Raw genomic sequence first — 69550 nt, forward strand, 5'->3', positions numbered from 1 at the left:
TCTCCTACAAATGGACCTTGAGCTTGTTTGGAGGTTCTAGCAGGGGAGCGCAGCTACCGTATACCCTTGACCGATGAACGGTACGTCTCTATCGGGGAAGGTCGTCCTCTTCGACCGAGCGCGCAGCTTCGGGAGGGACGCACATGGAGCGGTGAGGGAGGAAGGGGACACCCGCCTAGCCAGCCAGATCAGCCGAATCAACCCTGGCGATCAATGGGGTGACAGATGTCGCAGCCAGATCGCCCTCACATCCAATGTTTGTTTCAGACCGTGTAGGTATATAAAGGTCGCAAAATTTAGCACCTTTACCTCATGGTTACTTGTCGGGCTGGAAATCCCGTGTAAGGGACCAGGGAACCATCTCTGCAACTCCAAACGTTTAAAGGGAATAATTCAAGCTTTCCAGGGCTGTGAACCTTTAAGTTAGTTGCAATTTTTGTTACGTTTTCCTCCCAGAAACCTTTGCGTAATATGCAGAAGACCGGCTTCCTATTGGGTTGTCCCACTTGTCACCGCCTCCCAGCCCAGAGGCTGAGAGCGGCCCGGTTGCTCCTCCCGCTGCTGCTGACGGGAGAGGGGGAGGCTCGGCTCGGCTCGGCTCTTTTCCTCGGCGAGCACTGCTGCCTCGCTAGTTAGAGGTTGCGTTTGTTTCTTTGGTTATCGTTAATTATTCGCGTCCTCTGTGAGGATAATGTGGGTTTCTGTGGCTTTTCCCATCACCACCACGCTGGTGTCCTCTGGTCGCTTGGCTCGTGGTATGGGGGGCGATGGGGCTGTGCTGGGTTCAGGTTGGGGTCTGGGTGTCTGATCAGGCAGTAACCTCCTTGGTGACAAACTGCTCTCCTGGGCTGAGCAGCTGCTTATACAAGAAATGTGTCCCCCTGCATTTCTTATCTCTTAATGCAAGAGCTTGCCCTGTTCTGCTCTTTGCCTCCAAGCCCTCCTCCCACCAACAGTTTATCAGCACGATGGCACCCAAACCACTCTTAATCTCGTGTCAGTGAAGAAGTTGTCACGAGTGGAAGGGGTTGGAGCTGACGGTCCTGATGTGACTTTCCCCCCATGCTGGTGTTCTGAGACGCTGGGTAGAAAAGCAGAGCCACTGTTGGGCTGAGGGCTTAGGTGTATTACAAGCAACTCCTATTTCAGTCTGTTCTTTCATGTAGTTCACACTGATACTTAAGACTTTTTTTTGTGTGTGTTTCTTATTTACTATTATATTTATTGGCACAACAGATACTACTCAGCCATGTTTGAGCTCCCAGTGAATCACCCAAGAAGAAACACAGGCACAAAGGGCTGGATAGCCTGGCTTGTTTGAATTCCCGTGGTAAGATGCAGTCTCATGTTCTGTGTTCTGTTTTCATGTCTGTTAAGTTCTTCTGAAGGCCATTTTTCCCCTGGCTTATAAAGGAGCTCTTGCAGCATTGGGAACTAGAGATTATTGTTTGCATGCCAACAACCTCTTTTCCAGGAGTATTTCAGCTGTGGATTGGAGTGGCAAGAAATCTCACAGCAGGGGCAAAACAGGCCTCAGTTGCAGCAAGGACTTGTCATTCAGAAGGTCTGCATATGAAATGCCAGTATGATGGAATTTGATGCTTCCTTGGCTTGTGGCTCTGTAGTGGAATCCAGTTCCTGCTGAGACCTAAACACTACTCTGTTTAAAAAACAGCAATTAATAGCCTTGTTTATGAAGCCATTTGGGAACAAAAATGCTGCTTGTAAAGCATTGTGTATCTAATCAACTGAAAAGTCTATAAAGTTTTGCTTAGCAACATAGTTTCTGAATAGGAAGAAATGCAACCAGTAGAAGGGTAAGTAATGCAACAGTCCCAATCTTTGTATTGTAATCTGAATTATTACAGAAGAAACTAGACATTCTTTTCAAGTTTCTACTGGTTCTAGATCACATACTTACCCTCAGTCATCACAGCTAGAAATCTTTGAAAATAGATTCCCATACTTCACCTAGCAGGTGTAGAATCCATGGGCAGATACTTCTGGCATTTTCTGTAACAAGAACTGAAAAACCTGTCTACTGCCTCTTCTCCCTCTTAATTTAAACTTGGCTTTGAGTGATGATTGAGTAACTCTAGTGTTAAAACTTACATTTTATAAAAGTATTAAAGATTTTTCTTACAGGTGATTTTTTTTTTTCTGTCATCTCCTACTTAGCAACTTGATGCTGAATTTCAGGGGAAGGAGAAGTTGGTGAGATACTGTGACTTGAATGTGTGGCAGTAAAACCAAATCAGTTTAGACTGAAATTCAACTGAAACATTTTGTCAAAAATGAACTTAATTTTTTTTCATGTGAGTGACCTGTGAACCATTACTTCAGCTGCCATCAGATTTTTGTATCATTACTAACTTGTCTTTTATAACTGTCTTAGGTAACAGGAAGTTTGAAATCATGGATGGAAAACCAAGCTTTGCCACTTTGATGGAAGAGGCAAGATGGAGTCAGTTTGCTGGGTGTTAGCTGCAGATGGGGTTGAGGTTTGTTTTAGTGTTCCTACCTTTAAGCTGTGCATTGGTAAGCTTGCCTTTCAGGCAGATCACTGGTTATTAAGAAAACCAAAAAACATTCCAAGGTGCAAAAGTAAATTAGCATTGGCAGTTCTGTTTAATTAAACACTCTTACTTTAGGCCCACAAAAGTATAGCTTCAAGTTACATGTCTCTGAACAGACAAAACCCAGTGTCTTGCATAATGCAAGAATGTGTAATGCTTAATTAAGCATTTGGTTACTGACCGAGAGCTGTTGAACTGAATGATAGATGTGATCCTGGCATAACAAGTATCTGTGCCAAGTAAAGCAGCAAGGAATTGACTTTCTCTAGTCTTTCTGTTTTCAGTTGGATGCTTGCATGTGGATTTTTATTTTGTTTTTCACTCCACTGGGTGTATCCTCCATAATAAGATATAGCCTAATACATATTTCATGTTACTTGCATCATTTTGATGAGGCTTAGCAGGGCAAAGTGAGCAGCCTCACTGTAAATGTAATGCTTTTCTGAAGACAGCAAGAAATCTGATGTGGAGTAACAAGAATTCCCGTAGAATAATGTGTGGCTTTCCCTTTAGGTGGATCCCTGCTCTTTCAGCAAGTGCCCATGGTGGAGATCGATGGGATGAAGATGGTGCAGACTGGAACCATCCTCAGCTACATAGCAGCAAAGTACAACCTTTGTGGGAAGGACCTGAAGGAGAGAGCCCTGTACTGTAACAGAACTTCTCTTCTTGAATTTATTATAGTAGCTTAGATACATCTAGAATTAATTGCACACTTGTACACCCAGAGAATCACTTGTGCTCATTAGTAACATGCAACTTGCCAGTGATCCTGGCTGGCCAAGGTTAGGTGCAATCCAACTGATTTGTTCTAATTCATTTGTCTTAAGTAAAAATATTTGAGGCAGGAGTAAAAGATTAATGCAGCTTGACACAGGTATTCAAGAGGCAACTGGCATGTAAATGTTGAACTACTTCTGTAAAGAGAAAACATTTGTGAAAGCAGTGGTTAGTTTTTAACTTTTGGCTGCAAAATAAGGTCTGTCATTGAGACAGTCAGTGATTGCATGGTTTTTCTACAGCACTGCATATCTAAATACCTAAATATCTAAAAGCTGTTGAATACCTTCTGGTTTCACAAGAAATTAAGTCCATGTCTTGATATTCTGTCTATTTAAAGGAAAACAAATGTAATTGGGCTATCTCAATATGTAGCCTTTGTATGTCTCTTTCTGATTGTTTTTCAAAAGGAGAACTAAAAGCCAGCTTTATTAAAAACATCTAACTTTAATAGATACTTTACAATAAACTTCCATTAAACAGTACAAATGGTTGGAAGAACTGGCTGAAGCAGGGCCAGGGAAGTAACAAAAAGAATTAATATTCACACATGAGCCTCAGCCATAGTTTATCAGCTTTTTTGTGCTGTTAATAAGCCATCATTTCCTGTAGCTTGCATTCCTTGCATACCTCTTCCTTCAAAGAGAATTCTCTTCCATCAAGTTTTAGAGTTAGCCTGGAGCCTATTCCTGCTGTCAGCAAATATAAAGTAAGTTTATTTTTTTATTTATTCTTAGGCAGGAGGAAGGAAACATCAGTGTTTTGAGGAAGGCTTGTTGTAATTAGGTCCAGGTTTAAGCACTTTGGATAGATGGTCTTGTGCAGTGTGCAAGCACAGTTTTGGAAGACAAGCTGGGGAGAAGGTGGCATACATTAAGGTCTGTGGGATTATTTAATAGCTTCTTATTGCACATAACATGTTTAATGCTCACAGAGAATTCTTTTCTGATAAGATGCCTGTTGGCAACAAAACCTGCAGTTAACCACTGCACAACAGGAACTCAAATCCCTTATGACATAGCATGGTTAGATGACTTAATTAGATTATTTTACCACATATTTTGTTCATAATTGTGAGGACTTAAATTTGAATCCTGTCTACTGTACAAAATCTGCTTGCAGAGCTCTGGAAAAATAGATAAAAGGGATGATCTGAAGTATTGCTCTACCAATAACTTAGCTAGCTGTAGAACAGGTTTCCAACCTAATCTATTTGGCACGACTTGGAGTTTGGATGAAACTCTTGAGATACATCCAGACAGTTGGGGATGACTCTTCTCGTTGTGCTGTATTTTCTTTGGTGATTCTGAAGTGACCTGTAACTCCAAAGTTAAACTTTTTTAACCCTTGTAAAAGCTTAATCCTGCACAATGAGACAGCTAAGATCCAAAAAATAGGAGTGAGACTTCTGAGTGGGAAATACTGTTTTTAACTGCAAAACTAGTATTCATGAGGCTGGCAAAGAAAACTTTGCTTATGAAGGTGCCTTGTTATTTAAGATTTTTGTTTGCTTTTGTTTTAAGAATTGATATGTATGTTGGAGGAACTGATGGGATTTTTTTTCCCTCTCCTCATTTCTGCAATGCCTTTAAGCAGAAAATGTTTTCTGGATCACAAGAAGTGCTTTGAATAAAGTTCACATCTGAAACCACAAGTATCTGTTTCCACTTCATGCCATTTCAGTACAAGACAGAAAGCTGTTCTAGTACTGTTTAAAGTAACAAGGCTGGGATCAGGGAACTACAATTCATCCATGGCTAAAAATATTTCCACACAAATCAGTAAAATTGTTTTTTCTCGTGTTACTTTCTGTTCTTTAAATACCATCTACTTACATTTTACCTTTTGGGCATTTGAAGCAAGTATAAGCAAGTATAAGTAGAATCCCCACAATCAAAAAATTTCTAGAGACAGGAAGCCAGAGAAAACCAGTTCCTGATGATAAATCTGTGGAGACTGTGAGGTGAGGTGAGTTCTCCACAGCTATTATGGTGTAAAAGCAAATTAGTGTGCCTGGCTAAGCCAGCAGCTGTGCTCCATTTGAGAGAACTGTCAGGTTGCACATGTACAATTAAACTGCAGAGGGAAGGTGAAGGGGTGTTCAAAACCAATGGCAATGGGCAATAGCTCAAGTTCTCTCATACAAAATAAAGCAGGCAAATATCTTTTTATAATACCACACTATTCATTTGTATTTTTCTTTCATTCCTCTGAAAATTTTTCTGGTGACTTTAAGCAAGTGACATGGCAGCAAGCATGCTGTCTTCCTGGAAATGTTTTGGAAGAGAAGAGAGTAAACAGGAGAGAAATGCGAGTTGCTGACAGACAGCTTCAGCTTCTGCTGCTTCTGAGACCTTTTTTCTGTGTTCCAGATCAGATTTTTATATGATGATTGCCTCCTATTCAGGCCTTTACAGTTCTTACCATCGCTATAGGCAAACGAAACAAGTGCTTGTAAAGAAAATAGGAGAGAGGTGTTTGTTTTGCCAGTTCTACTGGAAATTATTGAGTAGCCTGAAGTGTCAGTATTCTGCCTTTGTAACTGAATTGTGCCTTTAATTACTCAATTGGGGAAAAAATTGCCTCATGAATGGCATTTCTCTGTAACTGCTGTATTTAGAGATCTGTTCTAATCAAATAAAACTTTAAGTTTTACGTGGTCATGTTGCCATGTTGACTCATGAATGAAAGCTGAGACTTGGAAAATTAATTTTTACTTTGATTGTAGGATAAATTCTTTGTACACATTAACCTATATGCCTCATGAATTTGTTTGCATTTATAAGCCAGAGGAGGGAGATGTGAAAAGGAGTTCGTAAACAGCACAAACCTGGTACAGTTTCTGTCTAAGGTCTAATACTTGCCAAACTCAAAATATTTTTTCTCTTCCTCTCTGGTTTTGTGTTTTGTTCTGTTGGGGGGGTGGAGAGGGTTTTGGGGTTTTTTTGTGTGTGCATGGTTTCAGCAAATGCCTTGAAAAAGGAATTTCAGATGTTTTTAATCACTTCAATAGAAGATACTTAGGTTTTGAAAAGCTGCTCTGTAGGATGTTACCATGGGGTTTCCTATCTATTATTTATAGTTGTATATTAATTATTCTAGTCTACAGTGAAAGAATTGTGCTCAATCCCTTGTGGCATTGTTTAATTCCTGCATTATCTATGGGTTGAGAAACAAGATGCTCCTTGACCCTGTAATGAAGTTAATACACTCATCTGATATTTGATTAATGAATTGTCCACTAAAGAGTTCATCAGTGTCCCCAGCTTCAGCATCACTGGAGTTCTCAGCACTACAAATATTTTCCCCAGTTGCCAAGAATACAAGGTTTATATTGACCCACACCAGCTTATCTGTCACCTGCCTTCCTTGTGTCAATTGCAGTTACAGTTTAGCCTTTAGTTTCATTTCAGTTGTTAATATTTTGGCATGTTGCTGTTAATTCTATTTAAAATTTAGTATTTGGGTGACTACCTCTGAAGGTACAAAAGCAGTGCCAGCTATTCATAGGGATTTGCAGATCTCCTGCATGCTTCTTGTGGCACTTCATACCTGAGTATAAGAACAGCAACTGAACTAAAGCAGGATGCCAAGTTCAGGCAAAACTAGTCAGACCAGCTGACTGGAGGGTTGCTAACACTTCACAGGAGGCATTTGTCTGATTTTTCTATTCTTAGTAGAGAGATATGAAGTCCCCTACAAGGGCTGTACTTCATTTCTGCTGTCTTCACAGTGTACTCTATTCATTGTGAATACTTCAGGCTGTGCTTTTACAGCCAACTCTCTCCAGGCTCCCCTTGCCTCCACCATCTCCTTCCCTGCTTTACTTACCTTACCATTTTCATTATAAGCGTAACTAGTCAAAAGCTCTGGTCTTTTTATTTCAAGGGTGATTTTTTACTGGCTCAGACAATCACACAATCAGCTCAACTTCTGGTGCCAGCCCAAGTTAGATGGTAAGAATAAGTGACTGTGAGCCACAGAGGAGAGAGGTATAACCATTTCCTTGACTGCACTCTTTTCAGTTGTGCAGATCAGCTTAAGCATTTGTAAGATTAGTGAGGAAACATCCTGGATACGTGAGCTCAGCAGTTAATATACTCTTACAAAATAACTTTTTCTTGTTTGTTTTTCACATAGTGAATTAACTTCCCTGATCTCAGAGAGCATTATCCCTATGCTTCCTATACAATGCAGGAATCACTATTGCTGTACTTAGGCACAGAAATGCATAATTAAAAAAAATACATTTGAAGGTAAGAATTCTTTGGTTTTACTTCTGTAACAATCAGCTTTCAACACCGAAGTTGTTCAACAACAAAGTCTTTGTTCCTGGCCATGTTTAACAGCACAATGTATCTCTGTTTCAGGGTCATGGGAAAGGTGGCTGCAGCCTGAGGTTATCTTTCCTGACTCCCCTTGTTACCTTTCCAGTTTGGAGGAGACTTTCAGGAAAGTAGACAACAGTCTAGGAAGGGAATATCAGAGAATGCTAGACTGCTCTCAGTTGGAAGGGACCTTTAAAGGTCGTTTAGTCCAACTCCCCTGCAGTGGCCAGGGGCATCTTCAGCAACCTCAGGTCGCTGAAAGCCCTGTCAAGCCTGACCTTGAATGTTTCCAGGAGTGGAGCTTCTACTGCCTCTGGGCAACCTACTCCAGTGTCTCACCACCACCCTCATTATAAAATATTTCTTCCTTAAATCATGTCTAAATCTACCTTCTTTAAGTTTAAAATCAAGATGTTTGACAATCTTGAATTAATTCCACAAGATTATGTCACTTTGTGTACTACCATGCAAACCAGTGTCCTCCCCAAGCTCACCTTCCCTCCTCTGACTCCTCCCCTCCTTCTCCTTTGGTGTTCTCAGGGAAGTTTCTCACAGTTTTTCCCTCACACTTTGCTGTGCAGTATTTTCCCCTTTCTTAAACTCATTTAACTTTCTTAAACTTTCTTAAACTCATCAGTGGATTCTCCGTCCCTGGAGCTATTTAAAAAGAGACTGGATGTGGCACTCAGTGCCATAGTCTAGCAACCGCAACGGTGGTAAAAGGGTTGGACTCGATGATCTCTGAGGTCCCTTCCAACCCAGCAAATTCTATGATTCTATGATTAGCCCCAAGCTGCCACCACCTTGGCTGTGGGGCTCAGCCATGCCCTGTGGGGTATCAGCTTGAGTTGGCTGTCTGGCCCAGGGCAGCCCCACCCTCTCCTCACTGAGACCCTTCTGCAGCTCCACAAGGCACCTGCACCTCATACGTCACTACCTGGTTTTATGTGGGACAACGAAGCTTGTCCCTCATCTCGCTTCCAGGTGGGCCATGGGGATGCCTGGGACCTGCTGGTGGCCTTGGATCTAATACTTGTGTGGCTTGGCCCCTGCTTTGAGGACCAAGAGTGGGGGGTTTGCACCTCAGGGACATCAGGGCCCTGCCCGGGCACTGTGGGTGCAGAGCAGTCCTCAGGGGGCTGCCAGGAGGCTGCACTCAGCCCCTGAAATTGGGTTGTTGTGTTAAACCTCAGTCAGAAAAGCTCCCAGGAAAAGCTCTTCTATATCCTATTTGTAATGGGGGGAAATTTAAGCTGTAGGCGACTACTAGTTTCTCAGCTCCCTTGCAGCAATTCAAGAGCTGTGGGCATTGGATGAGGTTGATGTTACTTTTTCCTGTCCCTAGATGGAGCCCTGCTCTTTCAGCTAGTGCTCATAGTGGGTGAAGATGGTGTAGCCCAGAGCCATCATCAGCCATGCTGCTACCAAAAGTGCTGCTACCTCTAGGGGAAGGACCTGAAGTATGGAGCCTGGCAAAGTAACTTTAAAGCCCTAAGGAGCAGATGTTTTCTTTTGAGCTATGATTACTTCTGTACTCATCAGAAAGAAACGAGTATCACCAGATGAAAATTTATTTGTAAGGCATCATTAACTTCTTAACATATGACTGAAAGCATGTCCAGAGGCCACTTAGGAGTTCAGTACAGAGATCAGGCATACACATACACCCCTCCAGTAGCCCCTTCCAGGCTTTGACCTGCAAAAATTTTTTTGTTGGTGTCTGTTGTAATTTCTTATGCTGCAGTCTGTGCCTGTTGCCTCTTTCTTTCACTGTGCTCCTCTGAGGACAGTTTGGGCCTGGCCCCTCTGTAACTGCATGTTAAATAGGTGAAGACAGAAATTAGTTAATTGGCACTCCACCATTTAACATTTTTATCAAGAGGCTAAAGGAAAAATTAGCACCTGGCGTATAGTGGATATTTTCAAACAGCATGGTTGTACAACTCCATGTGCAGCTCCAAGATTGACCCATGAAGTACTTAGCTATAGGCATCAATGCAGACCTGGGTACAATTTTCTGATTATGCTGCAGGTTCCAATTCCAATTCATTTGTTGCTTGCCCTGCAATTACTGCTTTCCATTTCAAATCAGTTTGTACACTTCAGCAGAACCATTTAGTCTCACACCTGGAAATGTCATCCAAGAGAAGATGGAATGGAAATGTTGTGCTTTCTGGCAAGAGAAAAATGGGATTGAAATTTCTGCTTTACTTCTTTACACTCTCATTTCTAAAGAAAAAGATTCTTTAAACCTAAGCTTAGGTAATTACTACTTTTAGGAGTTAGTGCACATAAACAGTCAGTCTTAGGAAAAGTTTCACAGCATCCACCAGTGACCAAACAGAGGAAACATACACAAGTTTCTATCAAAATAGGAAGGTATTAGAAGACATGGGTTAAAGGTTTAAAATAAAAATTAAAAGTCCTTAAATTGACTCTTCATTTAATCTGTCCTTGCCAGCAGGACAATGGATGTAAATGGGAACTAGGATAACTGTTTCCAGACTTTCCTGTGCCAGTGGTCCAGGTAACTGCCAAACACCTTACCAAAATACTTCTGAGGGTGAATACAGGCTCGGCTAACCTTCTCAGGGGGTTAAAGCTTCCAGGGCAGAATTACAGGAGTCACTGAAGGTTTGTAGCAAGTCCAGGTGAGTGGCACACACCTTATTCTAACTATTCATGTGGACTCTAAATTTGTATCAGTGTCAGTGTGCTTCTGTTTAGGAGCTTGATAAGCATCATGGGGAGAATCCTCTCAGCCTCCCTTCTTTATTTCCCTAGTGGCAGTCAGATTTATGCCCTGTTCCCACCACTGAGAGGATGCTTCTGGAAGTTAGAACCAGGCATGGTCTCCCAAGCCAGCTGCTCAGTGGTTTGTGCAGATTGCAGGCAGATACATTTTGAGAGGACTTTGAACTTGTTTAACCTGCAGCACAGTGACTTGTGTCCACAAAGCACAGTGAGAAAATGACATGCCAGGGCACGGTATATGCATTATTTAAAAATCTGCCTGTGCCCAACCCAAGATCATTTATTTCTGTGGTACCTGGGCTTCATGCCAGCTGCATGAGTACCCACAGGCGTGTCTTAACAAATTATTTATAAAATAAACTTAACTAGCTGTTTTGTAAACCTCTAGAGTAGAAAAGAAATTAAGGTATAGATAACAGTGACTTCATCAATACAGTATGTTTAGATGTCAAAGGAGCTTTACAATCACATTATGAAAGGCTGTGCTGGAAGCAAAACATGAATCTGTGGAAGGAGCAAACCAGTCAAAATTGGATGTGACCATGTTCAGCAAATCCAAAAAATATCAGACCACTTTGCTTGACCACCCTGAGCCTCAGATCAGAGACCCCTTCCTCCCTTTCTCCCTTGCCATGAAGCCCATTGCTGCAGAAAGGACAAAGATTCTCTTCTGTAGTCACTGCTTCTGAACCATGCTAATATCATGGGCAGGTGTGAGAAAATGCTCCTTTCTTACTCAGCTATCCCTTCCTGCATGTGCCACACTTCTGCTCGACATAACTATACTCATGTGTGAGGCACAGGGGACCTTTGGCTGACACTGCTGCCAGATAGCAGGGTCCAACATGCCTTTACACCTTGCTTCCAGCTGCCAAAATGAGATGCTAGATCCACAATGACCACTAGGAACAGTTCTGGACCTATGCTGGACTTTTGACCCATACTTGGGATTTTTCTGGAGGTAGTAACTGTGTTTGACATAGAAACAATATAGAAGCATATATTTAATTAATATATTAATATTAACATATATTAATATATTAATAATATATTATGAACTTAAGAGAGAGTTAGAATTAGGCAAAGTGTAAACAAGCACCATACAGGTAGTTTTTTTGTTGGCACCTTCAACCTTTCAAACATACAATTTGTAATTCAAATTTGAAGAAGCCTCTAGTGTAAGTGCATCCTTTAGAAGAGACTTCCAGCAGTTGCTGAACACAGAAACTATAACAAACCACAGCTGTGAGAAAAAAAAAGGGAGGGATAGTTAACTATATCTTTTTTGTCCTAAAATTCCCCACCTTGAGGTGTTGTATAAAGCCCTGGCTTTAGACAGTATGGGTTCTCCAAACCTGTCTTCAGATTAGCTGTGCTGTCATCTGCTGCAGGAGTGCAAGGTGGTGCCCAGCAACATATACTGGCCTATGCTAGAGGTGAGAACCTGATCCCATTTTCCCAAATCTCATTTCCCATCTGCTCTGCCATCCTTATGTCTGTTCATGTGCACTTCAGGTTTTTTGTTTTGTTTTGTTGGTTTGTTTTGGTTTGGTTTCACCTGAAATGTAGATATTAAAGCTGAAACAGTTACTTTTCATGGAAACAAGGTAGGAAAATCATAGTTTATTTCATGTCTAACTAATAGCCATGTACACCCAATTTCCAAAATGAATGCTATTCCATAAAGACATGGGATGAGTTGTGACACAGAAAGACAGCTGTATCCAGGGCTGCATCAAAAGAAGCATGACCAGCAGGTCAAGAGAGGTGATTCTCCTCCTCTAGTCCACTCTTGTGAGACCCTACCCAAAATACAGCATCCAGCTCTGGGGTCCCCAACACCAGAAGGACATGGAGACGTTGGAGCAAGTACAAAGGAGGGTCACAAAGACGATCAGAAGGCTGGAAAACCTTTCCTACGGAGGCAGGCTGAGAGTTGGAGTTGTTCAGCCTGGAAAAGAGAAGGCTCCAAGACCTTATAGCAGCCTTCCAGCATCTAAAGGGGGCCTACAAGAAAGCTGGGGAGGAACATTTTACCTGGGCAAATAGTGATAGGATGAGGGGGAATAGTTTCAAACTGAAAGAGGGTAGATTTATATTCAATATTAAGAAGAAATTCTTTCCTGTGAGGGTGGTGAGACACTGGCACAGGTTGCCTGGAAAAACTGTGGCTACCCCCTACCTGGAAGTGTTCCAGGCCAGGTTGGATGGGACTTTGAGCAACCTGGCTGAGTGGGAGGTGTCCCAGCTCATGACAGGGGAGCTTGGAACTAGATGAGCTTTAAGGTCCCTCCAACCCAAACCATTCCATGATTCTACGATTCTAAACTGCCCATGTATTTTTATACCAAGTTATGACTAAGTAAGTTTGATACTGGCAAATAATATTTCAAAGTAACTGAGCATAGTTATCAACATATTTTGGGTATTTTTTCTGTGCCATACAGCACTGAAAATAAAAACCTGTGTTACTGCTAAATATCAAAGTAAGCCTGGAAACTTCAGTGGCTAGTCTTTAAATGGTTACTACAACCCTAATGTGATCCAGGAAAATCTATCATTTGCTTAGTGCTGCAAAGTCTCTTACTTCTATATTTGGGTAAAACACCCCAGTAATTCCAAGGCAGCCACTTGACTAGATGGCCACTATAGAAACTTTTAGGCTGCCCACAGGGTACGGTCAAATCAGCAAACAGAAACCTAAAGGCAGTCTCTGACTTGGATGTTAGTTTTCAGGCACCTACCTCTTTAAGCTGGGCAGTGTCAGTTTATCAGCAATGGAAGATTATTTCTCTAATTGGGTATGGCTGGAAACTCCCCCAAGATCTTAAGTATAAATGCTTCCTGGGAACCTATTGTTGCTGGGTGGAGGCTGAGCTAAGGTCAGGAGGTGAGTACTCACCCCACCAATTGCCTTTACTTAAAAAGTTTGGGTGGCTGCTTTATAGTGAAGCTATTTCCAAATTTATTAGAGGATCTACTGAGGTAGTAAGATCCCTGATCTCTTTAGTTCATTTGCCTCGCCAGAGGCATGGTTCAGTAGTTACTCACCAGCTGGAAGTTGCAGGAGAGAGAAAGCAAGAGAAAGATGTTTGTTTTGTTTTTGTTTTTTTTTTTAAATCCAGGAAACAAATCCTGCAGTGCAGATCAGAGCTGACCAAGGCAGTCACGAAACCACTCAGGAACAAAGTGTGGGAATGCAGAGGTGGGTGGGAGAACACAGGGCAACCCTCTTACAGCCTTAACGTGGTTCCTTTTGGGTTTGTGCAGGCCAGCAGGCCTGTTTGGTACTCTTGAGCTCCCAGCTCTGGGGCTGAAGGGTACATCACAACAAATGTTGCTAAATATTTGTTAAGGCTAAAGGTGGTGTGTGTTTTGGCTGTAGTATAAATTCCTGGTGCAAACTAATTCTTCAGCAGTGTCTGAGCTAGTGCAGCACAATGCTCCAGAGGGTGTTGCTTTTTTGCTATAGGAATTGGGTTTTGCTTAGGTAAAATAGGAAGGTTTTCCAGATGTGCTCTCCATATTCCCTAAGAGTCTTTGGTCACTTTGTACCTATTTCAAGACTCAATTTCTTCAGCAGTAACAGGCAAACATATCTTCAGGAGTGAGCAAACAACAGAACAAGTTTCGTATTCTTTCTATCTCAGTCTTCAGCTTTTTTATTTAAAGGGAAAGCTTTGTTTACTGTAAGTTTCTGCACATTAGAAGAGGGGCAATGTGGGTTGAAATGATATGGATGCAATGCATCTGAGAAGTATGATAATGAAAGAGGCACTAGTTAGCTGTTGTGAACTACATGGATAAACTGCACTGCTGTATAGTGAGAGCTAGTCACACAACATCCAGAAAAATAAAACCACCCTCTTGGAAGCAAAACATTGTTATTAGAAACAGCTATTTGCACTCTAAACCTGGAGATCATATTTTGTTTTCTGTGTATTTCGATTATATTGTCTAAATTATGAAAAATATCCCTATTTATTGAAGTAACATGGCTTGGTTCTTAGCAGAATTGTTCAAGGGAAACCTCTCAATCTGATCTTTAAACATATATACAAAATTGTAAACATTTTACAAAATATGTACTTTAAGTACAGTTACAAAGCACTGTGACTTAAACACATCACTAGAGCATACTGAACGTGCTTCAAATGGGAAATGTCATGAGAAGTGTGACAGATGTAATGTTGCAGCTTCAGCTCTTAGTTCTGAGAGAACTGGGTTTGTCTGTAAAATTATTTTAAACGCTGGCAGTCTTTTCTGGTTTCTGAGCCATTAGAACACAATAGAATACCAATTTTAAGCTTTTTTTCTGCCAATAGTTCTTGTATGATACTAAAATTTTTGTGAAGGAGGAATGCAATCCCATTGTTTTTAGTCATTAGGACAATAAACACAGAGAAATTACAGCCTGGATTTGCTAACCCTTAGATTTCAGTGTCAGCACAAATGCTCCTGGGATACTTTTGGGTGCAACTGAAGCCAATGAAGCCAGGTTCCAGATCAGGCTTTGAGGGACACCTCAAGGTTGCCCTAAACAGCAAGGAAAAAGGCTGTAGCTATTCAATAGGACTGCCAAGGAAGCTCAGCCTGTTCCTATGATTAATCTTCCCTTTATTCTATGAACAATTCATTTGCTTCTACTTGAGGGAAAAAGTGGATGGCAGTTGAAACTGCAAAATGGCTCTGACATCTGGCAAACGTAGACAGATTTCAGCCTACCATTAAAACTTTTCATCTTTTCAAGGTGGATGATGGCAAGGAGGGCAGGTAATTTCCCTGAAGATGTGGTAGATTTTTCAGTGTCTTTGTATAATCATCTTAAAATGCAGTGAGGTTTCCCCTCAAGACTCATACCACGTGTTTAAGCACGTCTGGCTTTGCTTCCAATCATGATTACTACATCCCTAGTAGCACTGGAGAAGGCTTTACAGCTCTGCACATCTTTCCTAGCACAGGCTGTGCAGTGTCACTGGTCAGCCTCATTTTATGTTTTGAACCAGACAAACTTTATACATCAACAAACATAGTGTGATTAAAGGCCTCTCTGCCCCCAACACAATGGCACTTTTATTCCAGCTTTGTGAGATGCTGTTTCCTGCTTAGTATTTTCCAGGGAAGAAGGAGCCCAGAAGCATGTCGGGGAAGCCCAGGCTTACCTACCTGAATGGAAGAGGCCGAATGGAGCCTGTACGATGGCTGCTGGCAGCAGCAGGTGTGGAGGTTGGTTGACACTCTGTACAGCGTTCTAGACTGGTGTTTTCAACTGGACTCAGTAAGAAACAACTTAACATGCACATGAAGAATAACTGGCCTCAAGAGGGTGGCAAAATTCATTTGCCAAGTGGCACTGCATGTTTGTAACTATCTTGTTCTGTGACTAATATTTGGGATGCAAAGGCAGTGGAGCTTGGAGTTCATTAGAGCTACTGTCAGTTCCCTGAAGTAATTAGTCATAATGGGTCAAAATGGGAATTTATTCAAAGAGCTTTAACTAATCTGAGTTTTCCAGCTGTGCAAAACCACCTTAACTAGGTCTTAGTTTGCAGTTCCAGTATGTGAAGAGTGTGTTGCTGACTTACGTGCCCTGTGGTGGGGTTAGAAATAGTGGGTTAGCTTGTTCTTCCCTTGGTACTGGCTGCAACCTGTCTGCCTCCTGCAGACTGTCTGTACACTGTTGCTACCTGCACTTAGGTTATTTCTGAATCAACACTGAGGCAGAAGTAGCCAGGCTTTCCTGCTCCTTCCCAGCTGTGAGGATGTGTGTGGGATCCTCAGGAAACCAGCAGCCAAACAGTGCAGTTGAAGACCTGGCCCACTCTCTTTTGCTTGCTGTGGTCATTTTGCACATGGTTATGTGCAGTGACTTAGTAAAGAAAAATTTTAAAATACAGAAATGTAACACCATCTCCTTTTCCTTTTCTAGTTTGAAGAAGTTTTTCTGGAAACAAGAGAGCAGTATGAAAAGTTAATCAAAGGTAAGAATCCTGATGCCTGAGGCATAGTCTCTCAAAGAGTTACTCAAATTTAGCTCACTTTGTGATTTTAAATTAGTTTACATAAACCAGTGCAAACTTGTAGGTGCACACTTAGAATACAGTTTTAGTACCCTGTTATTTCCAGTACCAAAAAACTGCTATAAGCTAAAAGCTACAGCTACTGTGACTGCTGTAACACATTAAACAGGGCAAAAGTTCCTATGTAATGCAACTCAATTAGCTGTGCTATTGAACTGTTAGCATGGTTCTTGGCACAGATTTGGCTCAGGTAAAATAGCACTCTGCAAAACAATTCCTGGGCATCCATTGGGAATTGTCCCAGGCAAAGGGCCACTTCAAGATGTTATATGGATGGGATGACCATGCTCTATAGACAGAGAACTGAGTAGAATGAATGTGACCAAGCTGTGCCAGCTGGCCTGAGCTGTTGTTGAGTTGATTAGTACAGACAAGTATAGATATATGTACCTGTACTCCATTCTAAACCTCAGTGAGATAAGCCCCTAAATGAAAGGCTGGTATGACACCAAAATCCCCAGGCAAGCCACTTTTCCTTTCCACTGGGCTCAGTGCAAACACAGATGTAACAGCCCTAAGCAGGATCAGACATGAAGCTCCCCTCAGTCAAAGAGCAGGGAGCCAGCAGGACGACCTGTAAGAAGTCTGAGGTGGTTACAGCATCAAGACAAAGGCTTCAAGTCAAGTCTGGGAGTGAGACCAGTTCCCAAACACCAGTGGATAACCCCAGCCACTGCCCTTGACATTTATCCAGAGGAACCCCTCCACAGTCACCCTGGAAAGGGAAGACGTTGCTGCTGGAGTGGGGAAAATGTTGAGACTGTGAGGAGCACCAAAGAATGCACCTGCCCTGCAGAAACCTCAGCAGCAGGCTGAGCTTGCCAAGACAGACTAGAAGACTTGGAAGAGGACTTGGCTGCATTCTGGCTTCTTGCTCAGAAACTAAAGGATGTGGTTAAAGAAATTCTGACAGGAAACAAATGAACAAAAATGAAAAAGAAGTGCTATCAAGATCAGAATTAAATTTGCAGGTCGAGCTGGGTGGGAATCTGACAACATGGGAGGACTGTGCAGTGGCACCAGATAGAGCTCTTAATATGATAGCTCAGGTACTGGAAGCCCAAATCTGAATTTCCTTCACAGGACTGGTTAATCCAGACAGAGTGCATAGAGTACCCTGTATAGAGTGTCCAAGCTTATCCATATCCAGAGAGAATAATTAATAGTGATGAAATGGATAGGGAAGTTGTATAAAGAAGATCAAGGTGTTTTATGTATGTGTATTGTGCTTAAGAGGGTGAGAACACAAAGAAAAAGGTGGAGATCAACGTGATGGATTGAAGAAAGACAAATTATTAATCATCCTGATACAGAGACCTCTAGAATGCTGCTAGTCATGCAAGGCAGGACTGAACACGAATAATCCTACATTAACTTCTTCTCTCTCTATTTTTTTTCTTCCCTTTACATATGAACATGCTTTTTGCCAGAGTATTCTTTTTTTTAGACACCATCACACCGTTAGGATGGTCCAGGCATGCCTTTTGCCCATGCCAGCTGACTCAGCAGTGTCCCAGATAAAGCCTGGGCTAAGGACTGTTCCCAAAAGGCAGCTTTCAGACAGGTGTTTTGGCCACACCTGTACCTCTTGGGTCTGCAAGATGACCACCTTGGCTCAATCTGTGTAGCCACAGGTTGCACAAGTTGCTACCTGAATGTCAGCAAGGTCCTTTTTTCAGTGAAAAATGGTAGGCCTAGATGATTGTTTTTAAATAGATGCTCCACAGACCACCTCCTGACCATACGATCCAATCCACAGAATGATGGGCAAGCTACTTTTCATTCTGCACATGTATCATATACAGTGGTTATGCAGAGTGATTCTCACTACAAAGCAAGGAGAAGGAGTCTGCTACTGGTCTTCAGAGAAATCTGTTTTCTGTAGATAACTGCATTCAGCTCCCTCATGTTCTCCAAGATCAGAAATCAGATTTTTCTGCCCCTGTACTCAGCGCTGGTGAGGCCACACCTCGAGTACTGTGTCCAGTTCTGGGCCCCTCAGTTTAGGAAGGATATTGAGGTCCTGGAGCGGGTCCAAAGGAGGGCAGCCAGGCTGGTGAAGAGACTTGAGCACAGACCCTATGAGGAGAGGCTGAAGGAGCTGGGGCTGTTCAGCCTGAAGAAGAGGCAGCTCAGGGGAGACCTCATCACTCTATACAACTCCCTGAAAGGAGGCTGTAGCCAGGTGGGGGTTGGTCTCTTTTCCCAGACGACTTTCAATAAGACAAGAGGGCATGGTCTTAAGTTGTGCCAGGGGAAGTTTAGGTGAGATATTAGAAAGAATTTCTTTACAGAGAGGGTGATCAGGCATTGGATTGGGCTGACAAATGAAGTAGTGGATTCTCCGTCCCTGGAGATATTTAAAAAGAGACTGGATGTGGCACTCAGTGCCATAGTCTAGCAACCGCAACAGTGGTTCAAGGATTGGACTTGATGATCTCTGAGGTCCCTTCCAACCCAGCCAATTCTATGATTCTATGATTTTTTGCTTCATGACTTTCTGGTTGAAGACTGTCCTTGCAGACCTGTTAGTGTCCCCATTCTATGGTGTTTCTGCTAGATAGATACCAAGTGATATTTCGTCCTTAAGCTGCAGAGGTGTATTCTGACGTGAGGACATGCAACCTTTCTGTACCTATTTACATGAAACAAACACAAACTATTCCTTGCTGTTGAGAACTACTCTTTAAATTCAAACTTGAAATTAATTATATAAAATGAGTTAATTATAGACCAGCAAAGTATTTTATAGCTCTGTGGAGATAAAAAGCAAATAGACATGCCAGTTGAATTGAATCCTTATAACTAAAAGAAGGGCACAGTGAATGGATTAAAAATGATCAATTAAAACAAATTATTGTTTTTAAGCAGAGCAAAGTGGCAGCTGCCTAGCTGGATTTGGAGTTTTGCTGCCATTTTAGCAGGGTAGGATTGCTCTCTGGGTGGCCTTTAAGTGTAAATGGAGGAGGGATTAATTCCAAAGACTGAATTAGTCCAGCAGAAAACTGGGTTTAGCTGACTTTACTGTGTTGGATCTCCATGCTCATTTAATTCCCAGAGCTGTCTCACACAAATTCCACTCTCAGCACCAGGAGAAAACAGGGCTACAAAGGTGCATCTCAATAGGCTTAAACTGCTGTGGAATGACTCTGAGGGTAGATCTGTAATGAACATCTATGCGGACTTTGAAACTTTTGTCCCTGGAGTGACTGTGTAAAGCTTACTTAAAAACTTCTGTCACAGTCCTTGCCTCTAACTCAGTAGGTTCATGATGGTTGAAGTAGCCAGATCCCTTCCGTTGTCCCAGCACCTCAGTCTTGCTGGCCACACTATCCCTCTCATTCTTTCTGCTCATCCATATATGTCTCTGATAGGGAAGAGATCTGCATTTAAAAAAAAAAAAACAACCAAAATGAATTTTGAAGTTCAGATTTAATACAGATCTTTATTCTCCTCCAATCCCTTGGGTTGCAAGTGCTGACTAAGTCTTTTCCTGCTGGTATCAGGATGGGTCTTGAAGGGCAAAGGGGAGGTGGTGCCAGTTCCTATGAGACAGTGGAGCTTTGGTAATACTGTAAAGCAAGTGGCCCAGCTACACTGGGATCACCTACCTACAAAAGTCTGATGCAGTCTACTCAGTATTTGATCTTTCTCACTGTGTTAGTTTACTGCACAGAGTTTTACAGTTAGGGAAAGACCTAGATAATCTCCTACACTGCAAAATAAATATTGCCAGTCTCTTGCTCTTCTGTAATCCTAGCCATCTAAAAGGACTAACAAGCTTTCCCTCAACTTTCCACCCTAGATGGAGTCTTGATGTTCCAGCAAGTGCCCCTGGTTGAGATTGATGGGATGAAGATGGTGCAAACCAGAGCTATCCTCAGCTACATAGCAGGGAAATACAATCTCTATGGGAAAGACTTGAAGGAGAGAGCCCTGTACTGTAACACCTTCTTTCACTTTATGAGCAATCTGTTCTTTGATATGTGCATTATAAATAACAAATTCAATCCTGTAAATCCAGTAGAAAGGCATGAGAAAGCCTAACACAATAAAAGCAAAAATTGTAGCCTTTGCTTAGTTATTAACCACTTCTTATGAAATGCTGCTGAGCAGAAACAGCCTTTTAGTCCTTTGAAAACATATTTAGCTCTATTTTATGTTTAGCCTTGGCTGTGACATTTTGCACTATGGTAGTGATACAAAATTTCAATAGGTTGCCTTAGTTAATTGAAAAACTGATTAATTAATTTCTGTGCTCTCTTCTACTGCCTTTCCCTTCCCTCCAATAGGATTGACATGTATGTGGAAGGAATATCAGATCTGATGCATATGATTTTGATGTTTCATTTCTCTCCACCTGATGCAAAGGAGAAAAATATTGACTCAGTTAAGGACAGGGCAACTAACAGGTACTTCCCAGTCTTTGAAAAGGTAAGTGACAGGTAGTATGTGTCTATAAAACTTCTATTTACAATTATAAAAAAGTTGCCCCAAAACAAGAACGTGTTTGCAGTGCAGGTCAATTCCAAATCCTCGGTTTTCTTGGCTGTCATAGAAGAGGAAATAATGCAGCACATTTTCTCTGTTTGTTGACTGGTGTTGTCAGGGCTGTGGTATTTGAACATCCACACAGCAAACAAAGCAATATGTTCTCAGTTACACAGCAAAGATTCTCACTAAAGTGGAAGCAAGTATCTATGATTGATTTATTTTTTTTTATTCCTTGAAGGGATAGTTTCACACTCACATTTTTTTTTTAAAGCACACCTCTCTGCTATACCTGATTTCAGCTGGAATATTTTAATTAGAAAAATGAAACAGTCCTTTGCAAATGATTCAAAGATTAGGAGTACTTTAGAAAAATTACAGATATGGCTGCATATCCAGCTTGCAGAAACAACAAACCAAACCCATATGACTCAGGCATCTGGCAATTTCTCTCACTTTTGTAACCTTTATCTACTTTTGATGGAAAACAATAATGACTCTGAGAGGTTCTTACGACTGTGACTACTTATTCCCAAAGGAAGGATTTTCTCTGGTTAGCTACTGTAATTCTGCATTTTTGTTACCTGGTATCAACACTGGATGTAATTGTAAATGAAATATCTAACTGGCAATGTTAAGTTCTCCAAGTTCTTCCATTATCCCTATTTCTAATTTTGTGACCCTTGTCAGTCTACTTAAGCATGTGGCTTTGTCCCTGTTCCCAGTGCTTATCATCATGCAACATGACCCAGGGGCCAGAGTTTTTAGTCTGTGTATTACAAATGTTGAGGGGTTTTTTTTCCACAAAATAATGAAGTGATTTAGGCTCACAGCTTCCAGCTGATAGCCCCACCCTGAAATTTCAGATGTAATTGCTGTTCAGTTCTGCATCTGTGCTGTGAGGCTGACAGCCATCGTGCGTCCTGGTTTTATCTTCAGCCCACGCTCTTTCATTCTACAGGTTTTGAAACAACATGGTCAAGACTTTCTTGTGGGCAACAAATTCAGCTGGGCAGATGTTCAGCTAACTGAAGCCATTTTAGCAGTGGAGGAGAAAATACCTGCTGTGCTGTCAGAGTTTCCACAGTTGCAGGTAAGCCTGTTACTGACCAGGCCTGTATTCAGGAGCATGAGGGCAATGCTGAAGTGGGCATCTCTCCACGTAGTGTAAGCCATGAGCCTGGGTTCTTCAGGCCCATGAAGACCATCACTGTCATATATATGCTTAGCATCAAGCATTTGCTTTGCACACAAGCAAACTGATTTAGTTGGTTTGTAAGACACTGTGCTCCTGATTAACCTGAGGTATATGCCTCCTCAAGAGAAATTAATTCATGTCACCCCAAAGAAGTCACTGATCTAAGCTGCCCTGTTTTAATTTTCTTTCTGCCAGCACGATGCTATCAAATACCAGAAAACAACTCTGTGATACAGGTTGACACCTGTATAAGGCTATATATTGCCTTATATAGGTAAATATTATATATTTATACATAACATATTATATATGTTATATAACATATTATATATGCTATGTATAAATATATAATAGATATATTATATATTATATAGGTAAATATTATATATAACTATATAATACATACCTGTATAAGTCAATATATAAGGCAAAGTGTGCCATTTTCTGTAGTGGCTGGTATTACAATTTTGGGATCCCAGTAAACTCTTCACTTCTGCCCTCCACAGTATGACAAGAACCTCAAGCACAAGTGTGCACTTAGCATTAAGCCACAGTTTTCTCTGGAGACACTGAAAACCCACGTGGGTGCAACCCTGTGGAATGTGCTGTAGAAAATCCTGCTTTAGCAGGGGGGTTGGACTAGGTGATCTCCAGAGATCCCTTCCAACTCAGAAGCCTCCAGGCATGCAGCATGCTGGAGAGCACAATGCATCTGCAAGCCTGGGGCACAACCTGCAGGAGTCATTAAGAGCTGAGATACAGGGGACCCAAATAGTTTGTGACTGGAAAAAAGTAGATACGGTTCAGTAGTCCTCCCATGTGCCTGTAATCATGGTAATAAGGCAGTGTAGGCAATGCAAATTTGGGCTGAGGATGCTAGGTTTGAGATCATGCTTCCTTGTGTTTACAAGCTGTTATTTTGAGAGATGCAGAGTGTTTGGCTGTATAACCATTAACAAATGAAACAGCCCAGCACCAGACTGTCACAATTAGGTTTTCTGCTTGGAAATGATGAGGAAAAGAGCTTTGTTGTTGGCTTTTTTTGTTTGTTTGCTAATTTAAAATTTTTAAATCCTCAACACTAACAATTTAAGCCTGAATTTAGTATGCCAGAATAAGGCACTTCAGCCACAAAGTGGGCAGTAATGTGTGTCAGATTTTATCCTGCATAAAGTTTTGCAGCTCTGGTAATTCTTGCCTCTAGCTCCTATCTTCTAAGAAGGTATAGTCTCCACTAGGCATGGACACAGTTCTGTTGAAGCCATGCCTTGAATTATGGAAAGATAGCTTCACTGCCAGAAGGGGGAAAGTTTCTAAAACTGGTGGTTATTTATTTCTTAGCTTGCTTTCCTTGCTGCTTCTTGTAGTTCTCCCTTATCCTTCCAGTGCCTGTGAGGAAGAGGAAATCACATTCATAAATCTGTCACTGTGCTCTGAAGCTTCTCTCGCTCAGCCCCATTGTTAGAAGAGGTTCTTGTGTATCTAAGTCTCCAGATGCATCAGTGAACCCTGTCTGACTGTCTGTACAATATGCCTCGGGATCCTTGACTCAGCTGCCTTAGGACAAGCATATCTTGCCACCTGAGATGTCCAGTTCTTCCCTAATCCTAGACCTAACCTCCAGCCACTGCTCCAGAAGGGAACAGGTCTCCCTGAGGTGCTGTTATATCTGCCAGCCCTATGGAGATATTTTGTCTGACCTAGGCTACAATGCAGTATGAGGAGCTTCTACTGAACAGCTGAGTTGAGCCAAAAATGCTTCCAGCCATTCAGCCACTTCACATTCACACACTCAGTCCTAGAACTGAGGGGACAGTGGGACAACAGTGGCCATGCTAGGTGCCAACAGAGCTTGGCTACTTACATTCTATAGTAAAAGTGGAAGTCATGTTAATATGTATTGTGGTTTGCCCACACAGTAGTTTGCACCATCAGAACCAACAACGAAAAGAAAAAAGTCATGGGCTGGGTTAGTATATTCCTGCCTTCAAAAGTGTCCCCTGGTGCTCCTGGATGTTGAATTTGTGACTTCAGTTTCTTTCAGACAGCAGAGCTTGGTTGTGTGCTCTGCCACTGCCCTCATGGGTAAGAACAGGCTTTTTGCAGCTACTGGATCCTCCTGTTGGACAGGGGATGGCATGGATCTGAATGAGTGCTAGGAGCTCTTCTAGCAGCAGGGGGAAGCAGTTGTGCTGTGCAGAGGGCATGGTTTGCTGCTGAAGTACCTGGAATTTCTCTCTTACTCGGTCGTTTTTGTTTTTTAGGCTTTTAAAGTAAGAATGACCAATATGCCTACAATTAAGAAGTTCCTGCAGCCTGGCAGCCCAAGGAAACCACCACCAGATGATCATTATGTAGAAACTGTGATTAAGATTTTTAAGTTATAAGCTCCTTGAGACCTTCAGTGATACTGAATCCTCCACACCCCTCAAAAAAACCAGAAACCAAATAAAACAACAAACTAAAGGAAATAGGAAGCTCAGGAAATTAGCATTATTGTACTTAAAAATGATCATTAAAAAAATAATAAAGCATTTTGATTACTCTGGCAATGTGACAGTAGGTTTGTCTTTATTGATATAAAATATTTGACAAAACATGAAAAGTTTCCATTTAGTTTCTTCCTCTACCTTCTTAATGTGATTCTTCCAGGCACCCCGAGTTCATTGTTGCCCATGCAGTGGGCACTGAAGTGAGGGGGGCACTCAAGTTTCAGTATATGTTCATGTTTCTTTCTGTGTATTTGTCTGCCACTCTGGGGGACTCAGCTGATTCCTCACCCAGTTCTGGACCCTGAGGGCCAGCTGCATCTTTGTCCCAGTATAAGCAGTAGCACCAGGCTCCATTCATTCCCTGTCTCTGAGGCCATATACACACTATTGAACTCTGTTATTACCCAGAGCTGTGTAGTCACATCCAAATGCGGGTCCTGGCCTGGCACAGCTGTGGCTGGGAGGCAGGGGGGGAGAGCAGCAGGCATGGGGCAATCACCCCTGAGTGAGCTGCTGTCAGCTCAGTCCTACAGGCAGCACCTTCCAGTGCTGCTGCCCTGGCACTGCCTTGTGTCTGGTGTGATATTTGGAGAACTCCAAAAAGTTTTCCTGGGTCTGAGCTGGCACTTTGCACAGAGCGAAATATGGGCAGTCCAGGGGTGCTGCTGCTGCTTCCGTGGCTCTGTGAAGCACAACCTGCCCTGGGGGGACCAGTGACACCGAGGCTGTCACAGCTCCTCCCAGCCAGAGCTGTCTGCAGGGGGGGAGGCAATCCACAGAGCAGCAACAGGGTAGGGAGGAGTGGGGTCACAGAGCAGCACAGCTTTCATTAAAGGTGTAATTCCATTGCCTAAATGTCTCTTACCAGTGGCTCCAGTGGTGGTAAACTAACTAATCATTTAGTGAGTTGTGATCATTATCTCTATCCTAAAAACCCCCTAAGATTTCTTGGAAAGTGACTTTGGTCCAATGTGAGCACTGGAGAATGTGCCACCCATGAGACTCTCGAGTCTGATGTCAGGGTCAGCTCAGAAGGAAGGGAGGAATGGACTTGCATTTCTTTCACCCTGGACTGCTGCTGCAAATCCTGAGCCACTGGGCACAGCAGTGACAGCCACTGCAGTTGGTGTCAGCACCTGGCTTCACAAGACTGGCAATCCTGTTTGGTGGTGACTGCCAAAGCCTCTGGCAGCTGCAGGAGGTCTTGGAAAGATCTCTGGAGATGGCTCCTCACTCAGCCAGCGTGCTAGCACAGGGATCTGTGGTTGCCTGCTTCACCCTCACCAGGTGCTCTGAGCCATGATTCCCATGTGCTCAGCTGTGTGATACCAGCCTCCTTTGTCACCCCCATCATGGGATCCCTAGGCAGTGAAAACAGCACATGTCGAGCTGTTGCTGGAAGAATTTGCTTGAAGAGGTTGCTTTTACTTTTTAGAAGTTGCACAATCTTTAAATTAAGTTAATTTCACTATCTTAAAATTAAGTTAATTTCACTATCTTTCACCCACACCTGTGGGTGAATTGGATTTTTAAAGATGTCTCTACAAATTTTTCCTTGCAAACCTGATTATTTTTCTTTATAAATCAGTTCTTTGAAACCTTATGTATGATCTTATAAGCTCAATGTTTCTTGAGAATGAAGTATCGCAGAAGAAACACACAATCTGTTTTTCACTCCGGAATTTCCAACAGCTCCTGGAGGAACAGCAGAGTTAAATGGCACCTCTCACTCTAGGGCAGTGAGGACCTGCACGTCAGATATCTGGGACACTGACCAATGTACCTGCGTGCTGGCTGATGAAAAGATTCTAAAAATAAGGTTTTCAGGTGTGAAATGCTATGAAAGTCCTAATATTGCCTACCTGTCAGTGGCATGATAGCACCCATTCTTACATACTGACATGTCTCCATGGGGAGAGAATCACATCAAGAAAGAGGAAAGGTCCAGGAGCTGGAAGTGTGGGAGGGAAAATAGGAACTAATCACAGATAAGTGAGACAGTTTGGGATTTGGCAAGGAGTCACAACGTAAGATTACAAACTAAGCCAGAGTCAGAATGGAAGCCAAATGGAGGGAAGTAGAAGGAAATCTAAAAGCTTAACATGCTTTCAATTGGAGAGTTATCTCTAAAAGCAATTGTAAGCAAGTGACACACTGTTCACAACCTTCTCTTTCTCTGCCTCACAGGAAGGTAGCAGGAGCAGCTGATGTGAGCCAAAGAAAGTTGTTCACAAATTTCCACAGTCACAGTGTTGGTTTTGTTTTGCTTGGGCAAGGTCTTGGGATTGTTACTCAAAATGTCATGTAAGGAACTCCTGGCAAAAACACATCCTGGTAAACAAATTCAAGTTCAGTAGCACTAAGCACACCTACCAGCTTCTAGATAATCCACTTCTTCATAATGTTTGGGAAAACAACTAATACCTCTCAAATACCCAAAGACAAGTGTTAAGTCAGCATCAGGATCACTGGAGAAAAGGGCTTTTTCTTTCTTTCAGTTTCCCTCTATACCCCCTGCTGATACAAGAAAGCAAAACAGTTTGTGTGTGCACCTGTTTGCCTTGCAAGTACATTTTAAATATTGGCTCATGGTTTTGAATGCAGGCCCAACCCAAATCAACATAATCTGACATGTTTTATGTAGACAGAAAAGTTCAGAAAGCCTAATGACAGAAAACATTTATGGTAGAAGCATAAAATACCTCTCCCCTGTAGCTAGTGCAAGAAAAAAAAAATAATACTACAGGAGCAAAACCTGGCTTCTTATGTCCTGATCCAAGGGATTCAGCACTGACTACCTTCAGTTAAATCTCAGTGTCCAAAATGGCCAAAAAAAAAAAAAAAAATTATTCTGCCTACTACAATGCAGCTCACACTGGGAGATAACGTATATTATAAAAGAGAGGGTGACTGATTTTACCTCTAACAGTCACTGACAACAACATAATACTACATAACAGCAAAACACAACCTCTATGGGAAGGACCTGAAGGAGAGAGCCCTGTACTGTAACAGTTCCACCTTTAGAGTTCAGTTAATGCTATGCCACTGTGTAACAAGAATATCTCAGCTCACAGTTAAATTCAGGGTGACACTGCAGCTTTTCATGCAGCACGTGTTGACCATGACTGCCTGTGATGTTCACAACAGCAGTAACCAGGTAGATAAGAGAGGTAGCATGGTGCAAGGACATTCATCAATATCAAAGGTTAATGCAGTCATCAGAAGAGAGCAGCCCCGAGAGCAGAGGGTAGACTGTCTTACTGGTGCTGCTTTTCATTTTCTCTTGCATTTGTCAGCAGCAGGCATTTAAACATCAGATTCAGGGGAATGTCTTTGATGGAAACAAGAAAGCTCTCTCTAATAACCAGGAATTAGAATTAATAACTGTTTCTTGAAGGTAAGGGCTCTCAGGCCACATTGTATAGAACCAGTCCAACAGTTTTAATGGCCACTGTTCAGTCAGGACCACTGATTTAAAATGGCTGAGAAATATGGAGGAAAAAATTAAAGAAAAAAATTAAAGATCAAATCAAAATCACATTTCCTTAGTACTTGTAGCTGATCTCAGTTATTGCCACTTTCTGTCACCATAGCCACAAAACCATAATATGATGAAGGAAATAGATTCTCATGCAGGGTGTAGAATCCCCAAAAGAATATTTGTCTCCATACAGCCACCCTGACAAAGTGGACACTGTGCCCAGGTGGAGGCCCCATTCCATAGCCACCTGGACTCTGTTCTCACAAGAAGAGACCCCCATGTGTGTAACCACCCTGATAAACAGGGCCCTATTCTCACAGGAGCAGCCGCTCCTTCAGGGGTTATCCTGATAAGCTGAACACTGTCCTTGCAAGGGGAGCTCTGTTTGATGGAAACCCTGACAGGCAGGACACTGTCCTTATTCCAAAAGCGACAGGGGCAGGCAACCTGTACCCTGTGGGGGCAGAGTGACATCTTGCTGTATATCTCCAATAGGGTAAGAAATGTCAGTATTGGGTTAAATCCTCTCCTGGAGATTTCTACCTCTCTCCCTTAACCACAAGGGAAAGCTGAAGGAAATGTCTTCATCTAAACTTTTAACTGCTTCAGTTGAGACAGCATCCATCTACCTTTTGTGTGCATACTGCTGGCCTTGGTTAGGGTATCTGTAGCTGTAGCTCAAGAGCATAGCGAGGGTTTCCTCCTGCATGAATTTAGACCCATTTAAAGAAGACCAGACAACTAGACTAGATGCGGGTGTCTGGAAAGTTAGGTGAGATGAGTTTTCCCAAGCTGTCTATTCTGTGATTAGCTTTCATGCTTGAACTCATGTTTTCTTACCTTGCAATCTGGATGTCAGAGCCTTTTACGAGTAGTCACTAAACCTGGGATATCTCCTAGGGTTCATCTTGGCCAGGCCTACAAATGGTTAGTCTGGCCAAGCTACCAAGGACTCACTGCCAGGCACTTGTACATGCTTGGAAATCTTCAGTCTCCCACATTATCCTAGATTTTGGGTCCAGTCCATCTGCCCAACAGTGTTTCCAGCAGTGGAGTTTGATCTTTTAATTTAGAAAAAGCCTGAATTAAAAGCGAATATTAGAACTCCCAGCTCAAGCAAGCAAATAAAACACTCTTAAGCAGAGTTATGTTTAATTATAAAATATGAAAAAAATATTTTAGTTGGATGTTAACAGAAAACAAAACAAGGGCAGCATCACATAACTGCAGCGGTACCAAGAGTGGGTACCACTCCTGCTGCACTTAGCAGAGTTGCCTGGGGCTCTCCATGACACCCCCTCAGGTCTGCCCATCATGCTGTGCCACATGTCACAGCAGCTGGAAGCCAGCAGACACCCTGGAACATGCACCATGGTGTAGACACCTCTGTGTACATGACTGAGCCCTGCTGCAGGAATTCAGAGGCTGGAAAGAAGAACCTGAAAAAGTGTAAGAAGGGGACAGAAGGATATAAGAAAGGAAAGAGCCTGAACCTGGAGGTGGAGGCTCCAGGCTGTGCTGTCAGTGAGTAGACCCCTTCTTTGAAGGCTGGCTGTCTTCACAAGCCTTATAGGGTACAGAGTGTTCCTTTTGGGGACTAGGCAGCTCCTAAAAGATAGGACATTGCAGTGATGACCATTTTTAAGTCTTGCTCTTCTTAAACAATTAAGCTTATTTTACTGGCAAGCATAGAACATGCTGGTCTAAGAGGTAGCAGTGGTGGAGACTGATGGGACGAGGATCAGTTTCAGGTACATAGCAGCAAAGTTTGTCTACAGGAAGGACCTGAAGGAGGTAGTCCCCTGTACAACTAATTTTTTGTCTGATGGACTACCAATTCGTACAACCTCCCTGTGTGCTCTTGAGCTACAGATACCCTAACCAAGGCCAGCAGTATGCACACAAAAGGTAGATGGATGCTGTCTCAACTGAAGCAGTTAAAAGTTTAGATGAAGACATTTCCTTCAGCTTTCCCTTGTGGTTAAGGGAAGGTTTTTTTCTGTTTCTGTCAAAAATGTTTCTTTGAATTTGACCTGGTGGAAACGCACACCAAAGGCATCTGTAATGTGTGATTCATCTGTAATTCATACTGACTGAAGAGCAGCATCAGAAGACGTGTGGAATATCCCAGCTCAATTACATTCAGTGTGATTCAGCAAATTTTTGTCCGCATGTTTACCTTGCCTGCAGGTGATATCTACAACAGTATTAACAAGCTAGATTAGACAGGCAGGATGGGAGTTCATGTTTTATTGACTCTTAAAAGTCAATGGAGTTATCAGAAGAAAGCAATCAGGAGTGTAGAGGGCAGTTTCACAGAATAGTCATGGTTGGAAAGGACCTGAGCTCACCAAGGCCAACCATACACACGTCTTCTGATGCTACTCTTCATTCAGTATGAATTACAGATGAATCACACATTACAGATGCCTTTGGTGTGCGTTTCCACCAGGTTAAATTCAAAGAAACATTTTTGACAGAAACAGAAAAAAACCTTCTATGTGTAAGAATGAAATTCAGCAGAAAAAATGTCCTGGAGGAATATCCCCTGTCACAAGGGAAGGGTGAGAAGCAAGGATTCAAGACAAATTTGTTGATGTGACTTAGGCAAAGAAGTAATCTGTTAAAAGTAAAAAAACCATAAAATATTTAAATAAAATTTTGACTGCTATCATAGTATGTTTTTAAATCGTGGAAGCTTTTTAGCTGCTCTGATTATTTTTTAACTAGCAGGTTAAATGAGAAGGCATGCAATTTCCTTTTGGCACGATGTTCCCAGTGATTATGATCTCTCAAGAATCTTACATTTGTGCATAGCCAGCACTAGTTAGATATTCCTTTTCTCTAGGTGAGAAGTGTGTAAACTGAGAATTTTTTTTAAGAAGAAGGCTTTCCCATTGGCAGAGAAGTGCCTGCAGCTCTCTTTGCAGGAGGGACTACAGACCTATAAAATCTCAAGGCAAAGCTACTGAGAGCTTAGAGTGAGTTATACTGGATAAGAGGTAAGCTTTTGGGATTTGGGACATGCATAGTGTACTTAAAACTAAGTCAGTGAATGGGTTTTATGGATTAAATACTTGTATGTACTTTATTAACATGGCTATGTCCATCAAATGTTAAATTACTAATTAAGTGCTTTCTATGTGTACAGATTTAAGAAAAAGAAATGTAGATCTCAGAAATATAGAGTGCTTACTCTCATCCACTTCTTCCTAGTGTAGAGAAGATGGCATGTTATTTACATGGGGAATATGGGATTTTTAACCATCTGCTTTTGATGCTCTTAATGCTTCACCTTTACTGCTGACACAGTGTTAGGAATTGTGAAGTTAGTATAAACTAGGCACTGTCTGCATGTTTGCTGCTGATGTGCATGTACTTACTGGTTCTGAATGCGGGGGTGACAGTGTGTTTAGAAATAGTTGTTTTAAATTCCAATAAAGATTTGGAATTGAACCAAGCAGGTATTGCATTTTGGTTCTGTCTGTGGTAAAGGCAAGTCTAAAGTTACCAGAGACAAAATTAAATTAAATGTCTTCAGGTGCTTTCCTAAAGAAATGAGATTGAGGACTGTTTTAAATGACATTGAATGCTTACAATGGGGGGAAAAGAAATCCTTTCTGTATCTTTAAAATGGAGCTTAATGGCTACTGGAGAAAGTACAGCCAATGCTGAATTTTTATTGCGTATCTGATTAAAGAGTAAACTGTATCCTGAGGTAATGCCAAAGTACATAGAACAGTCTATCTTGAATGCCTTGCTTTTTGGTCAAAGGAGAACACTTTGGGATGCAAATGGGTTTTGATTTGCTTGTTCTCTGACACAGGTAAATCACTCTTAGTACAGAGTTCTGCTTAACTAAACTGCACATATAGAAGATAATGTAAAGCAAAATGGTACAAGGCAGTCTCTCAAAAGAGTCTTTCACTTGCTCTACTAATTTGATGAGAGTCTTGGACCATATATAACTGGTTTCAAATAAAACAACTTTGATCAATGCTTGAGAAACAGCATTCTGAATCTGTATTTTTGCAAAATGTACTTCTTTAATTCTAGATAGTAGGAAATAAGGCAACAGAAACATGTCTGGGAAACCCAAGCTGCACTACTTCGATGGCCGAGGCCGAATGGAAACAATACGGTGGCTGATAGCAGCAGCTGGTGTTGAGGTTTGCCTCTGTTTTTATATTAAGAGCATGTGATAAATATCTCTTTCTACTGTTCCTTACAAAAAATGTGACTGACCAGCAGCCCTGCATTTAGAGCATGGCTAACCAAGCCAACTATAATGACTTTGTTACCCTAAGCAGGGGGGCAAATTCCCATTTCACTTCTAAGCACCATAAGTCAAATATTTATGGTAGCATCATAAATGCTTCTCCCGGGTAGCTAGTGCAAGAAAAAGAATTAACACCACAGAAGCATGGATTCTTATGTCCTGATCCAAGGGGTTCAGCACTTTCAGGCCTGAAGACCTTCAGTTAAATCTCAGTGTCCAAAATGGCCAAAAAAAAAAAAAAAAAAAATTATACTGCCTACTACAATGCAGCTCACACTGGGAGATAATGTATATTTTATTTATATATATGTATATATATATAAAGAGAGGGTGACTGGTTTTGCCTCTAACACTCCCTGATACCAAACTAGAGAGGAAGTGTGGGGATCTGTGTTTTAAGAGCTGTGAGTTTTTGATACAGTTTTACTCAGCAGAGCAGGTTTTGTGCCTTTCTGTCACCTCAGCTTTAGCCAGAAACTTACCTACACAAACATATGAATCACAAACAAGAGAGAAGAGGATGTCAGAGAGGCAAAGTAAGTTTTCAAAGGCGCCATTCCAAATCTGATACATTTTTAACAAAGTAAAGCTCCTCAAAACACAGCACATTGTGCACTCACTGTCCATGCAAAGCAGAAGCTGAGACATGCAATGTCAGCACAACTTTACTTCTGTGTTTCCTGCAGTTTGAAGAATGCTTCCTGGAAAAAAAGGATGACCTGATAAAGTTGCAGAAGAGTAAGTTTCCTTCACTTGTTAACAATTAAATAAGTAAATACTACTAATAACAGTTTTTCTTAGAACATCTAAATCTTACATCTCTTAAAAAGAAAATCTAGTGTAGACTGTACACGAGGTACCACATATGCATACTGCAGTGTGTTGGGTGGTATGAGCCACCCAGCTGCTGCATGGTCATCCTGCTTTCCTTTAGGAGTAATGACTTGATCCCCCTGCAAAAGAAAAAAAAAGTGTGTCCTTAACAACAAGTGGTTTCTCTGCATAAACTTCTTACAGCAGACACAAACCTGGATGTATCTCATCAGTTACATGAGTCAAGAAATATGATTCCATAAAGCAAATACCCTGACTTACTTCTCTGATCAGTTCCTGGAGGTATTTTGACTTTTTCCTTGCTAAAATAATGTTTCTACAGACCTTTAAGGAATTTTTGTGCGATATTTAGCTCTTGAAGGGATCTCTCGAAAACCACTCGTTGTTCCCATGACATTGTATAAAGCCAATATGGTTGTCACAAAGTTATTATGGACATTTGTATTCACAGTATATATTGACAAGGTCTTAAATAGTCCAGATTTCTGTACTTACCAAAGCATGACACAAAGTATCTCACCAGGGGTCAGATTCTTCAGTTCTCATCAGTATTTCAGGGTACTTTTCAGCAGTTGCTGAAGTTTCTGCATGTGGGTTCTTCTTCATATTTTAAGGAACTTCAAGAAGATGATTTCTATAATACTATATACGTTATTAACTTGCTACTAAGAAATGGTTCTTGGCTTTGTGGTAAGTTTTTCCCGTGCCATATTTAGAAGTAAGAAAGACTGTCAGAAGTAAAAATAAGATGGGTGGTTACTTTCCCAAACACCTACTAATGGCTCTCATTGAGAGACTGGGTATCTCCTTGTCTTGTCCCCTTTTCCCTAGGTGGATCCCTGCTGTTTCAGCAAGTGCCAATGGTGGAGATCGATGGGATGAAGATGGTGCAGACAAGAGCCATTTGCAACTACATAACAGCAAAACACAACCTCTATGGGAAGGACCTGAAGGAGAGAGCCCTGTACTGTAACAGTTCCACCTTTAGAGTTCAGTTAATACTACACCAGTGTGTAACAAGAATATCTCAGCTCACAGTTAAATTCAGGGTGACACTGCAGCTTTTCATGCAGCACGTGTTGACCATGACTGCCTGTGATGTTCACAACAGCAGTAACCAGGTAGATAAGAGAGTGCAAGGTGCATTCATCAATATCAAAGGTTAATGCAGTCATCAGAAGAGAGCAGCCAGGAGAGCAGAGGGTCAACTGTTTTACTGATGCTGCTTTTCATTTTCTCTTGCATTTGTCAGCAGCAGGCATTTAAACATCAGATTCAGGGGAATGTCTTTGATGGAAACAAGAAAGCTCTCTCTAATAACCAGGAATTAGAATTAATAACTGTTTCTTGAAATATCATCCTTAGTGAAGAAAATGGTAGAGGTACAGCCTTTTTGGTTTTTGTTAGGCACTTCACAGCTGTCTGGCACCCACAGTTCTCCTCCTCTGCTCCCCAAAGCTACTGCACTGTGGGAGAACTGCTTGAAGATGTGCCAGGAGCTGTTGTGCTATTCTGACCTATTGTGTTTTGAACTGACCAGCTGGACCTATTCCTTTCAGAATCGATATGTATGTGGAAGGATTAATGGATCTGAACGAGCTACTCATGACCTATCCTTACCAACCAGCAGAAAAAAGGGAGCAACATCTTGCTACTATTGTGGACAAGGCCGCAAACAGATACTTCCCAGTCTTTGAGAAGGTATGTGGCAAAGAGTAATTGTACTTGCTTAATTCATATTGTTTTTCTGACACCATCCTGGATCTACGCAAGTAATTTTTATTGAGGGAAACAGAGAAGAAAAATTACCACTTAAATATTTATGTCATGGTTTTGGTAGGGCTGGAATGGAGATGGAGACAGGACTCTGTCGAGGGGACAGAAGGCACCAATTATCTGGGAGAGATGCAGAGGTGTAAAAACCCAGAACACAGAGCTCTCCAAATGTCCCTGTTTCAGTCTGTATGTTGTTTCAGACAAAAGACACTTTAGCATCAGCTTTTACATTAAGTTCCCTCCTGAAGTGCAGAACCCCCCTGTAGCATACATGCTATGTAAAGCATTACAGCTCCTTCTGCAGCAAAAGGGAGGATGGATTAGCTGGATGTCAGGACCGTAAGGCACAGACTACTCGTGGAGAGCTCCCAACACAATATTCCCAAAGCTGAAGAGGAAACTGGTGAGAAGGAGCTGCTCACAATTTGAAAGAGTCCAGGATACTCTCACTATGCCCAGGGCTGAACTCAAGCCTCCTGTAAATCTTGTGTAGGCATTTGCAGTGATGGTTGTGTCCCACAGAGCTTAGCCTTCACCACAGCACTGCTGATTACCTGAGCTACAGAAGTGAAGGCAGGAGGACTACACCTGAACTGCCAGAAAGAAATGCATAAGAGAAAGGACAAAAATTCTGCTGGGATGACAGCACGGTCAGATCATTTGTTTGTACTACAGATGTTCTTAGTGCATTTCCATCTTTCAAGGATAACTCTATGTGGTGGATGATCTTTCTTTGAAGATATATTAAATCACACACAGAGAAAAAAAAAAACAAACCAAAACTTCTGGTTCTCTCTTTTTAGGCTTTGAAAGACCACGGACAAGACTTTCTCGTTGGCAACCGCTTTAGCAGGGCAGATGTGCAATTACTTGAAACCATTTTAACAACAGAAGAGTGCAAGCCTGACATACTTGACAAATTTCCACTCTTGCAGGTAACTGAATGAACAGTTTTAATGGCCCATGAATCAAAGAAGGACCACTGATTTAAACTGGCTAGGAAATATGGAGGAGTGGGATGGTGAAGAAAAAGTGACAGATCAAATGAAAATCAAATATCCTTACTATCTGTAGCTGGTCTCAGATACTGACGTTTTTTGCCACTTTAAGTCACTATAGCCACAAAACCATAATATGATGAAGCAAATAGATTCTCCTGCTGGGTCAGCCTATAATGTTATATTTAGAGCATGGAAAAAAAATCTAAATGCCTGACAGTTACCATGGTTATTAAGGTCAGTGCTCTTTTTGTTTTTGTTTTCTAGAGTTTTAAAGCAAGAATAAGTGATATCCCTACAATAAAGAAATTTCTGCAGCCTGGCAGCCAGAGGAAACCACCAACAAAAGAAGAAGAAGCACCTAAAATAGTAAAAATTTTCTACTGAGCAGCAGCCTAAACTCTCAGAATCTCTATTTCAATGTCTTTGTGTTTGCTGAAATTTACAAAGTGAAATTAATGAAAAAAGTGAAAAAGTTGTAGATCTCTCCTTAGCTACAGGACTAGTTTTAGCCTACTGCAAACCCTTCCAAATAAATCTACATGATCATACATGTTCAAATGAAACAGTTTCCTGCTTGAGGGGCTACACTGTACAGCATAGGATGTCTTAAATCACTTTGAAGATTCGCTGAAATAAAGTCTTACCATCTGCACTCCAAACCAGTGACTAAGTCTTGCTGATACTTGAATACCTAAGGGCTCTCTGGTTCTGCTTTTCTAGCATTCTGCAGAGCTGCTGGAAAAGGAAGAGAGCTTAACCTAAACAGTGGGTAGTGATCCGTTCTGGGAAACACCACGCAAAGCCTGAAGGTTCTTGTTTGATGGGGATGACAGATTTGGAACTTAATTTGGAGTACATGGGGACCAGAGGTCCTGCTGCACCTCTGTTGTGTCACTAAGCATTTAAACATTTGCATTAACAAAAGGTCTACTCGAGCAGCACTTTGCAGACTTGACTAAGAGATGAATGCTTGCCACCACCTGTAAAGTTGATAACTTATTGCTTGGGGAGGAGCCAGGTGGCTGTCAGGCACTAGTGAGACCTTGAAATGTAGGACTTCATGTTGGCTTTCACCACTTTACATTAAACTCAGTTAAATGTAAGTCAGATATTATAATCACTTAAACCAAGCTCTGCTACTGAGAGGCTAGCAATGCAGCTGTACACAAAAGCGTTAACATGAATGTTATTTAAACTCCAAACCAAGTATCTAAACGCAATAGTCAGTGCCCTAAAACTAACTCAAGCTCTAGCACTGGAAGTTTTGAACTGGGCAAAATCAGGGCACTAAAACTCTTGCTAACAGTAATAGTTTCCCTGTAAGAAATGCCATGAGGCAAGAACCAGTTTTAGCCATCAAGAAAGGAAAAAAACCCCGATGTTTATCTGCAGTAGAGCAACCAGAGTTGTTGCAAAAGCTGTTCCCCTCCCGTCCGACCGAAGCATTCGGGCAGCACTCGCACCTGCTGAGAGCTGTCAGGAACCGGAGCCAGAACCTTCGGCCGCGACTGCCGCCTCTCTGCTGTGCAAGCTCCGTTCCCTTCCAGCCGCTGCTCAGCCCCCGACCTTTGGCCCTGCAGCCCCCGGCACCCTGACCCGGGCAGCTCCCGCCCCTCACCCTGCCCGGGTCACTCCATCGCTGTGACCCCCACTGCCGCCTCGGCAGCCTCCAGCCCCGCTCCACCTCCATCCCGCCTGGCACTCCGCCAGTCCCGCTGCCAGCCCAGTGGAAAAAGTTGCCTCCTGAGCCTTCAGGGACGCCTGTAGGGCTCGGGATGGAGCCCTACAAAGGGCAGCTTTTCTCCCAGCTTCGCCTCCGCTAGGGCTGCAGGGAGCGGGGGGCGGGCAGTGGGCAGGCCGCAGGGGCACGGCCGCCTTGGGGAGGAGCGGCCGAGTCCCGGAGGGCGGTGGGACGGACGACCAGGGTGCGGAGGGAAGACCTCGGGGAACTGCCTGGGAAGAGGAGTCTCTCGGTGGTGAGGCACGTACGGAGGGTGCTGGCAGCGGAGGGGGGGCTGGGGGGTGTCGTTGCGGGGGCCCGGAGGTGCGGAGGGGTGCGGGCGCTTTCCCGCTGCCGGAGGAAGTGGAGAGGGGGCCCGGGGTGACATTAGGCTGCGAAGTCGGGCGTGTGGCGGCGGGATGCAGGGACTGGCAGCTGCTCGGCGGCCTGATCGAGGAGCGGGACCGTGTGCCTCTCGGCCCCCTCTGCCTCTGACCAACAAGCGGGCTGCCCTGCTCGCCGGAGCCGAGCCGCCGGAGAGTGTTTCTCGCTGAGGCTGAGTGTGGAGAGAGGGTGGGCAGGGTTGGGCCGGGCCGGGCTGGACTGGCTGCCCCTCTGTGCCAGCCCGGGGAGGGAAAGGAGCCCGGCTGCGGGGGCTGGGGGCGGCCAGCCGGGACTCCTGGCAGGAGGGGGTAAGGAGGGGTGTGGGGCGGCTCGGTCTGTAGTTCGGGAACGCGTTCTTGCGGCGCTGCTCGGGGTATTTCTCAGTCCTGGAGCAGGGACTCACTCTGGGCCTGGTGGGTGAGCGCAGAGATGTCTGTGTCTGGCTCTGGGTAGGATCAGCAGGGAACCTGAAGAGGAATTGGTGTTCGGAGTTCAAGTCCTAAAATCTCTTGGATCTTTGGACTCGTTCCAACACTTCTCCTAGTTCAAGTGGTGGAAGGCGCGCGTTTTGAGCTAGAATTTGGCGGAGTCCCTGTAGAAACCACACGTTGGTGAGTTAGCGTCTCAGGATGGTCCGGAGAGGCATCCTCGGTCGATGCAGTTCAGGGGCTGTGCTGTCGGCATTCTGCCCGAGCAGCCCGGTGTGAGCTGTGCTGGAGGAACTGAGCAGTGCCGGGAACTTCGGGGTCCACATCGAATTAGGAAGAAAGTTGAAGATCTTGCAGCAGATTATGAGCATGCTGTTATTATTTTGCAAACACAGTGAGGAAAAGAACAGCAAGGAGAAAAAAGTTTGAGGCCAGGAGACACATATACTTGGTGGTAATATGTGTGATTTTATTCATCAGCAGTGCTCTTCTACAGTGCAGAGAAAACATGATATAGCGAAAAGGTGGACTGTTTAAAAAAGCAAGGTACAATAAACAAAGATCATGGTTTTGCTACCTACAGACACTGCTTACAAGACACAGCACTCTCCCACAATGGGACATCCTGTTTAAGGCCAAAAGTTAAGATGTTAGAATACATAGTCTCTTTATTAAGAGAAGGTGTCCTCTAGATTCCTTACTATCTTTTCTGGCGATGAGCCTTGCCTCATCTTTATTTTTCTGGCAGCAGGCCTTGCCTCGTTGCTATCTTTGGTTGGCCTTGCTTTGCAGCATGGGACCTTGCCTTTTTGCTAGCTCTCAGGTCTCTCAAACTATTGAGACAGCCTTCCACACTGCTAAATTCACTTGTGTAATTCTCACTGGAAGCCTGGTGCCTGGATTTTTTTGGATAAAATGGTGTGTTGTTGATTTTTAATGCAGCAATCACAGCAATAGCTATCACTCTGACAAGCGCCTGGCTTAGGTCCAAGGAAGAATGTACTAGAACACTAAAAAAGTTTCTGATTTGTTTGCAGGTCCATTGTTGCTATTCAAGAAAGATAATTTACCAACTTTGCTATTCTTTCATGACTCATTGCTTTACAAAGGGATATTCGTTCCAGAGTGGTAACAGTCACCAAAGTACTTTTCAACATACATGAGCGTTGAGCCTAAATCCCAGAATCATTCCTTAAGCAGCGTGGTTCCAAGAAAATGTGAACTTTTTGTTGCCTGCACAGAAAGGCTTGACCTACAAGCCACGGGCAGTTATATTGATACCTGGACATTTTTCCACTGACAATTGCTCTGCTCTTCAGCTTGGACAGGTGTTTGGGGTGCACCACTGAGCTGACACTGGCAAGCAGGGCTCTGGCTGGGCTCATTTTTATCAGCTCTACCTCTGCTTCTGGGAAAGGTGAAGGAAGTTTGCTCTTCCTTCTTATGGTAGGCTGTCCTTGTAGTGTGTTCCCCAGCCTTGATCTCACATACTGTAGTTTAGAATGCTTGTCCAGTCTGTGAGAATCCAAGTTCAGTTCTCCCCTCTGATGGAGTTGAGGCTATCATCTACTTCCTGAGCACCAGGGAATAAAGTATTTTTAATGTATGGATGGAGGGTTAAGAGCAGTTTCACTTGATGTAGTGTAACTCACACACTTACGGAAACAGGCATGGTTTGTAGGTCATGGTCTTTGTGTAGGGCCTGGTAAGGTTGCTGTGGTAGGAAAGTTTCTTTAAATGCCTGGTTGATGTGCACTATTGCTGGTCAGGGGTTAGGACTCTCACTAGGCTTCCAGCAGCTCTAACTAGGTGCCTGCTCTAAACTGTGAAGACATAACCAAGTCTTTATTAAAAAACACATATTTATGCATCAGAAGAACTTTCTTACAGGGCCAGGTGCAAGCTGGGCAGGCATTTTTAAGACCTTTATTTTGGCCTGAGGCACCAGGTTTCTCCTGTGAGTCCAGCCTCTAGTAGAGCAATGGCTGTTTGGTATAGGGCCTGTTGAAGATACCACCCAACACAAAGGACTTCAGTGGAGAAGGCCAGAGGTGCAGTCTCCTCTCTCTGTTCTGTTGTTTCTTTGTTCCTCTTAATTGATGCCTTTGGCATTATGGCCAAAGTTGCCAAAGTTTGTTTCTTAATTATGTACTGTAAAGTCTATGCAAGAATAAATATTCCTGCCTGTAAACAGATAAAACCTTGGCTTAATGATGAAGCCCTCTGTTAGTCTGTGACTCTTATTAGTCTGTGTCTTCTTATTAAATTTGCTTCATTCTTTTGGGACCCATTAGTGATAAGGGTACAGTGTTAGCTTTGTTTCTAGCACCACACAAGCTACATCAGCTGCCAAGTTCATACTATAGCATGTGACTGTCCTTGTTAGTGAAATTTGAAAGGATGAAGTGTTTCATCCCAGTGCCAGTGTGCTGACTCCATGCCCCTGCTGCTGGGGGCATTGACCAGGCCTTATCTGCTCAATAGAGGTCGTGGTCTCATTTGTTTGGTTTTGATTTTAAGTTTTATGGGCAAGCAGGATATAAATCCCCATTACAGTTTAACTGTTTCTTGTAAAGTTGGAATGAGCCTTAAGTCAGTCCACATTCTCTATGATGAGTACATTGTGATTTGGCTAAAGGTAGAAAGACAGCTATCTAAATATGGAAGTCAGCAGGCTTGGTGAAATATATGCAGGAGTATATTTTTCTGTTATAAGCTCATATTTGTAAAGCCACAGGAAGACTGGGCTCTGAAATTGTCGCCATGACAGAGGTGAAAATAATGCTGGTGTCTCTGGGTTGGTGCTCTTGTGAAGCAATTAATTTGGCATAGTGCACTTTCAAGACAGGTACAACATAGAGGCTGCCACAAAACCCACCACCTACTGCATAGATTGCATCACTATAAAGTTAAAAATGGATTTATTCACAAATACTCTACAATTCTGTTTTGGTTGTAAAACTTGTAAGCTGTGTTATTTTTAAAGATACGTATGTGATTTAGTAGTTGCTTACTACATTCCAGCATGATTTTTTTTTAAATTGATGCATGTTCTTCTGGTAGTGTGTACTTTTTCTTTTTTTCTACTAATCCACAGGAAACTTGTTTGAACAAAGCCCAGGTATCTAGGTTTCGATTTCCCTTCTGCTTTGGCATTCATCCTATTGTATTTAGTATTTTTGAGTGCAACGTTTTAAATGTTAATTTAAAATTAAATGTTAAAAATGTTAATTTAAAATGTGCTTGCTTGAAGATCGTCTTCTTGAATCTATCAGGAAACAAGTACTCTGAAATCATGACAGCAAAGCCCAAGCTGCACTACACCAATGGGAGGGGGAAGATGGAGTCCATCCGATGGCTGTTAGCAGCAGCTGGGGTTGAGGTTTGTATCTTCTTTGTAAGATGACCAGACTGATCTGTGATTAAATTAAGTGCTCTTTGGAAAGGTTTCACAATTACATCTGTGCATACACATGTGCACAACAACATGCTGTGATGCAGAATAGTTAGAATCAGTGGTACTACGCTTTCCCGTGTATTTATTTAATGTATTCCTTGAGTAACAGTTGCCCAGTAAAAGGATTTTAACAGACAAAAGAACTGTTAAAGGTAATTTTTGAAACATACTTTAAGCTGAGATCTTAAATTGTTGCTACAGACAAAACTTTTCTAAATGCTTTTCTGTGTCTCGTGATTGTTCTCAGCTGAAAGACCATGCATGCCACATGAAAAGTGCTTTTAGTTCTTTGGGTCAGGATCTGAGTAGGATAAATCAGCAAAACTACCCTGAAGGCAGTGGGGGAGTTATCTAGATTAACATCAGGTGAAAGCTATCCATTAATAAGGCTTATTAATTTCTACATGCAGTTTTGGCTTGAATAGATTGTGTTGAAATTATTTTCTCAGAAACTATTTATTCCGAACTGGAAATAAAAGGCTAATTTAATGGTGCTTACTCATGAATATTGCTAACAGAGAAGCTGCAGAACACGAGTGCTGAGGAAACAAAGATCTTGTCCTTAATTAAAATGTCCTTCTTATTTAAAAAATGCCACTAGGGGGAAAGGAGTTGATAAATGCTGTCTAACAGAGGCATATTTTATTAAAAAGTTCTCAATCATTCACATGGCATCAGCTGTTTCTCAGTTGAGTGATCTGTTGTCTGTTAATTGTTTGTGCAGGCAAGTAGACTCCTCTTTATCGTGAAGGAAGCTTTTTTCTGATATGTAAACCACTGTTTATACTGTGGGGCTGGGGACACGGTAGTCCTGGGTTATTTGCTGGAGCAGAGATGAAGAGTAGGAGTAAGGGGTCAACAGAGTTGTGAGAAGTATAGTGAATAGAGTGGTGGGGTGGAGTCTCACTTTCAGACTCCCACTTCCACATCGCCTTTGGAGTGACACAGTGTTGTTTTCTATTTTTGCTTTTCAGTTTGAGGAAGAATTCATAGAAAAAAAGGAAGACTTAGAAAAATTACGCAGTGGTGAGTCTGTAAAACGTACCCTGGATGCAAATTCACACCAATGTAACAAAAGGACAGCAGGTGGTATTTTTGTAAGATGATGTGATCTATGAAGAGAAGTTCTGAGAGATCTGCTTTCTTGCAAATGTCTTCATTCCTCAGAACTGGAAATGTCTTGCAATGTTAGCAGGTCTCTCTCAGATTCAGTCTAGTGCTGCAACACTGAGTAGGTTGCTTCTTATTCTTCCCTAGATGGAGTTCTGCTGTTCCAGCAAGTGCCCATGGTGGAGATTGATGGGATGAAGATGGTGCAGACTAGAGCCATCCTCAGCTACATAGCAGGGAAATACAATCTCTATGGGAAAGACTTGAAGGAGAGAGCCTGGTATGGTAACAGTGCATGCTGTCTTTTTTAATGCTCATCAGTAATTTTTAATATTTATGAGAAAAATATTTCTGTGAAATACCTGCATGTAAAGGTGCATGTACATCTGATAGTGCTTTGTCTCTTCAGATCCAGGAACTGGGTGAATGAGCTTTGTGATTCATAAATGGTTTTTAATTGTTAACACAGTGAGAACGTTGTGGCCACTTTCAGGCTCATTTAATTTCATAGAGACCAGAAATGCATTAAGTTCCTGGGCAACTGCAAGATCTTCATACTTTAATAGAGGCTAAATATGCCCCTTTTTTCACTTTAGGCTGGAAACCATTAGGAGAAACTATAGATGTCTGCAAAAAAAATGAAGTTTAAGTGTTCTAATTTCCTTTTTTCCAAATGTAAAGAATCTTTCATATCTGATTTAAAAAAAGGCATGTTCAGTGGCTGAATGGTACTGAAAGTTAAACTGGTATTCCTATTATTACTTTACTAGGTAAGCTGTGGATACTTTACATTATCATAATTCAAGGGCTAATGCAAAAGGAAAAATCCCTGTTTACTCTTTATTTTAAAAAAAGCCATACATAAGTTCAGACAGTCCTTAACCTAGGTGACTACTGCTTACTGTAAAGAGTTTATTCTGTGATAATAGAGGGGCAACTCCAGAGACTGGAGAGATTTATTATGGACTGGCAATTGGCAGCCATTTGTTGCTGGGATCCTTTCATGAGTGAACCTCAGGACTGGTTTTTTTTTCTCTAGCATTGTTTGCATACGCAGTCTTTTCTCCCAGAGGATAGGCAAACAGGTTAGCAATGGAAATCAGTGTGAACTCCACTTAAAATACATTAGTTGCAGACTGTGCACCTGTTCATAAAGATCTGTACTTGGAAAAAAACCTCACCTGGAATCAAAGTGGAAGAACAAGAAAACAAACTAGTGTCGTATGTTACACTCACTAATAAGCATTTTACTATGTGATCACTTCAGCACTGTATTTCAGGAAAATAATTAAAGTGGAATTTTTTAATTTAACATTTACCATTTGAAATGTTTGTTTCAGGATTGATATGTACGTGGAGGGAACAACAGACTTGATGGGAATGATCATGTATCTCCCTTTTCAAGCAGCTGACACAAAGGAAAAGAATTTAGCCTTAATCATTGAACGAGCTACAAACAGATACTTTCCTGTTTATGAAAAAGTAAGTGATAACTCACCAGTAGTCCAACAAGACAGTAAAGTGGGGTAGAAGTTCCAGTACTCTCTATTCCCCTTGTTTCACACACCTACTTTCCAGAAGGCAAGTGACAGTACAGCTCTGGAACTGTATGATGGAGACAGTATTGAGCACTGTGAAAAGACTCCTCAAAGAGCAGATTCTACTTTTTAAATCTAGTGTAGTGGCTGATAGCTCCTACCATCTTGCATGAATGCAACATTTAAATACCTCTGCCAGCCTTCAGAACTTATTGCCCAAAGGTCTACATACTCTTGCTGTTCAAAATTAAATATAATTGTGCTTTGTAATAAAGGACCTTGACATCTTTCTCCAATTCACTGCTTAAATTATTACACTTAGAGACTATTACTTTCTTTTTCTGAATTGGTATTTGGCTGTCCTTACTTGTACACAAAGAGGCTCTACAAACAACATGGTTCTAGCTTAAAAGCATAAAGCAATTATTTACTGGCTAGCATGCACTAAAGAGTTAGCCTCTAATGAACTATGAGGGAAGGCATTGATATTCTTGTCACTCCCATACAGCATGTGAAGAGCCTTTCTTGGCTAGGCAGGGGTTGGTTGGGAGTGGATGGGCTGTTCTTTGCTTCTGCCTGGAACACAGCCTGGATGTTACAAAGCTCCCATTTTCTATTGACCTGCTCTTTGTTCTGTTGTTTTGGTTTTCCCTTTCAGATATTTACAAATTTTTTGGTGTTAACATTTTTCTGTTTTAATTGAGCCAGCTGTGATCTTCATCTCATTATCCTACTTCTGGTTTTAACTTCACTTTTTGTACGTTGCGTGGCTGTTCTATATAAGCTTTCCAAGAGCACTTTTTCAGAGCACAGCAGTACCCCTGAAGTCTGTGCCAAGGGTACAAAGCTGTGTTGTTTCAGAGCTGATCTGGGTTTCTAGCTTGAATCTTTGGTTCACAACACCTGAAGTCCATTAAAAAATACAGGACTTGGTGTAATTTCATGTGCCTCTTCATCAGAGCCTTACATTGCACAAGCAAAACCCACAGAAGCTGCCTTTTGAAAACAAAATTGTACACAAAGGACACAAGCTAGAACTCCTGTTATCCCAGGGCTTATAGGTCCACTGCCATAGCAATGGGAGGCTCTGCTGAGAGAGATTGATTGAACAAATTAATCTTAAAAAAGATTTGAAGTCTGAAAGCAATTAAATTATTAAAAAATAAAACAAACTTAGACACCAGTATTCTCTGAGGCTGTGGCCAGGTGGCATAAACAATTGTTTCAGTATGTTTCAGTATGTTACAGTATGTTACATATGCTCACTGGAGGAAAGTCTTTAAAATAATCCTTGTTCGCTTAGCATGAAGTCACTGCTAAACACTTCCATGATTTTTGGCCTAGATCATTTTCTTAGAATGATTACTAATTTTCCTCTGTACTATCTGTTTACAGTGTCCATTGACTCAGCTTAGCAGGATGTGCAGTCTGTGTGTTATGCAATCCTAGCAGAGAATATCCCTAGCTATGAGTGTCTGCTTTACACACTCAGCAGCCAGTTAGTCAGAGTGGCAGAAGATAACATAAAGCACTGCAGGCAGTCCTGTTCTGATGCTCTGTTGGAAGTTTCCTTATGGATTTGATAGACAAGCTGTGGTAGAGAAGTCTAGGAAATAACAACATGAGTTGGTAGATGGGACTGAAGAAGGAATCAGCTTCTGAAGCCACAGACTGACATCCTAATTTTCATTTGTTAGTGGTTCAAGTGTAACATTAGAGTAGCTTAGGGGCAGACGTTTTCTGCTCCTGATTCTGTTACAAGGGAACAGAATCTTCTACTTTAGGAAGAAAGTAGGCTGGGAAAGCTGGTAACTGCTCTAAAGCTGTGCTGCAATGTTCACCACAGCTTGTCTGTTCCAGCTGCTGCTGGTAGCTTCGGCAGGCTGTGATTCTTGCAGTTTGCCATGAAAGAATCCTTCTGTATAGGATGAAGGATGGAAAGGCTGTGTTCCTTCATTCCTGATCTCTTTCTAACTATAACCAGCAATCTCAAATTTTGATGAAACATCTGGGAATTCACTTTACTTTTTTTTTATTTATTTATTTTCCCCCCAAAGTACACTACAGGTAAACTGTTGTTGTGACTACATCTTGCAATATATTTGGTCGTTTTTCTTTTCTATGATGTAAGTCTTCCCTATGGAATTGACCTTGATACAGCTACTTGGTACAGTAGGTTAGAGTCATCGAAGCATGAGTTCTGATTTAGGTTTTTGCTGTGAGAATACCTATCACTTTCTAACTTTACAGATTCTTGCATGGATTTGCAGTGCTGTGTATTGTTGTAGAAATCTGTCTGTAATGAAATATCTAGATAAAGTTGATACATCCTCTATGACTTTTCTTACTTAATATTTTGCAGGCCTTAAAAGACCATGGACATGATTATCTTGTTGGCAACAAATTAAGTTGGGCAGACATCCATCTGCTGGAAGCCATTTTAATGGCAGAAGAATGTAAGCCTGATATACTGTCTGCATTCCCTCTGCTACAGGTTAGTAATAACCTGATCTCAATATGGAGTGTAACATACAAATGTCACTGCCCAGTTTTAAAAAGCTTATTGATTTTCAAATCTTTGGAACCATCATACTATGTTACTACATCTGTTCACTACAACCTGAAGAGACACACACTGCCTTGACTCCAGAGCTGCTGGGCACTCCCTTTTCTCCAGCTCTGCTCTTCCTGATAGCTGTTCTCAGCTATCAGAAAGTCACTTACTGGCTCTACCCATTTTGTGCTGTCACTGGTACTTTCAAACACAGATGTGAGCTTTCTGAGGGGATGGCTGTTGTGTCTGCAGTTCCTGTCCTGGTTTTGCTAGCAAAATTATATTTTGAAGAAATCATATACAAGAGCTGCTAAGTTCCTTACCTCTTGTCTTCCATTGTGCTTTGCAATGAGATATTCCTGTCTTTACTTCTTCTTTTTTTCCCAAGTACATCTGCAGGATTCAGACTGGGTTTTGCTTTTTCTTTTTTTCTTCCACCTTTATGAGATGAATCTTAACTCTTTTGTATTATTTTCCCACCTCCATCTGGGAAACTTAAGGTAAACTTCATAGCACCAGCATTGCAGATCCAAATATTCACACCTGCATTTTCCAAAATGGCTAACAGGTTGTAGGTGCTTGTGAATTTTTGGTTTGTTTTATTTTGGTTTTTAAATAAGAAAAGCTTGAGTGCTGAGCTGGCTGTAAGGAGATGCTACGTTTCTCTATTTAATAAGTATGTCTCAGAAGTAAAAATCCAAGTCACCTGATTTTTAATCTATAAAGGATAGAATTGTAATTTCTTGACTCTCATTTGTTTTACTGATGCTTCCTACAGGCTTTTAAAGGAAGAATAAGCAACATTCCAACAATCAAAAAATTCTTGCAGCCTGGAAGCCAGAGGAAGCCACCAGCAGATGAGAAGTTTATTGCCGTTGTGAGGAAAATATTCAATATCTAATAATTTGGCTGCTGAAGATAACACTGTGCCTTATGAGTGTAGACTGCATAGATTATTCTGTAGCTTGGATTTATAGCCATTCATGTGGTAATCATTGAAATAAGAGTACACTTTTAAATTAGATAGAGTAAGAGGCTGATTTGGACCTGTTAGGTCAAGAAGGTGGTATTTTGTGGAGCAACTATATGAAATAAAACATGCTGATACTTTGTGTTTGTGTATTTACAGTACATGCCTGGTAGGATAAAATGTTAAAATGTTTCAGCTGTGGCTTGCAGAGTACTGTTGAGACACCCCCCTTTCCCTGCTTTATAAACTGCAGGAGAGAAGAGGCACTCCATAAAAATGGGGAAGTAATTTAAAATCAGGCTTAGAATCTTCTGGCTTTGCTCCCTAGGTGGTTTCCTAGATCAAAGCTCACTGTCCCCCTACTTTATTTCACTGCTGTTTCTCTACTTTCAGAGCTGCAGTTTAAAGATAAATATTTTTAAAATATAAAAAATTAAAACTCATGATCCTCCTAAGTTTATGAGCAATAGTAAGATGCTTGTTTATCCCTGTATGAATCTCTTAGAAGACATTTTGTTCACTGAAAGATCAAAGTACATGTGTTTAATTAGCCTGATGTGATTTTTGTCCACTGAAACTACCTGTTCCCTTGGTGTTCTTTTAGGTTGCTTGGCCAAGGTGGGGAAAATGCCACTTGATTAGGTTTTTTTTTTAAGTTTTACCTTCTCTAGTCACTTCCCAAGCAATTGTACTGAGAACTGTACTGTCTGCTTATCTTTTCACTAAAAGAGTTTTAATCTCAACAGTGCTTAAAGCATTCACTACCATTTCAGATTCTTTACCTGGATTTCATAGCCATCCCTGTCCTCAGTCCCACAGGGCTATGTTTGACTTGGTGATAACACAACTTGTTTGGGCTGCTCAGGAACTTCAGCAGAAGTTTCTGGATGACTGTTGGGTCTCAGAGGCTAGCCCCAACCTTCCCCTGTGGAGTAATTTGGAGAATGCACAGGAGTCTCAACTCCAGCCATGCTCAAAAATAGGCAGTCATCTTACTGCATTTAACCTTGCCTACAGCACAGATATCTAAATCAGCATTGGTGAGTCAAGTCTGTTACATGGCAGTTCAGTTCCACTGCTGTGCCTTGAAATTTCTACTTCAGAATGAAATGAACCACATCTTACATGTCCAGCTGTCCTTCCAATCTGCAACCTGTAACACAGCACCTCAGTCACCTGTAAGCCTGACAGGACCTGGAGATGACTGATACCAACAACACTTGCTAGCAAAAGATGCCAGAGTTGATGGTTGTGTTTTGGGGATGGTTGGGGATTTTTTTTTTTGTCATTTGTTCCTTAGACATCTAAGCTGCTACAACACCTTGTCACTTCCTAAGCCCTGCCAAGAATATGCCTGGTATTCCACCAGTGCAGCACTAAGATCTGATCTATGATAGCCCTCATAAGCAAGCTTATTAAAAAGAAGCAAAATTTCTGTTTTTCTTCAATAGCGTTGTTGCTCACATTCAGTTTCCTCATATGTACCAGAAGACAATCTTACCCAAGCTTTCAGACCCAGAGGGTAATGAATTAGTTCTATGCAAACCAAAGCAACCTCAGTCCCTGACTGAATACTCTCCTTTGCTTATGGGTAGGATTTCAGCAAGCTAATGTGAATGACCACACTGGCAAACCTGTTAAAGGAGTACTGAGACAGAGAGTTTAGAATCTGTTGGTGCAAGATGCAACCTTCCTCAGCTGTGGTTCATGCCCATGTGAATTTGCAGCATGGTACATGTTTTAAACTGGTAGTGATTATACAGCAGATCAGCAGACTCATTAACAACAGGGCTCACGAGTTCATATAAAATGTTCAAAGCTTCTCAGTTCTTTTATGTTTTATTTGAACACTGATAATAGCTTTTACATTTAGAAAAAGTGGAACCAGATATGTGTGTCTAAAAGAAGGGTGGTATTCTAGTGCAATGCAGTACAGGCCCATGCTTTTATTGATTAGTAACTAATGATATGATTCATATTGATTAGTCTCAGAAGCTACAAAATTATGGTTCAATACAGTATACCTTTTTAGCATAAACATATATTTATATACATTCTCTTGATACACTGCAAGACTATGTTGATTTCTTGGGGTGCTCAGCAGCCCTGAAAAATACCAAACTTAGGGAGAAAGATAGCTTGAGTTACCAGACTACTTAAACAGAAGCAGATCAATATATATCCTCAACAAAACATTTGGTTTCGTTTTTTTTTAAAAAAGATTGCAAAATACCAGTAAATGTCAAAAATCAAATTACAGGTACAGATCTTTTACGGAAAACATAAATGCAATATAAGACTTTTGTTCAAACTTGTCTTTCAAGTCTGGAGAGGTCTGTTTGTTCGGTGGGCATGGCAGTTGTAATTTGGTCCTTCAGTTGCTTAATTCTCCTACAGCAGCATAAAAACAAGCCTCAAAATCATCAAAAGGCTGCAAAAAAAAACAAACCCCAAAAAAGAACAAGAAACATAAATGTCATGGTGCATGAAAAAAAAACACTTGAAACTCATCATTACATAACAACACATTCATAAACACCTGACCCTACAGCTTCTAGTAATCTGTCTTTCAAAACATCTACATCTACAGCCTCAGTGTCTGCTACAACACAGTCCACCCAGGCTTGAAAATGCTAAATGGCATTTTCCATCTTAAGTCCTGTTTCTTAAATTTTGCATCTGATTTTGGTCTTCCTGCATGTAATTGGAGTTAAATAGCTGATGGTGCTCTATTAGGTCTGGTAATACCAAAGCAATGGTTATTACTCCTTCAGAAGGTGGAGATTTTAACTTACAGGTGCAAAATGTTTTGAGTTACAGACTTACTAGAAAGAAAAAACATTCAAACTTACTCCATAACTTAATTTCAAGTAGTATAGGAAATATAGAAAAAATATTTTTTTTCAGAATGCCAATATAAACTGCAGCAATAAAGCAGTCAGAATAGTTAGAAACACTGTAATTTGCAGTAATACTGACCAAGACTCTTGGTTCAGGTAAAAAATATTCTCGTTATCAAAAGTGCTGAGCTTCCAGTAGTTTTGAATGCAGCACTTCTAAACCTGTTGGTCCTTTTTATGATGGCTGTTGTATGAAATTAGATGACTAATTTTATGCATATGTGTTTGAAAACACTGAGGCTTATGTCAGGTTCTTCCAAGAGCCTTTTCAATATGCATTAGTATTTAATTGCAGGTAATTCCTTCCTTTGCTGAGAAAGTCACTCCATATCAGATGTACCCGCCTAGAGAGATGAAAAAGCTGTCCATTGGGAACAGGACTGTGACCTCCAAACCAATTTTACTTAAACTGTACAGTTTGCTGGATTACAGTATCTCCCACTGATACTGGTTTGAAGCAAATGTCAAATGGCAACTATAAGAAAATCACTGAAATCTTTACATTAAGATTCTCAATATATGTTTACCTCAGGCATGCTACCAGTCCAGCTGGCATTAATTTCTTGGACCTCTTGAACCTCATTCCCATTATAATGGTCAAAAGAAAAGCTGAAACTGTAAAAGACAAAATAAAGTATTTATGTTCTCACTTCTCCCAGTGAACCATTCAGGAACATGGAGAGTTATCAAAGGTCATTGCTACGTTTTCCTTTGGACTGCAATTTAATTTAGCATTAGATCACAGATCAGGTCTATAAAGACATTCTTGCTTTTCTAGATTACACTGCAATGATTTCTTTCATCTACAAGTATGGTTTCCAGATGCAGAAAAATGCTAATCTCTGTTCTACAGGTAGAACCTTCATCATAACAGTGACATGTATGCTGAATTACAGCATCTCAAATCCCACCACCCTAGATTATTGCAGAGGGTTTTTTACTATTAAGGAAGTCAGAGTATCCAGCTTCATCTGTTTTCTTTTTAGAATGCTAGTTCTTTATTTGCTGAGCCTTAAAAACTGGATTGAAAGATTGGCCGCTTGTTTTCACTGTAGAATATGGCTGTCAACATGTCCTTCACCATAAGCACAACTTCCTTTGTTTCACTGTGCTATCAGAGAACTTTTCAGCAACAAGAAGTGGGCTTTATCACTCTTGCAGACAAAGTAATGGCAGTTACACAAACTTCTTCCCTTTTTTTATGGAGCAGTTAAACCATCTTACTAATCCTCTTTAAACTGCACTGTCTGCTCCTGTGTACAGTTGCATGCTCCCAGGTGTCAAGAATTAGCTTTAAACTCACTCCAGCTTTATAAAACAAGCTCTGACAATTAAAGGGATCTTACAAAACTCTGCCATGTACATTTATTAAAGATAACCTGCAAAAACACTATTATGCTCCATTATCCATTGCCCTTATTTTCTGGTCCCATAGCCTTGATCCTCTCAGGAATGTCTGGAGAGCAGACTGTTCCACAATATGTGTCTTTACTAGAGCTCTGAGTATATTTACAATTACAAGCTACAATGCATATTCAGTCTGGAGTATTATTTTTTTTTTTTGTTATTAGTAACTGGCTTTGCACCTGTGCCAGTGAGTTTATAAGACATTAAACTTTAAGACTTTTCAAAAAGTTTTTGTTTCACAAGTGCTACATGTTCACTATTTCACCTTGTATCCGTCATATAAATTCAATAAATCAAGCCAAATTCAATTCAGTAAATAAGATCCAGAACAGAAACCAACCAGGTGCACCAGCTTGCACTCTGAATAGCACTAACTGTTCCATAACGAAGTCTGAATATCTACACCTACTCCAGACATGTAAAGTACTCAATAAAGTGCAGAGTTAATTTCAGGGGGTTTGGGAAAATGCCTGAAAGAATAACATATAAAAGATCCAAGGAGATTTGTCTGGATATCTGGACGCTAAATACTCTTTGTATGTAGGAGAATTACAAGAAACCTGCTATTAGTCATCTTGTACTTAATCATTACCTGTATTATTACAGGAGACTCTTGTGTTGGTAATAAACACTATTGATAATTATGGCTTTGAAGGGAGTTTATTATTAATTTTTTTTTCAGATTTCCTGACCTTTTAAAAGGCTGCTTCATTTTACACTGCAATTTACTCCACTGGTTTCTAAGTGGTCACTTTCTTCCATGCACTTAATTTTCTTCTTTCATTTGTGCTCTAATTGCTTTTGGTACTTCAGCAGGTTAGGCATAAGTGAAATCACATTTATTACAAAAAGCCTTTAGTATTCTGAAAGTAGCAGATACAATAACCACCAAAGGTTTTTCAGATTAGCGGAAATCCTGTATTAGTTCTTTCAAAACCAGCAAATTAGGAAACAGGCAACATTTACTAAAGTTTTAACTAGTCTTCTCTTCCACTAATTCTGTATCCAAATGAGTGATTGAATTGACCCACAAAAGTACAATACCATATGCTACTTTAAAGCACGTCACACTACAAACTTACACATATTTAAGGCTATATTTTAATTAAAAAAAAAAAGTTTTTGTTCTTGTTTTTGTTAACAGTGGGATAACTAAACCTGAACAAGGTCATGGTGACAAAACTGGAATATACAATTCAAGGAGCCATCAAAGAGCAAATCAGATATGGCATTACCATCTTTACTAAAGAACTCAATGCAAATATGTTTTGCTAACAATGCTATTCAACACTTCTTGAAGTTTTTATGACTGTGGCTAGTGTAAAGCACAAAACCAACATAAACACTGTACCATAAATTCTAACTAAATTCAGAAAAATGAAGCATTTAGTGACATAATCCAGATTATATGTCTTTTAAATGCATTTCTATATGCGAAACCACAGTCATCGTTGCTAAAACCATACATGAGACAAGCTGCAAATAGCTCTTATTGGAAATCAGTTGTTTAAGTTTACCAACATAACCTGTAAGAGACTATCTAGTTCCTTGCCTCCACAAGGGTTTCATGGCAAACTAGCTAACATGCTAATTATTCCATTGTTTGTATCCTGTCTTTCTTAACAGCAAAGGAGAACCACTAAGTAAAACTATTTGTTTCACTGGGAGCTGAGAATACATTCCATTACGCAAGACTTGATTGATCCCACACCTACTTCTTAAATTGCATTATAATCTGTAGCTCTAATGATTTTCTTTCAGTACACTCATGTTTCTCAGCTGGATTTCACAATATTTACACTGTTAGGCAACCATCTAATAAAAGAAGTACTGCCAGGTGCTAACATACTTTCTGGCTTTGTCTGAATGATCTGCCTTACCATGCTAACAGTTCCATGTATAAACTCTTGGATATTGCAAGCTAAACTGAAGTGTCTATTAAAAAATATTTAAACTAAAGCAATGCTCAAAGATTACTATTTAAGAGACTTCTACATGCAGTTCAGGAAACTGTTTGGTCTTGCTTTGGGGTTTTTTGCTTACTGTAATAAAACACTTACACAATGATATCTTCACATTTCTCGGATCACGTGTTATGCAGTAAGCCCCATAACCAGCCACAGAACCAAAGGTGAGACCAGCAGCTAAAGAGATTTTACTACCTGCAATGAATCATTCAAAGGTTATTTTTCAATACAATGTCTTTTAAGATCAATTTGTATGCAGTTCTCTCTCTACACAGTATTATCCAAGTATTTTAAAAATACAATTGATTTTACCACCAGGCTCACCCAGTGTGAGCAGTGAGGTACTAAATCTGTAACTGAGTCATTGTTTTGCATGGCATTAGGGGTAGAGTTTGCCACAAAGATTTGTCACAAAGACTGACCAAAAAGAGAACAAGAGAACGGGATAGTCAGTGGGTGCAGCTGCATAGTAACAAAACAAAACAAAACAAACAGCAAATATTTCAGAAAGGCAGATATAAAGCCATGTCTTTAGGAAAAAAGCATGGGCACGCTGCCCAGGGAAACCCTAAATCAGAAGAATAGGGTTGGGTAATGGCCACAGGCGGGAAGGAGGAGGCACTGCCGGGAGGAGCACTTCGTGGGAGAGCTGTCAGGGAGCAGCAGCGAGATCCTGCATGCCTGTGCTCGGTACCAGCACGACCTCTGCCGGGATGCTGTCCTTAGCTCGGGCAGGGAGCTGCTGGCTGGAAGGACTGCAAAACTGACTGAAATCTGCAAAGTGGCCTTGATATACAATAACCTAAAACCTGTCTGATTTTCTTCGAATAAAAATGCATAATTCTAACATTAATGAGATAATTACCAGCTCGGCATACACAAGTACAAGGTTTTCTTTCCAGTGTACATCTGGAAATCTCAAAAATCAAGCCAGGATACCTCCACAGAAAATAAGCTTTAATTAAAGATAATCTGCTGTTCTCAACACAGGAATGATTAAAGGAAAGGAGAAGGCCCAAAACACACTGAGGGTCAAAAATAACAAGACAGTTCTTTTTTGCCCTGAAAACAAACTCATCAGTCAGATTAACAGGAATAAGTAACCACTTCAGTGCCTAAGCTGACCAAAGCACAACTCACGAGACTCAGTTCTTTTATAGCAGTGTAGGATGGATGTAAGATGCAATTGTGTTTATTTAAGCAAAGTTTTAGAGTCCCTCATACATTATTTTATATATATATACACACAAAGTGTAGTGGAGAGTAAACTCAAAATGCTTCATTTCCAAATCCTGTTGTCTCAGTATTTACCTTTCCGGGTGTAAGCTACAACACCTCCAACAGCCAGCAAGGCAGCATATGCAAAACCAACCCAGTCAATAGCCATGGTCCCAACTCTGCAGGAGAAAACACATTGCAACTGGAGACAAAGTTCCTTCCTCCTGGTAAGAAAGTATCATTACTTAATGTGTTACAAATAACACTATACTCTTGTAAGTCATGTTTGACTACTATGTCATTCAAAAGGTGAGGGTGTATCAATTGGCTATTTTATCTTCCTTATACCTCAGTATCTAGGTGTTTCCATTAAGGGAAACTGGTATTTTGGGGATGTAGGTGGCATGTATTTTTCCCAGTCAAAAATACATATATGCAAGCTGTCTTTATTATTCACTCAGTTGTTCTATCGTCCAGTGAGAAGTTCCTACCTGAGAGGAGAAACTGGGAAAAGGAGACTCATGGGTTGAAATAGAAACAGATTTAATAAAATATTAATAAAATCTAATAACAACTGCTAAAGACTGTGATCACTGTGGAAACCCACGTACCATGGCTGGCCACGAATTATAACCGTGTCTCACCAACTTTGTTCTCATGTGATCAGGTGCTGCAGTCTTCTCAAAAATGCAGCTTCCTCAAAAAGAGAACAGATTCTGTGATTCTACCCCAGCAAAACCAGAGCACAACAAAACCTCTGAGAGCACCCAGAGCTGCTCTCTGCATTTTTTTCATCTTTTTTTCCTCTTATGCTGTGGACACAGACAGGTCTTCTGAGTGTACCGACCAGTGCCCTTTCAACCTGGCTGTACTTGGTGCACTTGAAATGTAGCATCATAGGCCCTGCAACACCAAGGGCCAAAGTCTTCAAAACTTAAACCACAACCTGCTACTGTCGGCCCCAAGTTTCCAAACAGAAACCGAGGCCATCGTCAGGAAGCTGCGTACAAATACTTTCTCCTATGTCTCCTTTGCCCCTTTTGTTTCAGCTTTAGATTTTGATGCATTGCCCGAGATTAGGCTCCTGTCCTCTAAAAAGTATTTGAGTTGCTGTTGTAATGCTGATCCCTACTTCCCTGGCTCTGCTTTGAAGGGACACGAGTGGCAGTGATTTGCAGCCCAACATCCCAGCAGCATCGCGGGGCCTCTCTCTCTCCCACCAGCCGGTGGGATGCACCTTTCCTCTCCTTCTCCCAAATTCAGTGTATACTTAGTGAAACGCACCTTTATTTTTACCGGAGCGGCTGTGTCTTTGGCCTCAGTGTTAAAGGGGTGGCAGCAAAGAGCACACAAGACCTCATTTCATGTCAAGCCTTTGGTATTAAGGTGAGGAGCTCAGACACGTCCCCGCCAGCTGCAAGCCCCCCCGAACTGACAGATGGTTTTAGGGCCCCCCCCCCCAAAAACGAGGTTTGCAGAGGTAGGGGCCAGGCTCAAAGCGCGGCCTCTGACCCATCCGGCCTCCGCGGCCTAGCCAGGCGGCCCGAGCGCAGCCGCCCACCTACCCAGGTGGGGGGGGATGTGGGGCTGTTGGACTTCCACCCTCTGCCCCGGCCCGCCGGGCCCGCGTCCTCCTCAGCCCGCCTCTCGCCACGCTTCCCCCGCCTCCGCTCGGCACAGCCCCGCGCTCTGCTTCCTGCTTGCCGCAGCCCCCTCTATAGCCATGGTGGGTGGGGATAAGGGCCCCTCCGCTCCCCCCGCGGGACGCTCGCTCTCAGCTGCCCCCACCACCCCTCCAGCCCCCCGGGACACCCTGCCCCCGCCCCGCCGTACCCCACCCCGCCCCGCAGTACGCCGTACCTCGTCCCGCCGCACCGCCCCACCGCCCTCCGACCTCCCCCGGCCCCGCCTCCCGCGCCCGGCGGGCACCGTGGGGCGGCGTTGCGGGTGCGTTGCCGTCCTGCTGAGCCTCTGGCAGGCGCCCCGGGGCCCCTTCCTCGGCTTTTGCTTCTCGGTAGAGGGAGAGGTGGGCGCTGGGCGCCATCATGGCGGCGCCGGGCCGGGCATGGGCCCTCTGCCACATAGGGAGCAGTTTGTGAGGGGGAAGCGGCGCGGTGCTCGGCTGAGACGGGCGGCCGGGAGACACGAGTGGGTCGGCACCGGGGCTTTGTGCGTTGTTTGTCGGCGCCGCCCAGCGACGGGGCGCTGCTCTGTTTTCAAGTCTCTCTCCTCGTTCTGCCCTCAGGCCGCTCGTCTGCCTGATCTTCACGGTCAATGGAAAGATTCGTACCTTCTTTCAGCCTTTTTAGCCTAAGAAAAAAACCTGCGCAGCGATGTTAGGGATGGAAAAACTCATGAATGAGAAGGGGTCACGTCTGCGGAGCCACTAGACCCCAAAGGGAACACATCCGTCGTAGCCCTGTCCAGGGGCTGGAGCCAGGGCCTCCTGGCAGCACCACCCCAGGGACACCCTGTGACCCAGCACCAGGGACCTCTCTGCCCCTCACACAGGGCACTCGATTTCTCCTCACTCACGTATTCGAAATTTGGATGAAGTCAAACGAGCTGACACACAGCCCCAGTGCCAGTGTTACCTGTTCATTGGGAGGAACCAACAGTCCCAGGGCCCGAGACTCAGGTCCTGCCCGTGTAGCTAATTTACAGAACTCGTGCTTATCTTAACATGTTGATTTCTTGTCTGCTAGCCCTGTTTGTTGGAGCTATTCCACTAGAGTTATTTTTGTCCTTACTTTAAGATGTTACCCTCTGCAGTGTTTCTGTAGCTTTCAAGCGAGCTGTTTTTGAGCAGCACGGGACGTGTTGTGCAGCAGTGATTCAGGGGTGCCTGCCTGTGACATTCCCCACGCTTCCCTTGTTCCCACGAGTCGATGAGCCTAAACATGGCCACAACAGGGAAAGACACACAATGCCGTGTTGACTTGGATACCTGCCTTCTTCAGGGGTCATTTGAACATCCCTGCCAAAATCTTGTGTTTCCTTTAGATTTCTTTGCTTAAAGGTGTGGGAGTTTTCCGCTTCAAAGAGCTTGCTGGAAAGTGAATCAGTGTTCTCACTAGGGCTAACATATTTAATTTCCACTCCTAACATGTATTTGTAACGTGTTCCATTTGTTTTTTCTCTTAGCATTTAATTCCTGTGACACAAACCCACTCGATGTGAGCTGTCCAAGTCTCTCTGCTCGGTGGAAAAGAACTGTTCTTATCTCACCAGTGTCTGTAGGAAGGAAGACTGAAGGTACAGCAATTTTGGAAAACGAACAGGACACTTGAGGGCAGGATGGTTCCAAAATACAAACAAAAATTAGATTCATAAGATGAAATCCAGAAATCTTGGATTTCTTTATGCAGCACTCTGAAACTTGCAGATCTTGAAAAGCATAGTAAAATAAACAGTGGATTAAGCGAAGCAAAACCATACAATTCTGTTTGAGAGGGCTCCAAGAGGGAACAAATGCAAAGTCTTTTGGCATCTCTAGGATAACAGCCAGTTGTGGTTACTGATTCAATGATATTCCTCACTAAAGCAGACTGGATAACCCTGAAGTCTTGGCTAAATTTGAATTCACATAATTATAGGTTGTTTGCTATGTTTCCTTCCATTTTCAATTATGAAGAGTATTTGGTAGTGTTTTTCCTAAGCTGTTACTTAAAAGTATTGTCTGATGTGAAATGGTTCATGTATTTTACAGCACAGGTGGTCTCCCAGGTGAAGTTTTTAATGGGAGGAGAATTCATTAAGTTTGGTGGTTGCATGATAAGTCAGACCTCTCAGTCCTAACAGTGAAGTGTGAGCTAGCAGGAAAACCTGTGGAAGTGTTGCTAAGCTATTTCTGTTAAGTTTTCAGTTTTTCAGAACTGCCACTCTGAGCTGACATTTCCCTTGTTTGGTGTCCTCTTCCATCTGTTTTATTGTAGCTTGTTATGGTTGTTTTGTACTATGACTTATTTTCTTTGTTTTTGGAACATTCAGTTTACAAGGGTACAGCCAACTACAAGGATGAGTTTAGGGGAGAATACACTTTCGTCCATTATAAACAATCATTTTACTGAACAGCCCCTAGCATCTCTCTGGTTTGGATACAGCTTTCAAATTTGGCCAGAAAATTGCTTTGGTTTCAGGCATATATTTTTCCATCCTCATGAAAATCTGACCTGAAGAGAAAATGGGTTAAAAATGCTGAGCAGAGACTTCTTAAAACTGTACAGCTCAGTTCCCAGAAAGTTCCACCCATGTTGATCATGTGTGACCTTTTTTAGGCCCATCTGCACTCACATCTGAAAGTATGCTCTCTCTCTCTGGAGAAAGGCTGAGTTATGACTTGGTTGCTAAAACAAGAGACATTTAAGTGGCTTGGGCTGAAATATAATTCAGCCTATTACCCCCCCCTTCAAAATTTTTGCTCAGGGTACCTGTTAGGGTGTTGGCAGGATGAAACATGTACAAGACCTGTCTCCTACTGTAAGCTGTCTGAGGTTTTGTCTGTATTAATACTAAAGGCTTACTCATAGTTGTAAGCTCCAAGCAAGAGTTAATGCTAACTGCAATCCCAGAACATAATGTGATACCAGAAGTGATCTGTAAAATGGAAGAGTGCCTCTGAAATACCAGAGACAGAAGAAAAGGTCCTGAGTGGGGAAAGAAGGAACTGCTGAGCACCCTGAGAATTCTGGACATTTTTTGTGCAAAAGTTTGTTCTCTTCATCAGGTGGGACTATGGAAAGGGAAGAGAAGTAAAATGTAGTTTGAAAAAAATGCAGATTCAGCAGCTTCAGTTTTAATCTGTTGTTAAATGAGATGTAATCTATACTGTTCTGGTACAGAAAGTTGACTGGTAGGAAGAAACACTATAAGCATTTTAAATGTATATAAAAGTGGTGTTAAAATAATAAAAGGTTGTTTTAAAAGGCTGTCACCCGCCTTCCTTGTGTCAATTACAGTTACAGTTTAGCCTATAGTTTAATTTCAGATGCTTATATTTTGGCAAGTTGTTGTTAATTCCATTTAAAATTTAGTATTTGGGTAATAACACTTCACAGGAGGAATTTGTCTGATTTTTCTATTCTTAGTAGAGAGATATGAAGTAAGAGTTTGCATCTTACTTTTTGAAGGTGATTCAGGATTCTTTTATCTCAGTTAAACTTGATGATTAATTCACTAACACTGTGTTGTACCTTGTGAGGAAATGTGGTTTTAGGACAATCCACATGGTATTAGCACTTAGAAAGGGACCTTTAGAGTAAATAAAGCCCTTCTGATGTACTTTTCCTCTGGGATCCTTTTGTTCTGTCTGCACAGAACTTGGTGAATACTCATGTCCCAGAAAAGATTTTGTAAGCCAGGATAGAATTTCTCTCCTAGGATATCATAGTGTTTTGTATATATTACTTGAGAATCTGCTGCTGGAAAATAGTTCACTTGAAGCAGAGAAAGTGCCAGATTAGACAGACTACTAGGCTTGGATCCCAACCCTTATTGGTATGAGTATTCTTTCTGCCTTTAGATAATCACATTAACATCAGTATTGCTTATACAAATACTACTGAGAACAGTGGTGAGCAGGCTTGGGCACTCAGAGGAATTTTCTCATTCCAGCACTTTCCCAGTGAGATTCTGACTTTGTTTCCTCTTCAGAGCTCAGTAGAGTTGGGACATCCAGTAAGGGGACCACCCACTACTCAGTAGCCTCCAGTAATGATTACCAACCTCTCTTTTTGACCTATTAGGAGTAACATTTTTAACAGTTCAGATGTTGTTTTCCTTCCCCTTCCAGTGCTCATCCCACTCTTAGATACACGAGGGTGTATTAGGCTGTACTGTTTCATGCTTTGTTGATTATGGTTCCAGATCTTTGGTCTCTGCTGAGGGTTTTTTGCTTTTCCTCCAGTGCAGACGAGCCAGAAACCTTCCACAACCATGTGGTAAAGGAAACCCCAGTGGGTGTAAGACTGGTATCTCATGGTAGTTGTCATCAGGCAGTGTGGGTTAGGATGTATCTCCTGCCAAGCCAGCCTGGAGGAACCACAGTGCAATGAGACCTCAGGGAGCTTGCCTTAGTAACAGCAGTGACCTCATTTGAAAAAAGAGAAAAAAGCTATCTTCATTTTTTGAGGCTGATAATACTCAAAGGATTACCACTGTGGGCACAAAGGAAGGATCATAAATATCAAATGATAGAAAGCATTTACACATCTACTTTTATGTGCAATTAATCAAGCTTGGGGAAAACTAAGAAATTTTTATTTGTACACCTACAAGGCGAAGCCAAATTAAATGCACTAGGTTAATCAACACCCAAAAATGAAAATGTGAGAAAAATAATGCAAACGATGTTTCAGCTTACCAGATTTCAAGCTAGATTTCTATGAAGAAAGAAGTATTCCATGGAAAAAACCTCAGATTCACCACAGATTTACAGTCATTATAGTAAAGCTATAATTACAGTGTTGTGAATGTGATGCTGTGGACAATGGTGTGTCAGTGTTTTTTCCACTATAAACCCTCATGTTAGATCTGCAATTTTGTGAAATACAATTATCTTTGGCTCCAATATCCAGTTGCAGTCTCAGCCCAGAAATAGATTTGTTTGTTTCCTTTCCCAAGTTGTTCAAAGTTTGTTGTTTGGTAAATGTTAGAGCCTTCCTAATGGATTGTGTGTAGTGCATTGGTGCTGGGCAAGATTCAGGGCTGTGAGGCTATCAAAAATAAAACATTTTGGACAGATATTTGTCTGTGATACATTTGTATTAGAGCAGTCTGGGAAAGTCAGGACAGCAGGGTCATAGCAAATTAGCACTGACTTGCATCTCCAGGCATGCACAGCAAAATACGCTTCAGGGAATACTAGGGTGTGTTATTACAGTTATGGAAGGAGGGAGAACTGGCCAGGCCAATTAAATGGGTAAAGTTAAAAAGATTTGTCTGTCTTATAGAAAAAGAAAATTCTGAGTTCATGTTACCAAAAAACCTCCGAAAGCCTGTAGGATTGTTGAAACTCCGCACCATGAAAAAAAACCTCGTTCAGTTAGGATTTGGATTCTTTAGTTAAGGCTCTGCCCTATCAGTTTGTGGTAATTGGGATCCAAATCTCAGCCCAGTTTGTTCTTTTGATAGACAGCTCAAAGGGAAAACATGGTACAAACAGTGAGTACTGATCCCCAAACTGAAGTATAACAGTTTGCTTAATTACAAATCGTAACTACGTAACATACACATGCAAGCTCCTGGGAAATAAGTCTGGAATAGCTGTATGTGTCATGTCTTACTCCAAAGTAATTATTTTGAGACAAATATTGCATGTGCTTAGGGGATCTTACCTGTATTTAGATGTGATTCACTAAATATGAATTTTTTCTTTACATGAATTATTCCCTTTACAGTGTCAGTGCTCAGGAAGAAAACATAAAATCCTTGTCTCTGGTTGCTTCAGCAGCTTGTTGGACGTTGCAGGGAAAACTGCTGAGTTCACATAATTTAAAATAAATATGTGCTAAATCAGTTTATTGTTTTATTAACAGCATGTAATTAGTCAGCAATCAGTGAACCATGCATACAAGATCAGTAATACAGCAGGCAAACCATACTGAATTTTCTAAAGTCTCTCATAACTAATCCCAAGCCTTCTTAGGGTACACATAGACTCACTCAGAAACACATGGATGGGCACAACCACACCGAGGTGTATGCACTCCCTCACTCATGGGCAGTATGGGGTACAAAAGCATCCCCCCTTCCCAAAGATTACAAATCTCCCTGTTCACACACATATGCTTTGGGAGGTGAGGGTCTTCTGCCTTTATGCAGCTCCCTACAAGTTGTTGGTTGAACCACGTGCCCTTGAGGAAGCCATTTCCCTTCAAAAGTCTCTCCTTTCTGTTAAGAGTTTTCATGCATCTCTTGTACTTTGCAGTCTGACCCTTGCTTGTGTCAAGTCTCTGAAATTTCCCAGTAACTGTTTAATCTGGCTGATGGTCTTCTTCTGTAACATGATCAGTTTGGGCAAATGCTGACCAGGCAGTTTGGTGTATTTGATTCACACATACACACATGTACAGACTTTGGACACATGTTTATCATCACAGGTGATACTGTCATTTGTCGAGGGGAAGGTTGTGAATCCCTGGCAGGTCATAGTGAGGGAGAACCATCCTTGGGAGGCAGGTGGGCCATAGGAGCAGGAGAGCAAGGAGCATGGATAAGCAACTGCCTGCAGCCATGGGGCTGACACTTCTCAAACCAGAGAGGGTTTTGATGTTCTGGATGCATCCCACACAGATGAATGGTAAGAGGGCAAGAAAACCTATTTCCAGGCTCCAAAAGCCCAAAATAAAATTAACTGTTGCTTTACTAAAAGTCTTTTGAACACCTATTACAATTCTCAATAAAGGGATCATAAATGAGATGGAAGCAGCAAATGGGGTAATTGGAAAAACTCTGCAGAGAGGCCATCTGGGCCTGCTGCTTTACTGGATGGTGAAGAATTTACATTTCACACTCCCACAGTTTACATTTTCCAAGGTGATAAAGACATTTGAATTATTTATTTATTTATTTATTTATTTTACATGAAGTGAAGAGCTGTGCTTGAAACTATAACTGTAGTCAGGAAATTACCGGACTGTGTACAATGTGGTAAAGTGCTAACATATGCCACATGTTAAATGATTAATTTAGTATGAATGCCAGTTATGGATGTGGTTTGTCAGCAGATGGCTCAGGTTTTGTGATTACTGGCCAATAGCTTAACTGATGATTTGATCTATAGCAGAATCCTTGACTTTTGGGAATGAGAGAGAGTTGCACTGATAATTTAATGCACTAAGGATACAAAGAGCTGTTAACTTCTTGAAAGGATACAGCTAAGTTCTGGGGGCTTAATGTAAAAGATGAATAGCCCTTTCTCTCAATACAGCATGATTTATGCTGGCAAACCAAGGCAGGGGGGTTGTGACTGCCATTGTTTCAATATGTCTTCAGGTGGCATTTTTGAATTGCATATAAGACATGCAAGGAGAACTCTGGGTCTGACTAAAAATACAGCTGCTGAGGATGGCACTGCTCTTGCTGCAGAGCCCATCTCTAATCACTGCTCCTGGCACATCAGCACTGGGCCACAGGGAAGGCCCATCTGTCAGAGGTAATTGAAAATGGAGGCACTGCCCATCTGTAGGTATTGAAGGTCTCCTGGCATTTTTTACAAGCTGAAAGATAATCCACTGTTATAATTCATAGTGTCTACCTTTTACCCTCTTCATATTTCAAGGGAATACAGTATTCTTGGTCTTTTTTCTCTCACTTCTCTGGCCTATCTCTTTGTGTCACAAACTTACTTCCCACCCATCTCCGAAGTTCCCTTTTGGCTGCAATGACCCCTGTAAATCCTTGTAAATGTGAGATTTTTTCAAAAGATTTGCTATGTAAATTACAGGTGACTGTTGTTGCTGGAGCTGAAATGCAAGCAGAAGCTTTCCCTAAAGCCTTAGGATTTTGAATGGGCTAAAATGGAATTCACATCTAGTTTGTACTTTGCAAAAGTCAGTGAATGCTATATTTCCTTCCTTTCTCCTATCTGGATGGTGCAAATCATTTGGCAAATGCAAATACCATCTCAGTTTCAGAGAAAAGATGGATAGATGTGTAAAAGTGCCTCATGACTGCCTGTATGTGCACATCTATTGCTGATTAACAGTAAAAAATAGTGTACACTATTTGTGGGATCAAACTCTTGATTCCATTATGAAATTATGGAAGATGTTTAATGGGTGCTTTACATGTTGAATAATTTAATTTTACATACACATTTCTATTCAAACATTTACTAGGTGTGAGTGTGAAGGAAGCCAGCTCTGTCACATCCATGAGCATACACCCACACACGAAGTTTGGCTTCTTCCTGAAAAAAAAAAAGGGTTATTTGAATATTTTTGTTAATTATCCTTCTAATCCAGGCATTCAAATACTGTACATGTGCTGAGCTCACATGGAGAGAGAGGAAAGATACAGAGAATTTTTAATAAAAACACAGTCCTAGGAGGATTTGGAGCACACTGCTTTGAAATACAAGTTTATTATCAAAGCTAAGCAAATTTTCTGGACATATTCAAGATGTTGTTATGGTAAGTGAAGGAAGCCTATGAAGTTGCTTGGAGATGTTTGAAACTGAAAATAAAAAGTAAAACACATTTACATTTCATCAGATGGTTGGCAGAAATCGGAAGAAATTCTGTTTTTCTGAGCAAGATCTGCATGCATGCGGACTACATGGAGATGAGATTAATGGCCCATTTGCTGCCCATCTTTGTGCTCTTTATAGGCAAGCACCACATCAGCATTAGGGAATGGGGAGATGAGGATGTGATGCGATATGGAATCATTCCTGTTGAAAAATTCCTTTAAGACCTTTGAGTCCAACCATAAACTAACTCTAGCAGCCATTAACCTGACTCTGCCAAGTGTAGTGCTTAAACCATGTTCCCAAGCACCATACATTTTTTAAACACCTCTAGGGATGGGGATTCAACCACCTGCCTGGGCAGCCTATTCTATTTTCTGACATCTAATCTGAACCTCCACTAGCACAGCTTGAAGCCACTTCCTCTTGTTCTGTTGCTTGTTACTGGGGAGAAGAGACCAACCCTCACCCCACTACCGCCTCCTTTCAGGTGGTTGTAGAGAGCCATAAGGTCTCCCCTCAGCCTCCTTTTCTCAAGGCTAAACAACCCCAGTTCCCTCAGCCTCTCCTGATAAGGTTTGTGCTCTAGACCATCACCTTTGTTCCCCTTCTCTGGACATGCTTCAGCACCTCCATGTCTGTCTTACGAAGGGCCCAGAACTGACCACAGTTCATTGTTGGAGCTGGAAGCTGGCAGCTGGATGTACTGTTAGGAAGAAGGTGACTTTGTCACTTCCCTCTTTCTGGCACTCCAAGAGCCTGCCTCTAAAGGTGTGAAGTGACCTACCATAAAACATCAATGGAAGCTTTACTCTAATTTCTTAGAGTGGAAGTGTTCTTCCAAGACACCACCACCAGAGGCACACGACTTAGACCAAATGCATTTACTTTCCAACAGAAAAAAATAGATCTAGCTGGATTTCAGTAATGCTTTCTCTCCCTAAGGAGCCTTTTATGGTGGAAATGACAGTGTGGACCCTGTGTTAGAATAATTAATCTGACACCAACTAGTTACCAAACTCATCACTGGAGTATCTGAGCAATTCTTGGGTACAGTATTGCCTCACAGAAGCTACCACTGTCTGTGACATTCCTGCAGCTGTTCACTGGCTCCAAGGGAAGGAGTTTTGCACTTTTCTAGTGTAGATTTGGAGACTATCTAGAAGGAGGAGGTAAAACTGCATCAGGGCTTCAGCCACAGACTATAGAAAATACTTTGCTTTCCAGCACAGATATGGTGTTCCTGATCAGATTTGCAGTTCTAACACTACAGCTATGTTATTTCTAAGTCACCTTCATCTTTTGGGACTAAAAGTGGGTAATCTCAGCCCAGTATGTTAAAAGCTCAGGTGGTGTGAATTCCCTTTTTATGACTTTGCATAGAGCAACATTTTAGCTGCTTCTGATGACAGTGGTTTCATGAGGGGAAGGCAGCAAATTCTCACTCTTGTTTATGATTTCAGCCTCTTTCTGAGAAAAGGTTCAGTGCATCCACATTTAAATGTAACTTAAGATTCTTTTTCCTTCTTATTTTTAAGCTTACTGTTCATGTGTTTTATGGAAGACGGATGTTAGTAGCACAGAACAGTGTGGTTGTTATCTACTATACCATGATATATTTACTGAGAAAATTTTAATAAATAAACCACAGGCTTGAACTGCTGAACCCTTCTAAACCAGCCTATTCCCATGGGGGGTTCAGGAGTTTTTATGGATGGATACTATGTTCTCATGAGAATTTTATTAGAGCTCATAGATTTGAGACTGGCTAGCAGGAGAATTTATGAGGTTACATGGGAACTATCACATCTTTCATTCCAACACCCTATGAGTTTATGAAATGAACCCTTCCTTAAACTGTGTTATTAAATAGAAGAGTTTTAATGCAGCTTTAATAAAGTACCTAATGTTATCAATGATGTCTCATCAGTCAGTGCAGCTGGTTAATTTTACAGCTTTTCAGTTTTCAATTATCCTGGGCTAGAGAGTTGGGTAAAGGGGTTTTGCTGAAAATTGAAAAAGAGGCGAGGGAAGGGAGGTCATAGATACTGAATGCATCAAAGAACGCTTGTCAGGATGGATAATGGGAAGAGCAAATTGTGTCTGCTGTGTATTTGCTTATTATGTATTCTGTTTACTCTCTTGAATACTCTCTAAAATTCCTCTTGCTGTTTTGTTTAAATTCAGAGCAATGTCGAAGTTCTCTAGCTTCTCATTATCCCACTTTAATTTAACTTAAAATGTTATTTTGCATCATGCAGTTCAGCTGGAAAGCTGCCCAAGCCACGAATTGAGGTCTGTGGTAGTGAACTACAGAGGAAGTGGTCTAAGCAAGACTCCCTTCTGGGGATATTCCAACATTTCGTTACATTGTGTGTACTAATGAGTAGAGCAAAAGAACTGAGAGCCAGGAAGGGCAGAGTTTTAATCAAATGACTCATGCTATGGCCTTCAGCAAAATACGTGACCTTGTAATTCAGCCATCTTAGCTATAACAGTGGGTAAAAATAGGGGCTCAGTGTAGTGTGCAAGCACAGATACAGATGTGCCTGTTTCAGATGTGTTCATGGTCTGCAGCTCTTTTTCCTCAGCTTTGGAATAGACACCATGGAAAGATGGAGGTTCTCCTTTCAGTTGCTCCAGAGGAGCTCTTAACAATGTTGACATGTATTCGTCCTTGAACAAGAGCTTTAAAAACTGCCAGATGGAGGTCAGTCCTTTGCTCAGTCTGATTCATCTGTGAGTGATCAAACTTGTTGGTCCTGGTGGTGATCAGGTGTCAGGGAGATGAGGCACAAGGAGGATGAAGACATGTTTTGAATGGTGGGTTCAAATTGGGTGCACTCCTGATGGATTGTGCCCAACTGTGTAGATCTGGGAGACTATCAAGGCTGCAGAGTCTGGAACATTGGAGCCCGGTAAATGTTCTTTAATTGGTACATGAAGTTTCCAAGTGGCACTGGAAATCCTGGCTTGGCCATCGTCTTGACAGTCTCTGGTTAAGATGTCACAGGCTTTGTTTTAAATCAAGAGTAGTTCTTTTGTACTTAGCCAGCTCTGGTCTAGTGAGGAGGAGCCTGCTTCTGCTGCCACTGTCTGCAGCTCTGCCTAGGTGTGGTAGCTCTTACAGCTCTTTCACATTATGGTCCCAGAACTCCACCTGCAAAGCTTTGGTCTCTCAGCATTTCCCTGTCCCCAAAATTCTTTTGGATGGAAGGTGCCATACAGTAGTATCAAGAAGAGCTATCTATCCTATTGCTATATATTTCAGGCCTTAAAAAAGGAACGGGACTGGCTCACTTTACAAAATTTGGAACCATCCCCCTTTTATCTCAGTTCCACATTATACACCTACCTGACTGTTCTTCAGAAATGTGAGGAAGAAGACCTGGTGGAATTTGATTGCTTACCTGATCATCTTTCATACCTTAAAGCCCTGTTGTGATGGCAAAGTACAGGAAGTCAGATAATCCTTGGTTCTTAGTCTGTAGATTTAGCAGAACTTCACTTTTATGATGATATGTTCAAGACATAATAAATGTGTCTTCTGTCTGTAATCTATCTCAGGAATGGAAGGAATGTAATCAGTTGATCTATGTATTTTTGGATGTTTATGCTGAACAGGTTGGCTAAGC

At 41.7% G+C, this 69550-nt stretch overlaps 5 protein-coding genes across 12 annotated transcripts; 4 read left to right on the forward strand and 1 right to left on the reverse strand.

Annotated features, from left to right (window-relative positions):
* The first annotated feature begins 545 nt into the window (after window positions 1-545).
* LOC115598073 (glutathione S-transferase A4-like) lies at window positions 546-5323 on the forward strand. Its single transcript, XM_030447577.1, has 6 exons — window positions 546-638; window positions 1237-1330; window positions 2396-2538; window positions 3090-3222; window positions 4880-4935; window positions 5226-5323. Exons 3-6 carry the CDS (start codon window positions 2460-2462, stop codon window positions 5321-5323), a joined length of 366 nt encoding a protein of 121 aa, XP_030303437.1. The 5' UTR covers window positions 546-638; window positions 1237-1330; window positions 2396-2459.
* Window positions 5324-13245: 7922 nt separating this feature from the next.
* LOC103530094 (glutathione S-transferase A4) lies at window positions 13246-24759 on the forward strand. The gene is made up of 7 exons (XM_008495632.2): window positions 13246-13328; window positions 15548-15664; window positions 16368-16419; window positions 20324-20456; window positions 20811-20952; window positions 21971-22102; window positions 24472-24759. The coding sequence occupies exons 2-7, from the start codon at window positions 15578-15580 to the stop codon at window positions 24592-24594; spliced, it is 669 nt and encodes a 222-aa protein (XP_008493854.1). The 5' UTR covers window positions 13246-13328; window positions 15548-15577; the 3' UTR covers window positions 24595-24759.
* Window positions 24760-32265: 7506 nt separating this feature from the next.
* Window positions 32266-36556, forward strand: LOC103530093 (glutathione S-transferase). The gene is made up of 6 exons (XM_008495631.2): window positions 32266-32352; window positions 33149-33200; window positions 34128-34260; window positions 34856-34997; window positions 35876-36007; window positions 36338-36556. The coding sequence occupies exons 1-6, from the start codon at window positions 32266-32268 to the stop codon at window positions 36455-36457; spliced, it is 666 nt and encodes a 221-aa protein (XP_008493853.1). The 3' UTR covers window positions 36458-36556.
* Window positions 36557-37941: 1385 nt separating this feature from the next.
* On the forward strand, window positions 37942-48426 carry LOC103530090 (glutathione S-transferase). 4 transcript variants are annotated; one of them, XM_030446849.1, is made up of 7 exons: window positions 37942-38058; window positions 41881-41987; window positions 43037-43088; window positions 43320-43452; window positions 44513-44654; window positions 47073-47204; window positions 48043-48426. In XM_030446849.1, exons 2-7 carry the CDS (start codon window positions 41901-41903, stop codon window positions 48163-48165), a joined length of 669 nt encoding a protein of 222 aa, XP_030302709.1. In that variant the 5' UTR covers window positions 37942-38058; window positions 41881-41900; the 3' UTR covers window positions 48166-48426. The 4 variants fall into 4 exon arrangements, with proteins under 4 accessions (XP_030302709.1, XP_030302710.1, XP_030302708.1 ...); XM_030446850.1 differs by having other exon boundaries at window positions 37942-38049; XM_030446848.1 differs by having other exon boundaries at window positions 37943-38054.
* Window positions 48427-50060: 1634 nt separating this feature from the next.
* TMEM14A (transmembrane protein 14A) lies at window positions 50061-57620 on the reverse strand. 5 transcript variants are annotated; one of them, XM_030446855.1, is made up of 5 exons: window positions 57587-57620; window positions 55820-55905; window positions 54602-54703; window positions 51662-51749; window positions 50061-50665 (listed from the first exon to the last, which is right to left on the reverse strand). In XM_030446855.1, exons 2-5 carry the CDS (start codon window positions 55893-55895, stop codon window positions 50626-50628), a joined length of 306 nt encoding a protein of 101 aa, XP_030302715.1. In that variant the 5' UTR covers window positions 55896-55905; window positions 57587-57620; the 3' UTR covers window positions 50061-50625. The 5 variants fall into 5 exon arrangements, with proteins under 5 accessions (XP_030302715.1, XP_030302714.1, XP_030302717.1 ...); XM_030446854.1 differs by lacking the exon at window positions 57587-57620 and adding an exon at window positions 57011-57309; XM_030446857.1 differs by lacking the exon at window positions 57587-57620 and adding an exon at window positions 57292-57344 and having other exon boundaries at window positions 50120-50665.
* Between the last annotated feature and the right edge of the window lie 11930 nt (window positions 57621-69550).

Source organism: Calypte anna, chromosome 3 (genome assembly GCF_003957555.1).
Source record: "Calypte anna isolate BGI_N300 chromosome 3, bCalAnn1_v1.p, whole genome shotgun sequence".
Classification (NCBI taxonomy): Eukaryota; Metazoa; Chordata; class Aves; order Apodiformes; family Trochilidae; genus Calypte; species Calypte anna.

What these genes read in the sequence shown, in the direction of transcription:
- LOC115598073 (XM_030447577.1), top strand. Translation starts at nt 2,460, where the DNA reads ATGGAGTCAGTTTGCTGGGTGTTAGCTGCAGATGGGGTTGAGGTTTGT. An exon ending in TACCTTTAAGCTGTGCATTG is followed by an intron (nt 2,539 to 3,089) that starts GTAAGCTTGCCT and finishes CTTTCCCTTTAG; the next exon opens with GTGGATCCCTGCTCTTTCAG. An exon ending in GACCTGAAGGAGAGAGCCCT is followed by an intron (nt 3,223 to 4,879) that starts GTACTGTAACAG and finishes TTTTGTTTTAAG; the next exon opens with AATTGATATGTATGTTGGAG.
- LOC103530094 (XM_008495632.2), top strand. Translation starts at nt 15,578, where the DNA reads ATGTCGGGGAAGCCCAGGCTTACCTACCTGAATGGAAGAGGCCGAATG. An exon ending in GTATGAAAAGTTAATCAAAG is followed by an intron (nt 16,420 to 20,323) that starts GTAAGAATCCTG and finishes TTTCCACCCTAG; the next exon opens with ATGGAGTCTTGATGTTCCAG. An exon ending in CAGAGTTTCCACAGTTGCAG is followed by an intron (nt 22,103 to 24,471) that starts GTAAGCCTGTTA and finishes TTTGTTTTTTAG; the next exon opens with GCTTTTAAAGTAAGAATGAC.
- LOC103530093 (XM_008495631.2), top strand. Translation starts at nt 32,266, where the DNA reads ATGTCTGGGAAACCCAAGCTGCACTACTTCGATGGCCGAGGCCGAATG. An exon ending in ACTTCCCAGTCTTTGAGAAG is followed by an intron (nt 34,998 to 35,875) that starts GTATGTGGCAAA and finishes CTCTCTTTTTAG; the next exon opens with GCTTTGAAAGACCACGGACA. An exon ending in ACAAATTTCCACTCTTGCAG is followed by an intron (nt 36,008 to 36,337) that starts GTAACTGAATGA and finishes TTTGTTTTCTAG; the next exon opens with AGTTTTAAAGCAAGAATAAG.
- LOC103530090 (XM_030446849.1), top strand. Translation starts at nt 41,901, where the DNA reads ATGACAGCAAAGCCCAAGCTGCACTACACCAATGGGAGGGGGAAGATG. An exon ending in GACTTGAAGGAGAGAGCCTG is followed by an intron (nt 43,453 to 44,512) that starts GTATGGTAACAG and finishes TGTTTGTTTCAG; the next exon opens with GATTGATATGTACGTGGAGG. An exon ending in CTGCATTCCCTCTGCTACAG is followed by an intron (nt 47,205 to 48,042) that starts GTTAGTAATAAC and finishes TGCTTCCTACAG; the next exon opens with GCTTTTAAAGGAAGAATAAG.
- TMEM14A (XM_030446852.1), bottom strand. Translation starts at nt 55,895, where the DNA reads ATGGCTATTGACTGGGTTGGTTTTGCATATGCTGCCTTGCTGGCTGTT. An exon ending in TGTAGCTTACACCCGGAAAG is followed by an intron (nt 54,704 to 55,819) that starts GTAAATACTGAG and finishes GATTCATTGCAG; the next exon opens with GTAGTAAAATCTCTTTAGCT. An exon ending in AAATGTGAAGATATCATTGT is followed by an intron (nt 51,750 to 54,601) that starts GTAAGTGTTTTA and finishes TGTCTTTTACAG; the next exon opens with TTTCAGCTTTTCTTTTGACC.